The 72,089-nt window shown below is 35.2% G+C and overlaps 3 protein-coding genes and 1 pseudogene across 6 annotated transcripts; 2 read left to right on the top strand and 2 right to left on the bottom strand.

Moving 5' to 3' along the window:
* Positions 1-1,682: 1,682 nt before the first annotated feature.
* LOC104893138 (uncharacterized) lies at positions 1,683-8,948 on the top strand. 4 transcript variants are annotated; one of them, XM_010679221.4, is made up of 8 exons: positions 1,683-1,719; positions 2,438-2,927; positions 3,524-3,693; positions 3,801-4,049; positions 4,894-5,028; positions 6,110-6,292; positions 7,110-7,271; positions 8,437-8,948. In XM_010679221.4, the coding sequence occupies exons 2-8, from the start codon at positions 2,510-2,512 to the stop codon at positions 8,839-8,841; spliced, it is 1,722 nt and encodes a 573-aa protein (XP_010677523.1). In that variant the 5' UTR covers positions 1,683-1,719; positions 2,438-2,509; the 3' UTR covers positions 8,842-8,948. The 4 variants fall into 4 exon arrangements, with proteins under 4 accessions (XP_010677523.1, XP_048500656.1, XP_010677524.1 ...); XM_048644699.2 differs by lacking the exon at positions 1,683-1,719 and adding an exon at positions 1,760-1,935 and having other exon boundaries at positions 2,540-2,927; XM_010679222.4 differs by lacking the exon at positions 1,683-1,719 and adding an exon at positions 1,760-1,935 and having other exon boundaries at positions 3,548-3,693.
* A 3,243-nt stretch (positions 8,949-12,191) lies between these two features.
* On the top strand, positions 12,192-13,958 carry LOC104893320 (uncharacterized). The gene has a single exon (XM_010679417.1). The coding sequence runs from the start codon at positions 12,192-12,194 to the stop codon at positions 13,956-13,958; it is 1,767 nt and encodes a 588-aa protein (XP_010677719.1).
* Positions 13,959-29,119: 15,161 nt separating this feature from the next.
* Positions 29,120-31,340, bottom strand: LOC125497818 (uncharacterized). The gene is made up of 3 exons (XM_057394665.1): positions 29,855-31,340; positions 29,540-29,724; positions 29,120-29,200 (listed from the first exon to the last, which is right to left on the bottom strand). Exons 1-3 carry the CDS (start codon positions 31,338-31,340, stop codon positions 29,120-29,122), a joined length of 1,752 nt encoding a protein of 583 aa, XP_057250648.1.
* Positions 31,341-49,267: 17,927 nt separating this feature from the next.
* Positions 49,268-62,033, bottom strand: LOC125497819 (uncharacterized; annotated as a pseudogene).
* Positions 62,034-72,089: the final 10,056 nt, after the last annotated feature.

The following is a 72,089-nucleotide window of genomic DNA, read 5'->3' as shown; positions in this document are numbered from 1 at the left end:
AGGAACTATCAGTAATCCTTACAAACTCCATCTGCAAAGCTAGATCTAATGAAGTTAATCCTATTGGCATCGCTAACAAACTGAAAAAGGGGAAATTAACACTACTACAACACACCATTTCAGAAAAAAGAAGAGACCTCTCACTCGCATTAAATGCACCGACCCGAGAAATCCTAGACTCCCAATCCAACTTAAACTTGAATTGGAGGAAAGAGAAACCCTTAATCCAATTGAAATCTTTTTAAGAGGCTCTATATAAAAGATTAGAAGTAGTTACACTCAAAGAAAGTACTTTATTACTTTGCATCACTCGAAATAATAATTTTCTAGCTTCATAGCTATGAGATTGAATTGGGGGGAAAACCAGTAAATTACTAATGACACTACTTAGGGTTACAATAAAAAGCTACCACAAAAGTAGACTCTTACTCTTCCACCAGAGCTTAGCAGAAAAAGACGTTCCTAATAAAGTTTATGTTGCCACATGTAAACTCCATTTTGTATGGTAAGATTTGAACATGCAACAAATAAGTTGTAAAGTATAAGTCTTATCATCACTACTAAAGTATTTGATATGCTTTTTATTCTATACTAACTATATAACTTGTTATATAAATATGCATAACAAACTAATTTGAAATAGATATAAGGACAAAAATTAAAAGTAAAAACTTGAGGCATCACACACGAGCTTTTTTTTTATTAGGAAAGATGATTGGACCGAAGACCAACCCATGCTAGGCTAATAGCCTGCAGGACATACCAGCTCAGAGGTTAGGTACAAGGCTAAATAGCCCAAAAATAAATGCCCCAACATATAGTTATATAGTATATATTTATATAGAATAAAGAGCATATCTAATACTTTAGTAGAGATGGTAAGACTTCTACTTTTTTTTTAAGGTAAGAAGAAGGCGCCCAATTCAGACCGAAGTCTCGCATAGGTCAACCCGACTCCGGTTTGCAGGCAAGGCCCCTTAGGAGTAGGGGATAATAGTAAGGGAAAATCCCCACCCCCAAAGTGCCTCTAGCGGGGTTTAATCTCACAAACTTAAGGTTGTGAGATAGAAATCAAACCACTAGACCAAGTACTACTTGGTGGTAAGACTTCTACTTACAACTTATATGTTGCATGTTCAAATCTTACCATACAAAATGAAGGTTACATGTGGCAACATAAACTTGAAATATAAATGTGTATAACAAACTGATTTGAAATAAATATAAGCTCAAAAATTAAAGTAATAAATTGGGGCATCACACACAAGTTTTTTTTATTAGGAAAGATAATTGGCCCGAATACCAACCACTACTAGGTTACCAGCCTGCAGGAGCACACCAACTTAAAGGCTAGGTAAAATCCTAAATAACCCAATAGTAAATTCCCCAACATTTTGTTAGGATGATGCATCACACACGAGGCTTTTTTTTTTACTAGGAAAGATAATTGGTTCGAAGACCAACCCTTACTACGCTATTAGCATACAGAACACATCAGCTTACAAGTTGAATACAAGGTAAATATTCCAATATATTAGTAGAATGAGAATTCGAATCCTGAATAATACCCTAAAATTTAGGATGGTATTATAGTGAGCTAGCACCTCTCCTTCCATGAGAGACTAGCTATACACTACTAATACTAGTTTATATTTTTCTAATACTAGTTTATCTATTTGAATTGACGGTCAGAATATAAAACAACATTTTGCCTAACTAGTAAGTTAATCCCCCCCCCCCCCCCCCCCCCCCCCCCCCCTCAAATTTCTGATTAATTGTGTAGAGTCAGTAAACCATTGAAGCTCTCAATCCAATTTGAATGCTTTAATATTGCACATTGTTAGTGAAAACTTGGAGATTGAAGCACTGTTTAACTCCCTCATTTCAGCAAAGTGTGGCCTCATATCTTCTTCCTGCTCCTTTCTTTCTTTTAATGTAAGCAATAGAACAACCCAATACTTTCTTTATCTGGGTATCCGTTTTTATGTGTCCTTTTTCTTTCTTAGCAATCAAAAATGAAATTTCAATTCTTTTCTGGAATACTATGAAATTTTCTTTATTCTCAAAGTGTGAGTTAAAAAGCAACATCTTTTTGTTTGTCAGTTGTGCTTCATATTAGTATTTCATGAGAAACTAGAAGGAAGAGAATGAAGTGTAACAAAGAATTAGAGAGCATATCTTTAGTTTATCCAATGTCTGATGCTTTTTTGCTCTTTTTTTTTCTTTGATTTACGGATTTAAATGTGGGTTCTTCAATATTTGATATCTGTATGAATTTATATTTGGGTGTGAAGATGATAAGATAATGGAATTCCTTGTTCTGTGGGGTGTAAGAATCTAATTGTACATGGTTGTTTAATTGATGAAAATTGGAACTTCAAAGTTTTGTTTTTTATGGGTGTTCGATTTATTTTCTTGTTTGTCTCTCTTCTTGCAGAGAATGTTAGGATTTTGTGTTTAGACCAACCAGCTGTGCATTGCAATTCTTTGATGAGTTGTGTTGTATTTGATGGCCTTAACCCCAAATGGCTGTGTTCAGAAGTTACCTGCTGGTTCAAGAATGAACTTACTGCCACCATTGAGTTGTCCACCTGACCCAGCTGTCCATTTCTCAAATCCGAACCATCTATGGCCGTTATCTACTTGCTATCGGCCTCTTATTGTCTTTCCTCATATTAGTCTTAGCTTATCTAGGCTAAAAACTTCAGCAAGTCATCGACCTGATGTGCATACGTCAGCGTCATCCTCCTTCGAAAATTGCTTGTGGCTTCAACTGCCTCTAGGATTTGTTGAGGCTTCTGCCTCTTCCTTATTATTAGTCGCGCTTGGCATCTTCACCTTCTCATTATCTAATACGAAATCTACTGCACTTGCTGCTGTTGATGCTGCTGGATGTCGGTCAACTCAGGAGGAAAGTATTGCTGAAGGTGCTTTTTCTTTCCTGGATTACCCTTGTAATTATGTTTAACACATATACTACTGTGTTCTTTTGTTATCTGACTCGCATGATGATATAATAATTGATGAACAAGACATAGAAGCTTTAGCACAACTTGAATTCTATCCTTATTTGTTTATTTGGATGAATTTGCTTTTGATATTTTTGTTACTTTTTTGGTGCGGCAGGAATAACAAATGGGGTGCACATTTTGTTTTGCCATTGACATTATGGTTACACTATCTATTATTTTACTGTTACATTGGTTAAGATAAAAATTAATTACTTGATGAAATATGGACACTACAATTACAGTTACATAGAAGTCGCAGGTTATGTGATGCCTTCTGCGAGTTAGTTTTTAGATAGCATGGAGAGATGATGTTAATATCGTATTGCTAAACAAAGGTTAGTCTATGTGGTAGAATATAAGAATGTAACCTTTTGTTTACATGTTGGACATGGTTTTTCTCCGTTTTCTTCTTTGTTTTCCCATCTTTTGTTGCATCATAGTTTAAAGTATATAGTCATACATACAATCATAAATTTTTTCTGTATGAAATGTTTCCACTGGTATATTGACAGGCTTGTCATTGGATTTGCATCCAGATAATGTTTCAGGAAAAGATGTGGATAATGTGGATGATGAGCAGTGGTGTGAAGCATTTGAAAGTTGGAAATCCAAAACATATGCTTTAACTGTCCCTTTAAGAGTTGTTGCTCTACAAGGCTCTGTACCACCTGCCTGGATCAAGGTCTGACAGTTTGTTTTGTAGTCTGGCTGCACTTGCTGCATCGATGCACCCCCTCCCTCCAGTGGTAAATTCAGTAGATTACTTACCAAACATCTTCTAATGTGTAGGATTTTATTCAATCACAAGGAAGGAGGTTAAAGTTAAGTGTGCAGTTCCGTGGAACTCTTGAAGATATATTTTGTGAACTTTCAATGTCCTCAAGCAAAATCAATGCTTCCCCAAAATCTGCTATCACCGCTGATCTCGTGACTATTGGTGACTCGTGGCTTGATCTCATGATTGGCAAGTCTATAATCGAGCCAATGGAAATGGCAGAAGACCATGATTGGATAAAGGGTCTAACTGAAAAATGGAAGGTAATGGCATGCTTTATCTGGAATTCTGTGGTTGCATTGTTTTCCAAAATCTTGAAAGAGAATTATATGTTGTCTTCATGCTCTTTACATTCATTGCTTGTTCTTTGTTTGAGTAATGCAGTTTTTACCTTTCCAAATAATTTTCGCATCTAGAATTACCATGATGCACTATTTGCAATGTCTTTTCAGGCTTGTTCTTTTTTCTCTTCCTATGATTTTGGACAAAAAGAGAGGAAATGATTAAACAAATAATATAGAGATGAGTATACTTTGGCAAAGGTCTTATTTTGAGTTGATGGACTTCTACAATCTTAGATTCCCTTGCTACTGAACATTTATCTTATTTGTGAATGCTACTGCTTTTGAAGAAATTGGGTGTATCCTGCAGGAAATTAAAGTCATTTACTTGATTACTTGTAGCCAACTAGTGTGAAGATTTTGTCTGATACATAAGTATTTTACTTGCATCCAATTTAACTTAAGGCAGACATAAGGATTTTTGGTCGAAGTTTTTGTCCTTCTAACCTTTTTGCGGGAGGTGTGCTGCTCAGAATTATAATTCTTTGCTTGAGTATTTATTTCTTCTTTATTCTCTGTTGCCTTATCTGTAATTGCTAATAGTACTGAGTCAAGTGATCATTTATTACTGAAAGCAGCTTGCCGGAAAAATTACATCTTTCTCTACTCCATGCTGGTCGGCAACGTGACCAGTTGCATGCTTATGATTGCCTTTCAAATCTGGATTATTTGTTTTGTGACATATTTCAATCTTGAGATGAAATTTGTGCACAGATATATTGGCTGCTCATGTTGTCATTGCAGATTTTCACTGACGTAATCTCAGGTTTATTTACGTAGGAATAGCAAAGGGAAGATTGATCCTGAGGCTAAAATATGGGCTGTTCCATATCGATGGGGAAGCATGGTAATAGCATACAAGAAGAGCAAATTTGAGAAGCTTGGACTGGCTCCAGTAGAGGTTATTTTCTCAAGGCTTTGCTTTGTAGAAAAGAGAAAAGAAAAAAAAAAAACATAAGGTTTCGATATTTTTAGATGAATGTTAGCTTTCTTCCATCAATACCTGATTTGATATTGCTGTATATACGGTTTCTAAGCTTGATAACATAATTTATGTTGATTCAAGACATGCAAAAGATTTCATACACATGCCCTGCCATAATATCTCATTAAATTTCTTCTCATACAGACCATCAGACCCCAACCCAATACAATGTCTCTTGTCTCTGCTCCCAAGCTTAGCTTCCAGTCATTAATTGCAAATATCTCTCTCTCCCCCCCCCCCCCAAAAGGCTCATTACTATTGAGATTAGTATCTACTTATGCATGCTGCTGTATAAATATTCCATATTTAACTCCTTTTTTCAATATGCCCGTAATTATAATATTCATTTATTAACATTTTACTTTATGAATATAACACCAAACATTACTTAGTCTGGTGGTTAAGACTTTAGTGTATAAACTTGAGGTCAAGGGATCAAATCTTATAAGATGCATTTTCTATTTCTTTTTTTTTTATTGTATGCGTGTTTATATAAAATAAACATTCCAAGGGATAGTGCCATGTTTTTTATTGTATGCGTGTTTATATAAAATAAACATTCTAAGGGATAGTGCCATGTGGCGTAGTTGCTTGCTTAGGAACGTCTTTTAATATATTAGTATAGATTATGCTCTTTATCACCTAGCATATGTATTTCTAATTTGAATTATAGGTGCCTTCTATTTCCTTCTCTCTCCCCACCTCCATCTTTTCCCAGGAAGGCGGGGATGAGTGAGATATTTTTACTAATCCAAAGCGATTTTGCTTCTACATTCTGTATGTATTCTTAGTGTTTCCAGTGTTACTCTAAATTCTAATACTTGTAATAATGTTTGTGCACTGACTGGATTGCCATGCATACATAAGTTGTTTGTACACTTATTGACCTTCACTGGGTATTGACAAAACTATACTTGATTCACCTGCTATTTTCATCAGATCAATACCCAATATATATGCATACTCAATAGTTACTTTCTGGTGAACACCACTGCAGGACTGGAAAGATTTATGGCGTCCCGAGCTTGCAGGAAGGATTTCGATGGTAGATTCACCGAGAGAGGTTATTGGAGCTGTGTTGAAGTATATGGGAGCGTCATACAATACCAGTGACATCAACAAAGAGGTTCCTGGTGGAATAAGTGCTGTACAAGAGAACCTTGCTCGACTTGCAAAACAGGTATCAGACTAAAGAGGTTCGTTGGTAATAAAGCTATTCACTTGTCTTGGTAATACAATACCAGTAGTTATGTTTGCTGAAGAATAGGCAGTTTTGGCTTAAATTATTCAGAGTTCATGTTGGATGGAATTGAAAAGTTGCTTCTTAGGAGCAGTTCTTAAAAGGTAGCTTGAGGTTGAAAGTGGCTCTTAATGTCTTTAAGAATACATGGGTAAGGCTGCAGTTCTATTTCCGCTAAATTCGACAGTCTTTTCTGGTAATTGTTCAACTTTGGATCACTTATGGATTAAAATTATATCTTTTTTTAAATGTCCTTAACGACCTTAAACTGCTGCTAATTTGCTGACGAGTTTGTTAACTTTCAGATTGATATAACTAAAAATCAACCTCTTTGCAATTGTAGGAGGATGTAAATAAAGCTACATACTCCCCAACCCCCAAAAACTCAAAAAGAACTATCCTAGGTGATATACATATATCTATTGTTAAACTGTCCTTAACTGCTGCTAAAATTGTTTGAGGCTGATGTTACTTTTGACCTGTAAGATTGTTATAGGACTAAATTTAAAGCTGTCTGTGTGACCTATATTACATTAATTGAAATTTTCTCTTCTTCTCAATTAATTGGCATGTCATCTCCTACTTCATTCTAGTATCATGAAACATGGCTATTTTAAATTTACCCTTTTGATGTGTTATTGAACATGAGTATCCCTGTTTGATAATACCATTGTTTGCGCATTCTCTCTTTTGTGTATGTAATTTATGCATCCTAATTGCATAATAACCTGCATGTTGAATGGCTTGTATTATGCAGGTCTTATTATTTGACAGTGGGAACTATCTCAAGGCATTTAGTGTTGGTGATGCTTGGGTGGCGGTAGGATGGAGTAATGACATTCTTCCCGCTGCCAAGCGAATGTCAAATGTTGCAGTTATTGCTCCGAAGTCAGGAGCCAGTTTATGGGCGGACCTGTGGGTATGATTCAGTGAATTCTATTAGTAATGTGACATTGTGTTGTTAGTGAACCAGACTCCGTACTTTATGTATGGTGATCAAATGCTTGTAGATGGATGCTACAGTTGTACAACTGGCTAAGGAAGTAAGGGGTAATCAGTTGGAGTAATGATTGTGGTTATTTGGTTTTGAGTAAATATCTTTTAGTGATTTATTTTCTAACCCCACTTTTTTTCAAGTCTCTGCAGCGTAATGTCCCTGCTTGCCTCCTTAGGTAACATAGATAACAATGTTCTAATGACATTGCCATGTACAACTGTAGTTCTGATGTCCAACTTCGATAAGTATATTCCCCTACAGATTCAGCTAAAGAGAAAAGGACTTTTGTCAATCCTCCTCTTCCATCTTTTTTCTTTTGTTCTTTTTATGATCACTCCCTCTCCCAAAATAGTCTTGCTGTTAGCTTTGGGCACGGAGATCAAGCGGCTGTTTGGTTGGTATAGAGTTTGGAAAATACTCCAAGAAATTCAAATGATTATCTGGTTGGTGCTAGGGAATGGAATCTTTTTCTTCAAAGTAGTCTGGTTTGGAAAAAATTAAATCACTGTTCAACCCCTAGCCACGAGCTTTTGTGTCTCCACCCTCACCAACCAAAATGACTTTAGCCAAGAGCTCTTAGCACCACATCCGCTTATCCACTTCCCACTGATGTCCGTCAACCACTACCTTCTCTAAGCACTACAGCTGCATCTCTCTCTCTGCAGTCTGAATCTCGGCCATTTTACCGGAAACAATCACCTTCTCTTCCACCCCGACTAATATCACAACCACCAGGATGTCCATGTCCTAGATTTAATTCTTTAGTGGTCGGAGATGGCCCAGGGTTCTAGATCTGGAATCTTGATGACCGTGTCCGGCCACCAAAGGGTCAATTTCTTTGAGTCAGAGGTAGTATTAGTCGTTCATATTAAGTTTAGCTCGAGAATGTTGTAGTTTATGTATCATCGTACAGTTGCATTGATTACATTGCTAACAGGAAAGTGGGCATTGTATTCCAGTGTTGAATGTTGAATAATGCTGAATATTTTTATGAGCATTGTGTAGTTTTAGGAAAGTCTGTATTTTTTTGTCTCAAAAAACACCATGTAACGCTTCTGATTGTTATTAAAAAAAAAACTCCTTGTAGGCTGTTCCAGCTACAACTAGATGCCCACCAACAGAAAATCTTGGAGGGCGAATCAGAGGGCCATCGCCGCTAATTCATCAGTGGTTAGACTTCTGCCTACAACCTGCTAGGGAGCTTCCCTTCAAGCAAGGGGTGTTTCCTGGTGCATTGCCTTCTGCATTAGAAGATGTACCTTCTCAAATTCTTCTCAAGGGTGCCCCAAAGCTGGTCACCAACCTGATTTCTGGAGTTCCACCGCCGGAAATCTTAAATAACTGCGAATTTTTGGAGCCACTGTCTGATGATGCATTTTCAGATTATGAATGGTTGCTTTCTACTATGGAGAAACCAGGTCGTGGATTAATAGAAAAATTCTTTACAACTGCATCTCATGCTAAAATGAAGCTGCTATCATTTACAAAATAATATCGATGATGTCTGAGGTGCTGGATCTGTAAGAACAGACGAACAAGCGATACTGTGTTGTAGTATTATTGAATGTCCTTGACCAATAGTACGAGTTATGATCATGATATTTTGTTCTGATAAAACTATAGTGTATACTATCTTTTTTTTTTTTTGTTGATCAATGCAACCAGATTTAAGTTACCACATTACAAAGATCCTTATAATTTGTTATCATTCATGGTTTGCAGCTAAAGAAGATTAGGAATCCATAGAACAAGAGTATATAGAGAGAATAGAGAGAATATTGTAATATGTTTAATATTTCTGAATGAGTTTCAATGAGGGTATTACAACATATGTATATGTAATTAGTTATACACGTGCTTGTAATAACTAATTTTTATAACAAAATATCTACGGTAGAACATAAAGTACAGTAGATTGTGGTGTATTTGTAGTTGCTTTATTAATTCCATTACCCCCTCAAGCTAGACAGGGTATGTAGCATGCCAAGCTTGGACATTAAGCTATGATACTGAGAAGGTAGAATCTTTGTGAAAATATTAGCCAACTGAGCATAAGTAGGTAGACAAACTAGTCGAATCAGGCCCTCTAATACCTTGTCTCTTGTAAAATGACAGTCTATGTAAATGTGCTTTGTTCTTTTATGGAACACAGAGTTCCTAGCTATATGAAGGGCACTTTGGATGTCACAATGCAAGGTGACTGACTTTAAATCAACCACACCTAGCTCTTCTAATAATCTGACCATCCATGTCACCTCAAGATCAGTTGAAGCAAGGGATCCATACTCAGCCTCTGATGAAGACCTTGAGATTGTGCTTTGCTTCTTGCTTTTCCAATTTATAGGAGACTGACCTAAGAGAAGAAGATACCTTGAGATAGATCTTCTTGTATCTGAGCATCCACCCCATTCACTAGTAGAAAAAAGCTTGCAAAGATAGTGTATCTGAGGCCCTTAGAAGAATTCCTTGTCCTGATGTACAATCAACATAGTTAGAGCATGTAGCAAGGCTTTGTAATGCAAGACTGTAGGAGAATGCATATATAAAGTCTGGATAATGTAATTCACTTAAATCAAGTCTTGTATTAGTGAGAAAGTTTAACTTTCTTCCAAGACGTCTAACATGAGCAACATCTGAGTATAGGTCACCTTGATCATCACTCAACTTAAGATGAAGAAGGAGAGGAGTAGATACTTGTTTAGGAGTAACAATGTCAGCAACAATGAGAAGTTCCTTAGTGAACTTCTTTTGAGTAAGAGCAATACCTTCAGTTGGACCAATATCAATTCCAAGAAAATAGCCGAGTTTGCGCAAATCTTTGATGCTAAAAACCTGATCAAGATGTAGCTTAAGAGTGTTGATAGATGTAGGGTCAGTACCAGTCAAGATTGCATCATCAACATAGACAACAACCACTATGAGGTGAGAGTTTTGCCTTTTAAGAAACAAAGAATAATATTCTTTTATTGTGTGAAGCCTTGAAGCTGTATTCACTAGCTAATTTGGCAAACCATTGCCTACTTGCTTGCTTAAGTCCATATGAAGATTTCTTAAGCAAACAACTTGATGTTTAGGATTGGGAATTCCATCTGGCATCTTCATAAAAACTTCTTCATGGAGCTCTCCATGCAAGAAAGCATTATTAACATCAAGTTGCGACAAATCCCGCTTCTTAAAAGCTGCCATGGCAATTAAAGCTTAATAGCCATTTTGATAATTGGAGAAAATGTTTTTGAAAATTTAATCCATATTGTTGAGTATAACCCTTTGCTACAAGCCTAGCCTTATACCTCTCAAGAGTACCATCTGCTTTAAGCTTTATCTTGTAGACCCATTTGCAGCCAATAGGCTTTTTTACCACTAGGCAAATCCACAACTTCCCAAGTTTTATTAAAAGCTAATAAATTAATTTCTTTCTCCATGGCCTAAACCCAATTAGGATCTGATGCAGCCTCTACATAGGAACTTGCACTAGTGGAAAAAACATCAAGTGCTCTGGTTAAAAATGCTACAAGTGCTCCGTATTTCACCCGTAGCAGACCCCATACGAGTACTTGAGCATTTTTCAAGTGCTCCGGTTGAAGACCGGAGCACTTAATTTTACAAGTGCTCCGGTTGCACAAATAACCAAAGCACTTGATGATGTTTTGTGCTTAGAATAATTCAAGTGCTCCGGTTGATAGGAGACAACCGAAGCACTGGTGCTTCATGTGCTCCGTTTGTTTTTTATCAACCGAAGCACTTGTTGTATTTCTTTTTTTTAAAAAAAACCAGCGCTAGTTATATTATTAACGTCCTAGAGTATATATTACAATATAGAACGCTAGCTGCAACATTTTACAAAACCCATTTACCTAGCCTGCAGCCTCATTTTCACCACCATACTTAACCTCCTCTTGCCCCTCATATATCACCAACATAATATGTACAATGATACAAAAAAGTGCACATGAAATTCAAAATCCAACAAATAAACATTCAAAATTAAAAAACGTACTATTATTATATAAAATGTAGAATTGAGTTACAAAACATTACCGTAGATTTAAGGTACCCGTTTACAACGTATTTAGAAATTAAATTCATAGACAACAATCGGTAACAAAGGAAGCAAACTTGTCTCGAACTTCATTGATTTCCTCAACAGTAAATGACTCATCCCTTGGTGTGTTATAAACCTAATAATTAAGATCAAATAAAATACAATTATATATAGCATACCATAGCATATCAGCGAAAATATGAAAGAAGGAAGGATAAAAAATAATTAAGTGTCAAAGTGAGTACATCACAGTGTGACAGTTTACATGCTTTTTTTTTACTTGTGTCTTAGCTTATGGCGCTCAACTTTACTTTCCCTCCCTCCAGATAAAAAAGCACTTGAAAAATGGGAAGAATCTTTCAACGGGCTTTGGATTTGTAGAACTTGATTCTATTGAGACAGCGACAAATGTTTGCAGGGACTTACAGGTTACAGGAGTATAGGTGGTTATAAGTTATAAGTTTGTTACAAGTTAGTTAAGTTGGTTATAACTTCTTGTAATATCTCTCTATATAAGCTGTCATCTTAGCTGTAATAGAGTTTTGTAAGATCATAAACTGAGATATGAATATAATTTATTCTTCTCTCTAAACCTTTCTTTCTCTCTCTCTTATATCATTACTGAAATTCTATATGGTATCAGAGCAAGGAATCTCTCTCTGAGATTGAATTTTTTTTTTTCTTTTGTTTCTTGATTATGTTTGTAAAGATTTTTTGCAATCTTGCAAACTGTGAAAGCAATTGTGAAATTTCTTACAATTAAACTGAATCATATTAGGATTTTCATAAAATCTTGAAATATGTCTGAAGAATCTGCAACTAATGGAGGTGTTTTGAGCAAAAATCAGCAATCAAATGATGGAGGTATATCTGATCCTTATTTCATTGTAACATCTGATAATCCAACTTCATCACTTGTTTCTACGGTATTTTCTGGAACAAATTTTGTAAGATGGCGTAGAAATGTGAAACGAGGATTAATTGCCAAAAATAAAGAAGGTTTTATCAATGGTGAGATTGTAAAACCTGATGTAGTAAGCAAGGATTATCAGAAATGGAAACGTGCAGATTTTATGGTGGTAAGTTGGATATTAAGTTCTATGAGCTCAGAATTGGCTGATGATTTTGGATATATTGAATCTGTTGTAGATCTTTGGAAAGAATTAAACGAAAGATTTGGTCAAACTAATGGACCATTAGTTTACCAATTAAAGAAGGAGATAGACAATTTGAAACAAGAAAATATGACTATAGTGTCATATTATGGAAAATTGAAGAAACTTTGGGATGAGATGCAATGTTTACGTGTCTTTCCTTCTTGTTCTTGTGGTGTTTTGAAGAATTGTAGTTGTAATTTTCTCAAGAAGGTTGCTGAATTTGAAGATGAGGATAAAATGATGAAGTTCTTGCTTGGATTAACTAGTGGATTTGATAATACAGTAACGAATGTGTTATCTATGGATCCTTTACCAAGCATTAATAGAGTATTTTCAATTGCTCAGGAAATTGAAAAACAGAAGGAAGTTAGTGGTGTTGTTATTGAAAGCAATGCTTTAGCAGCACAGGTTTATAGAAATAATCCAAGGAATAATCAAGGAAGAAGAGATTGGAGAGATGAGAAAAAGGACAAGATGCATAAACAGTGTACTCACTGTAAAGGTAAAGGACATACCATTGATCAATGCTTCAAGATCATTAGTTATCCTGAATGGTACAATGCCATTAAAGCTGCAAAGGAAGGTCATAATGGTGCTGTTGGGAGTAAGAGTAGACTGGTGGCTAATGTTCATACTGAAAACAATTATTATGCTGATGAACCTCTTGCTGATTCCACTGAAGACACTAGCCTGAATACAGACATGTTAAATGCCATTTGTCAAGAAGTTATGAGAGCTATGAAAGGGAAACAAACACAATCTGGTGGTGATATCAAGAACAATCATTCTTTAGCCAATTTTGCAGGTATTATGTCATATTCTTTTAATTGTCATATGAATAAATTAAATGAAGATTGTCTATGGATAGTAGATTCTGGTGCGTGTGATCATATGACATATAATGATAGTTGGTTAATGAATAAAAGAAGACTTAATCTACCTGTGAAAGTGGGATTACCTGATGGAAGCTGGAAGAGTGTGGAAATTATTGGTGATGTGAATTTGAGTGATACATTGGTGTTAAAAGATGTTATGTTGATTAAGGAATTCAAGCACAATCTATTATCTATTGGTAGATTGATTGAACAAAATAACATTTCAGTGCAATTTACAAGTACTGGCTGTTATTTCCAGGACCTCAATAAATCAATTGTTCTTGGTGCTGGTACAAGAGAACATGGTTTATATTACTTTGATAGATGCAAGAGCCTGAAGATTGCTCAAAGACAGATGCAAGGTGACACTGTTGTCTGTAATACAGTGGTAAAGGATGTATATAGTGATAGTAAAATTGATGATGTGGTTTGTATGTTGCCAAATAAAACTGCTACTAGTATAACTCAGAATAAGAATGGAAGTAGACACACATTGGATTTGATGCATGCTAGGCTTGGTCATGCCTCTCTCTAAAAAATGTAACATATCCCTTACTGTAAATGTGATGGTTTACATGAATACAATTGTGGAATTTGTTTCAATTCAAAACAACATAAATTTCCATTTCCTATTAGTGTTAATAGGGCTGATAGTTGTTTTGATTTGATCCACATAGATCTCTGGGGTCCATATAGAATAAGAGCTTTAAATGGTGCTTCTTATTTCTTAACATTGCTTGATGATCATAGTAGGGTCACATGGACATTTTTATTACACAACAAGATGCAAGTTGAGAAAACTGTGAGTTATTTCTTGGATATGGTACATACTCAATTCAATAAATTGGTCAAGTGTATAAGATCAGATAATGGGACTGAATTGATTAAAGAAGCTTGTACAGACATGTTTGCTAGCAGGGGTATATTGCATCAGAAAAGTGTTCCCTATGTTCCACAGCAGAATGACAGGGTGGAAAGGAGACATAGGTACTTGCTTGAAATAGCTCGAGCATTGAGATTTCATGCTTCATTGCCTAAGAAGTTTTGGGGTGACTGTCTTTTGACAGCCACTTACTTGGTAAACAAACTTCCTACTAAAGTTCTAAAGTGGAAATCACCATATGAGGTATTGTTTCAAAAACTTCCCTCTTATTCTGAATTAAGAGTATTTGGCTCTCTTTGTTTTGCTTACAATGTGCAACTTAAGAGAGACAAATTTGACTCTAGAGCAAGAAGATGCATCTTTCTTGGTTATCCTTGTGGACAAAAAGCCTTTAAATTATATGATCTTGATTCTCACACAACATTTATTTCAAGAGATGTAATCTTCTTTGAATCAATATTTCCTTACAAAATTGCTAACATTTGTAATTCTGATTCTTCTGTCAATACTAAAACCATGGTTCACTTTGATGATGAATCTGAACCTTCTGTATCTCAAGAACAAAATATTACTGATTCTCAAATTCCTAATTTCTTGTCTCCTTCTACTTCCAATCCTAAATCTCTTACTCACATTTCAAATACTCCTAATTCTCATAATTCTGAAAATCATGTTTCTACCTTACAAAATTCTGCAAGTACTGAGTCTAATATTCCTATTACTGCTTCAGATTCAGTTCTTGTTCCTCATTATCCTATTAAACCTTCTCTTACTTCTCATATCAGAAAATCTTCTAGAATCATAAAACCTTCCACTACCCTTACTGATTTTGTTGGTGGTTACATACCACACACAAATAAATCTTCTTCTGAAACCACTTCTCTTTCCTTTGCTGTTAACTCAGCTCAGATTGTGGAACCTAAAACATAAAATCAAGCTAAAAATGATCCTAATTGGATCATAGCTATGGATAAAGAACTTCTTGCTCTTGAGAGCAATAACACTTGGGAACTTACACCTTTACCTGCTGGAAAAAGGGCTATAGGTTCTAAATGGGTTTTTAAAACTAAGTTGCACCCAGATGGTACTATTGACAGATATAAGGCAAGGTTGGTTGCTATTGGCTATCAACAAATTGAGGGGCAAGATTTCAATCAAACTTTCTCTCCTGTTGCAAAATTGGCAACAGTTAGAACAGTGATCTCTCTTGCAGCTGTTAGGCAGTGGCCTATTTGCCAATTAGATGTGAATAATGCATTTTTGCATGGGTTTCTAGATGAAGAAGTCTATATGTTTCCTCCTGCTGGCTATAAGAAAGCTAAATCAGATGAAGTTTGTAGACTCAAGAGGTCATTATATGGCTTGAAGCAAGCTTCAAGACAATGGAACAAAGAGCTTTGTAAGTTTTTGAAGAGTTTGGCTTTTGTGCAATCAAAACAAGATTACTCTCTATATACTAGGAGTAAAGATGGTGAATTCTTAGTTCTACTGGTCTATGTTGATGATATTTTGATCACTGGTACTTCTTCTTCTCAAATAACAGTAGTGAAGCAGGCTTTGGATCAAGCTTTCACTATAAAGGACATTGGTGATCTTAATTACTTTCTTGGCATTGAAATTTGTAGAACTGATAAAGGTATTTTCCTTTCTCAAAGAAAATACATTAAAGACATTCTTGAAGATGTTGAGATGCAAGACTGCACTCTTGCTGCTGCTCCTTTATCTTGTGGATTAAAATTATCAACTGATGTGGGTGACTTGTTACCTGAACCTGATGTATATAGGAGGCTAGTAGGAAGATTGCTTTACTTGGGGATTACTAGGCCAGATCTATCTTACTCTGTACAACATCTGAGCCAATTTATGAATTCACCAAGGGTTCCACATCTCAAAGCAGCATTACATTTGGTTAAGTACTTAAAGGGTACTCTTGATACTGGTTTATGGTATAATTCAGATATTGATTTTATAATCACAGCATATAGTGATTCTGACTGGAGTTCGTGCCAATTCAGTAGTAGATCCCTGAGCTCTTATGCTATTTTTCTTGGCACCAATCTCATCTCATGGAAAACCAAGAAGCAATCAAGTGTTAGCAAATCTTCAGCTGAAGCTGAATACAGAAGCTTGTCTGCCACTGCCAGTGAACTTGTTTGGCTCCAGGGTCTCTTAAAAGATCTTCAAGTCTCAATCTCTCTACCTATCACTCTCTATTATGATAATACTTCTGCTCAACACCTTGCTCATAACCCTATGTTTCATGAGAAAACTAAGCACATAAAAAGGGATATGCATTACATCAGGGAGCAGGTAGAAGAAGGCTTTATACAAACTGCTCATGTCTCTAGTGCTAATCAGTTAGCAGATTTGTTAACCAAACCACTTGCATCTACTCAACATCAGCTTTTATCTGCCAAGCTTGGACTCATTTCTAAGGTCCAGCTTGAAGGGGGAGTATAGGAGTATAGGTGGTTATAAGTTATAAGTTTGTTACAAGTTAGTTAAGTTGGTTATAACTTCTTGTAATATCTCTCTATATAAGCTGTCATCTTAGCTGTAATAGAGTTTTGTAAGATCATAAACTGAGATATGAATAGAATTTATTCTTCTCTCTAAACCTTTCTTTCTCTCTCTCTTATATCATTACTGAAATTCTATACAGGTAAGAACTTACATATGGCTGTTTTATTATGGTATTTCTTGCCAATGTTTGATAAGTATAACTATGCGCCCTACATATGTAATGAGTTAGAAAAAGTCACAATTGACGGGAATACTTCTTACATATATGACAGATAAATTTATTAATTTTTTTTTCTTCCATGGATATCCTTTAGTTTCCATGTAATTTCTACAGCACCAAATATGATGTGGCCTAGTGTCAAGGGTCAGGGATGTTCCTCGTGATTTTGAGGTCATGGGGTCATCAAACCCCACTAGGCAGTAACTTTCTAAAATGTACAGGGCAGAATTTCAAAAGATGTACAAAGAAACCAAAAGGGTTTAGCAGCAAGCCAGCAACCATTGAATAAGTTCAGGTAAGAGGCGAGTTTACTTCAAATGTATCTGTTCGTACCATTTTTATAACTTGCTTGAGTGGGACGGTATCCTAGTATGAAAGGTCTTTACCCCTAAAGTAACTTGGACATATATCACTTGGCTTACATATATTGTTGGCCCTCTTCTTCGTAAACTTGAACTGAATAAGCATATGAAGTCACTTTTCCACAAAATCTGGGCCTTTTTTTTTTTCTGGGGTAGGGCCGTAGGGGGGGGGGGGGGGGGGGGGGGGGGGTTGAAGGGATGAGCATTCCAATCTTATTTACAAACTTTTGACTGCAAATTTGCTGATGCTCAACCAGAAGAAACAACCATAAAATAAAAAAGTATATAACTCTAGAATAATAATCTTTAATAGTGCGTGAACTACTTGTATGCCATACTGATAAACACCAGAGAATGTGAACCATTGGGTCAATAGTAAACTCAAAGCAAAAGAAAATTTACAGGTCTTTCTGATTAGTGGAGACGAGTTTAATCTGGAAGTTGTCTCTTTGTTAGCCATGTTCTTTTGTTTTCTTCATGTAAGCTTGAATAGAGGCAATGTAAAAAAGAGCTGTTATTTCACTATTTTGATAATGACATATAATTACAGTTTACGTGATTTTAGTTTATTAAGTCCGGTTTTTAGTTTATTTTGTTAGAAGTAATTTCATATGTCTTAGATTTATTTTTCCTGTTTTGTTTATCTTATTTTGTTAGATTTATTCTTTTAGTTTTAATTAGTTTATTTATCTTTAGATTTCACGAATAACATGTTAAATAACTTCTGAAGAATTGATTAGGAGTTTAATCAAGATTAAGTTGTTTATACCTTATTTGTGATATTCAGTTAATATTATGGAGGTAACAAATTTAATATATTAAGTTTTCATAATATTTTGTTTAGTTAGTGTGTGCAGCATCTTTGGTTTTCCTACAATCTAGGAGCCGCCAAACACTAACCTAAGCATGCGCTTAAAAATAGATCGTTAAGGTAGCTCCTACATTTTAGGAACCACAACAACTAATCTATTTATAAGGCGTGTGAATGTGGAGAAGTGGCTAAGTTTAAGGAAGCCCAACTGCCAACGGAATTATCACAATGGACATATTGTGGAGAAGTGGCTGAAACTACGTGTGATAATGGAGAAGATCTTGGAGAAGATCGTGGAGAAGAACTCGAGAAGAAAGGTCCCTACAAATAGAGTTTTGTAATGATCTTATTAAATATACTTTCAGAATTTTATGTAATATTCTTAGTGAAAGTACATTCGGTTTTCTTCTTCTTAGAAATTGATGTATTATAGATTGGGTTGAGTGAATCTAAGTCTGTAATCATTTTGAGAGAAAAAGAGAAAGAGAAAAGACTTTGAGTGAAGTCAAGGGAGAAGTCAACTGTTCAGGGGGAACAGGCTGACAGGGAACAAGTTCCTAGAGGAACAGAGTTGGTCCAAGTTTAGGTTGTACAAAAGAGAGTCTTTTGGCCTAAAAGTTATTAAAGAGAATTGAGTCAAAATCCCTCGTGGTCAAGGTTTTTCTTCCTATTGAGCCTAGGAAGTTTTCCTTGTAAAAATCTCGTGTTCCTAGTTATTTCTTATTTCATGCAATTATTTCTCTCTTATTCAATCATTCGTTTATTTCCGCAAAAAGTTTGAAAATCTCTCCAACTACAATTCACCCCCCCTCTTGTAGTTGCTTAAGTGTTCGTCCAAGACTAACAAGAGCATTAATGAAATTGACCTAAAAATACAAATACGCAAAAGATTGTTTGGACCTTATGTTAAAAATAACCATTATTGAACATATAATTGTTCTTGTTTCTCGTCTCTTTTCACCCTTTTCTGAATCTTATTTTGTCATGAAGCTAAGTGTGAAACACAGGTGAAGCTGGCAAATAGATAGAACTTTGTAGTTGTGGACCATTCTTCTAACTATTTTCGCATGTGCAGGAATAAATGCATGGCCATTGGTTGCTCTTATGTGAGGTTAAACCCAATCATTAAGAATATGACGTATTTTGGTTATCAATAATGATGCAAATCGAGGGTCATACTAATCCAAATTGAATATTATGAATTATGATGTGGTAGGATTCATGATCATAACTCATAAGGGACATAGTACAGGTATTATTCTAATAGTTGATAGGTGTATAGGATATATACAAGGTACCTACATATTAATTAGGAATTTTTAACTAAAATAGCTTGAATAGATGAGTCTAATAAGTTGTTTAAGGACTAATTAGGATGAAACTAAGTCGTAGTTTATATGGGGAGGGAATGTTACGAACCTTCTCAAGATCAACAACTTCCGTGCAACAAATATCGAACATAAACCTCATCACGTAATAGCCGCAAGCAACTCCATCTTGTTGTTGTGCGCACTAAATTCAAAATTATTTCAAAAAAATAATTCTCAACACGACGTTCAATAAAATTAGGGAAACTAATAACTTAAAGATAGGACAATCAAAATCATTTACCTTCACTGATTTCCATTGAGGAAGTGTGGCTCTTCTTGGACCACGTCCACGTAATCTTTTCATCACACTACAATACCACATATTATAATAGTTACAATGTTATGATGTTAATAAAGAACAAAAGGAAATGAAAATAAAACAATACCTATTCAATATGCTTTTGATTAGTAAGCCTCGGGGTGGTTCTTGACGCATAGAATCAAAATGGTATATTGTGTGAGTTGAAGGAGATATTACCAAGAGCATCCAATGGAGACTACAACAAAAAATTAAGTTCGACAATCATATGTATACCAACAATAGTTATCCAAAATAGTATTATGAAAAGACATTATCAACTAGGTACTAAAACATACTCTTCAAGGTATGGGGCAATGATATAGTTATCTTTAGATCGAACACATGTGGTAATACTCCTTTCAACGTACTCACTCGATTCAGCATGGTTCTTCAAGCAATTGTCACCACGAATCTCTTGTGGACATAACCACCCAACTTTTGAAACAGAATCACATCCAAGTAAATCTTCGTAAAGTGCACTAAAAGAAGATTTAGTTAATTTAGATTGAAAATCGTCAACAACCAACAAAATATAAAAGTAGTTATTTTTATTAGATCACCTCATGAAGACTTGTAATATAAATACATTTAACATCTCGCCGGAGAGGAACTCACAAATATCCACTTTATATATCCAAGTAGTTGAATCGTCATCTAAGTAGTGGAATTGAGATTTCTCCAAATCAACCTTTATTGGGGAGGAATCAGGCAAGTTGGTAATACGAGCATGTAGCCAAGAACATGACTTGCTAAGAGATTGGAGCACTTTTTCACACACAAGTGGAGTTCCTTTCGGATTCACATCAGGATATGAGCCCTTAGATGAAATCTTTCCTACAACTAGTACACTCTTAGGTTGTGAATCCGTCTTGTTATTATTAGCTTTTGAGTGCACCTCATTCTCTTTTGATCTGCTGTCTTGCAAACTCTCTTTGCCCGCATCCAAATTCTTCACTTTTTTGGCCGATTCTGTTTTTTTTTCTTCAAAGCCTGTTTAAGAAAAGACACCATTACACAAAAAGAACATAGTTGAAATAATCATTAGGAGGATATAGCACATATTTTACCTTATCTGAAAATCGCACCCAAGCACATGGCCATATCACAAAACCACCTTGCGCGTCGTTCAGAACAGTGAGGCTCCACTCTGGCCTAGGGACCAGCAACTCAACCATCACCTACATAGCTGCATTGATTTGAGGTGCTAAAATGGTTACTACTCAGAAGTCAGAACTAATTACAGTCAAATTATTGTAGGTCATATCTGCTAATACTTGAAACAATGTTAGCACTTATTTTCAGTGATTGATTGGCAGGTGCTCTGTTATTTCACTATTTTGATAATGACATATAATTAATGTTTTATTAGTTTATTTCGGTTTTTAGGTTCCTTGTTAGAAGTAACTTGTTTATGTCTTAGTTCTAGTTCTCTAGTTTGTTTTTATTTATTTTATTTGTCTAGTTTTAATACGGATAAATGTTTTTAAGGTTCACAAATTAAATGGTAAATATTTTATGAAGGTTTGATTAAATATTTAATCAAGTTTAAAATTATTTATTATTTACTTGTGTTATCCAATTTATATTATGGTGATAACTAATGAAATATATGAAGATTCCATAATATCTTGTTTAGTGAAATGTATGCGCAGCATTGATGTTTTCCTAGAAATATGGAGCCGCAAATCATTAACCTAAGCAACGTCACCAACCAAGTGAACGTTGAGGTAGTTCCTAGAATTTAGGAACCACAACAACCTAACTATATGTAAGGCGTGTGATAATGGAGAAGTGGCTGAGATCATGGAGAAGATCGTGGAAGCCCAACAAACTCAACTGCCAACGGATAGATTACAACGGACAAAATGGAGAAGTGGCTAAGAGGACGTGTGTTCATGGAGAAGAACATGGAGAAGTTCGTGGAGAAGAAATCAAGTAAATAGGTCTCTACAAATAGATGTTTGTAATGATCTTTTAGGAAAACTTTCAGAATTTTTATGTAATATTCTTAGTGAAAGTTTGCTCGGTTTTTCTTCTTCTTAGACATTGATGTATTATAGATTGGGTTGAGAGAATCTAAATCAGTAATCATTCTTGAGAGAAAGAGAGAAAGAGAAAGAGAAGAGAGAAAGAGAAAAGACTTTGAGTGAAGTCAAGGGAGAAGTCAACTCTTCAGGGGGAACAGGCTGACTAGGAACAAGTTCCTAGAGGAATAGAGTTGGTCCAAGTTTAGGTTGTACAAAAGAGAGTCTTTTGGCCTAAAAGTGATTGAAGAGAATTGAGCAAAATCCCTAGTGGTCAAGGTTTTTCTTCCTATTGGGCTAGGAAGTTTTCCTTGTAAAAATCTCTGTTCCTAGTTCTTTCTTTATTCGTGCAATTAGTTCCTTCTTACTTATTCATTCTTTTATTTCCGCAAAAAGTTTGAAAATCTCTCCAACTACAATTCACCCCCCCCTCTTGTAGTTGCTTAAGTGTTCGTCCAAGACTAACAATTGGTATCAGAGCCTAGTTCCTCCAAAATCAGTTAACACTGAGGAGCTAGTTCCTGGAAACGATGAACACATCAGGAGAAAGATTGGAAGAAGGTTACTCAACTCAGCGTCCACCATGTTTAATGGCAAGTATTACCCATACTGGAAGAATCGTATGAAAATCTTCATCAAGGCCAAAAACTATCAAGTTTGGAGAGTAATAGAGATTGGTGACTTCGAAGTCATAGAGAAAAATGAAAAAGGTGAAGACATCCCTAAACCTCTCTCCAAATTTGATAAAGATGACTTCGACAAAATGGAGATGAACAACTTGGCGAAGAAAATTCTTCATTGTGGTCTTGGTCCCCACGAACCGAATCATGGGATGCAAGTCAGCTAAGCAAATGTGGGAACTTCTTCAAGTTACTCATGAAGGAACAAGCGAAGTCAAGCGATCGAAGATTGACATGCTCATGCACAAATATGAGCTATTTCAAATGAAACCTAAGGAGTCTGTTCAAGAGATGCTCACAAGATTCTCCAACATCATAAATGAGCTTGAATCTCTAGGAAAGATCATCACCCCCGAGGAACAAGTACGTAAAGTTCTACGAAGTCTTCCTCAGGATAAAAAATGGATGGCAAAGGTCACTGCCTTGCTCGAAACTAAAGATTTCACCACATTCAATATCGAGCAACTTTTCGGTTCCTTGTTAACTCATGAAATCCATCTAGGAACTCATGAAGTTGACTCAAATAGACCTAAGGCCTTGGCTCTCAAGTCCGATGATCTGGAGGATTCAGATACTGATGATGAAGAAGCAGCACTGATCGTGAAAAGATTCAAAAAGTTCTTCAGCAAGAACTACAAAGGGAAGAACTTGAAAAAGCCTGGAAAGTTAAGCTGTCACAAGTGTGGAAGTCCGGATCACTTCATAAAAGAATGCCCTCTCTGGCAAAATGAAAAAGGCAAAGGCAAGTACAAGGAGAATGGAAAGGAACAACAAAAACCTTTCTCAAAAGTTGATATGAGAAGGGCCATGGTAGCCGCTTGGGGAGAATCTGACTCAAACGAGGAGCAGGAACAACCAGAAGAGGAGATAGCACACTTATGTCTCATGGCAAAAACAGACGAAGAAGAAGACTTGCCTGACAGCAGAACAACAACAGCAGACCAGCAGCAGCAGAACAGCAGCATAGCAGCAGCAGCAGAACAACAGTAGCATAGCAGCAGCAGAACAACAGTAGCATAGCAGCATAGGAGCAGAACAACAGCAGCATAGCAGCAGAACAACAACGTAGCAGAATAACCATTATTATAGAGTCACCAATGATTTTTTTTAAAAAAGAAAAGATAAGGAGAAACCTTGGTCACCTCTAATACTGATATCTAACAAATATCTTTAATCTTCAACATCATTGTGTTTTTCTCAGACTTTTGAATTAGCTCTTCCTCATCCTCTTCATCGGTCCACTGTTAATATTTGTAATTGTTAATAATGCACATGTGTTAATCTGTTTTGCATTAAATTGAAGGTATAATCTATGACATACCGCATCCATATTGAGGTCGGACATGTTGTATCCAGCCAAATTCATGAAGGCTTCTAGGGCGCGTTCCATAAGTCTAGATTTCTTTTCGAGGCCTCTCACTGTATTACTTAGAGCTTCGTTCTTCTCCTTTACCTCGTTTGCTTCCTTCTTTGCCTCACTAGCTTCATTTTTGGATGCTTCAGCCTCTTTGCGAAACTTTTCTCCTTCACTAAATGACCCAAATAATGATGTCACTGAGGGACTTATCCCTTTTTGTCGATCACGTGCACTTGGCTTGCGTTTTGGCTTAATTGTTGCATAGATTTCTTCATCAGTCATTTTTGTTCCCAAATTGTTTCGTTGCTCAACTAGCTGCTTAATTTCATTCTGCAGTAACGGGAGAAGATCTTGTCAAGTAGGAATATACTTTCAAATACAACCAAAAAAAATCCAGTTTGAATAATCATTACCATGGTGTCCTGTGCCGATTGAGTTACAGGTGTTTTGTCGCTTCTAGTATGAGTCTCCTCGTACAATTCCAATAATCCTGGCATTACCTTGTCACGTTCAAACTGAAGGAATGGCAAACAATAAACCTAAGTAACTATTCCAAAAATTAGGACAGGAATGGTGAAAGAACACGCGTTACCATATCTTGTGCTTTTTGTGCAAAACTTTTTGTTCCTGCCGTATGTCCGGCATCAAGGTATGACCTATTCTCAATGTTTCTGCGACTCTTTTTCTATTAAATTCAAATATAAACAAATTAGAATTGTGTGAAATGATAAAAATTGAAAATAAATAAAGAAATCTATGCAATGTACAAGGGTGCATTAACCTGAAAGTCTGGAGTGCCAAAGTATGATACAAGCCACTCCCAGTCTTTTTCGTCAACACTTGGGGGCCTATTATCTTCTTTCAGTCTGTCGTCATCATTTTCTTCACTGTCATAATATTCTCTTTTCAAACGTGCACGAAAATTCCGATACTTCTTGTTCAAAGATGTCATGATATACTTCCTCTTATCTTTTATTTTCTTTTCACGTTCATCTTGATCTTTAACATCATCCAGCCCAATATCAAATTTGTCCTGCACATGAGAAATGTTCTAATTAGAAAATAAAGTTCCTAAAAGATATTAAAGAATTATCAATGCTTGTGGAAGTATTGTTCTACCAAAATGAGCTTCCACATCTTCTCTTTATTCTCTTGTGGAACTTGTGAAAATTCTGAATACGATAAAGTGGCGCATTCAGAGGATCTCTGACGAGGGAACCACAGTAACTTGACAGCTTAGCTCTGTTGACACCTATTGGTTGACCACTAACATCAAAATCTACCTTTATCTTCTCACCGGGTCTCATTTTAGCCAGTTGTAAATTTCTTGTAGGACCTCTTGGTGTTTTGGTTTTATATGACTTCTTCGTTTTCCATTTCCTGACATGTGTAATTTGAATAAAAATAAATATTGTCTTTAAAAAATAGGCTTAGGGTATGTCTTTAAATAAATGAGCCAATCCATACTTGTTTCGTTAGATGCCTCCTTTTCTCCTGTTAGCATGCTTTCGCCTTTTTTTTCCATAGAGCCATCTGACCCAAATTTCAATTTTCCGTCAAAAAACACACTTTACATGATCAAATCAACTCTGTTGGAAGCTAACACATTCGTCAATCAAAAAAAAGGAAAGAACCGGCAACGGCTCTTTAAACAAACCTTCTTGGTCAATTGCTTCACTAGTAGAATAAAGGCTATTTGCTGCGGTTAAAAAGTGCCCTATTGCTGCGGATTAGGGCGCGCAGCAATTAAGGGCGCAGCAATAGGTATTAATAATATTGCTGCGGTTTTAAACCGCAGCAATATAAAGAAATATTGCTGCGGTTTTAAAGACCAAACCGCAGCAATATTTTGTAGTTAATAATAAAAAACTAGACATATTGCTGCAGTTTTTTAGTGAAAACCGCAGCAATATGTACTTGTATAGGCAAAAAATTTTTTTTTTTTTTTTGCGTTTTATCATCAAATTTGACAAATAAAAATACTGAAAAAAAAAATAAAACACAACAAATTCAAATTTATCAAATAATTGAGATACCAGTTTCGAAACTAGCATCATAAGAAAAGATACAAAAGAAAAGAGATTCAAAAGAAAAAATATCCAAAAACAGAAAAGATACACAAAATTCAAAAACATAAATGATACACAAAATCCAATAACATCATATTGAATCTTAAAACATAAAAATGCAGAAAAAACAAAACAAAATCTAGAGATGGAACGAATTCAGCGAGGCCGACGAGCAAGTCTTCCAAGGGTCAAGTCTAACGCAACTAAAACCTCCTCAGCACTCGACAAATCGTAATCAACGCAACTAGATCTGAAAATAAAATTCAACAAATCGTAATCAGCAACACAATCAACGCAAAAACTAAAAACCTAATCAAGATTTCTCACAATCGTAATCATCAACAAATAACATACCAGTTGGAGGCACCAGAGACGAAAAACAAGCATTCGTGTCGATAGATCGACCGGCGAAGAGGAGAATGAAAGCGGCGCGAGAAACACCACCACCACGAGTTCAGTAGAGCCGAGAACGACGAAAGAGAGAAAAGAGAGAGAAAGAGAGCATCAGCGTCGAGAATGAACGAACCCACGAATGATTCTTCTTGTTTTCTGGCGAGCGACGAACGAACGGTCGACGACGACCGATAGAACGAACGAAGGCTGATGGTCGACGGCGACCACGAAGGCTGGCGAACGACGGTCGAGCGATTGTGAGAAGACCGGAAGAAGAACGACTGTGAGAGGAGATGGGAGATGAGAGAGGAGAGAGGAGAGAGGAGAGAGGAGAGGAAGGTTGATGGGTGAAGAGAGAGAAATGAGATCTAAAGAGGAGCGATAGAGAGCGTGAGGAAACTGACCTCTCGTAATATTATAAAACCCTAATTTTTTGCCAGCTAATATTGCTGCGGTTTCCACGTAGGACCGCAGCAATATATTAAAATAACTTTTTTTTTAATATATTGCTGCGGTCCTACGTGGAAACCGCAGCAATATTTATTGTTTAAGGCCCCACTTTATTTTAAAAAGTATCTGTTATACAATATTGCTGCGGTTTTGGGCGGGAACCGCAGCAATATTGTCAATTTTAATTTTTTTTTTCTTTTTGCGTGTTATATTGCTGCTTATAGGTAAAACCGCAGCAATATCACCGCAGCAAATAGCATTTATTCTACTAGTGCTTTTTGGGATTCCCTTGCATTGATTCCATCACTTTCTCGCTCATGAAATTCACTATCTCCCACATCAGCCTTCCCAATTTCATCGGACTCTTTCATTTCTGTAAAGAAATTAAACAATCTCAGACACTATAATGCCTAGAAGTACATAAGTTCATTTGTCATAGGTATTCTGTTACTAAATCCTATATTTATACATATGGACTACTATACCTTCATCGAAGTCCATCTTGTCTTGAACTTCCGCCTCCTGTTGACTATTGATCGCTGTATTGCAGTTATTTCGCAACTAAGATATTAGAATGAAACTAAATCTAATGACTTTCATAAATGGAATGAGTATGGTTTAAAAGGTGAACCTTTCTGTATGACTTTGAGGGCTGCTGTTAGCTGCACATTTCCCCCTTTGTTTCCTTTCCCTTGCACGTTTTTGCTCTGCGTCAACAAAGAGCCGATTGCACCCGGTAAAATGAAGTTCCTTTTCGTCCCCTTATTTGCACAGTCTTGGTTATGTGCCTGCCATTTTGTTTCGTATAAGAAAAAGAAAGCATTTGAAATTCATTAGCAAAATAAAGGGTTGACTTTCGTCTAAGGAAGGGGGAGGGGAAGAGAACAATTCAAATAGCAAAATATAGATGATGTAAAGAGAATGACCTCTCACAGCCACTCCCCACCCCCTCAATACCCTCCCTACCCTGCCAAAACTAATACCCACCCCTCCCACAGCCCCTGCACACACACACTGACACACATACCCTGCCACAACACACACCCCCCTCCCACAACCCCTGCACACACACCCCCATCCCATGCACAGACCTCCACCCTACCCTGCCACTGCACACACTATACCCACCCCTCCCTGCCCTCTCACAGCCACTCCCCACCGCCTCAATACCCTCCCTACCCTGTCCTCCCTTCCTTGTCACACATAATAAGAACATACCAAAAGGCATTTACAATACTAAGAGCACATATGCAACCTCAATCAGTAAAAAGAAATTTCAAAATCTAACTCAACATACCTTCCTTTTCTTGTTTGCAATAGTGGCTTCCTCGTCATTTCCATCATCCGAAAGATCATCCTCCGGTGAGTAGTCACTATCTTCATCTAAGGTAGCTTTACTCTTGATCATACTCACCTCCTTCTTCTGCTTCATGCTAGCCATAATGCGCTTCACACCTAGATTCTCCAGCTTTGTGTTATTAGCTTCAATCCTTTGAAGTCTCAGCTTTTCGTACTCATTTGTTGGACCTTCAACATTTTCATGAAAAACTCCCAACACCAAAAATAATGACGCTCACAAAAAACATTATCATTACTTACTCAAACAAACAGACAATTTATGATAACTACCATAAAAATTTCAATAGCACGAAAGAGAATGTAAAAAACATCTAAGTTGATATTCCATAAATTTCAAACAAACAGACAAATTATAATAACTACCATAAAAATTTCAATACAAATTGTTTAACAACTCTATCAATATAAATGGAATTATTAAATCCCTATAATGGATCAATTTAAAAAAAAGCCAAATGCATTAAACTTTCGTTGTTTTCCCAATGCTATCTTGGACAAGTATTTCAGGAATGTCGTAGAAGTTCCTTGGGTTTGCCTTCACTACAACCTTCCAATTTGCCTTCGTAACGTCCTGAACATAGTACACTTGCCCAACTTGTGAAGCTAAAACGTAGGGATCATTTCCCAACACCTTTCCAATATTGACACTCATGAATTCAAAGCAATCTTTAGTTATTCCTCGCCCATGACTATGAACATCCCACCAATCACACATGAACAAAGTGACACGATTTCCTCCTGTGTATTGTACTTCAATGACTTCGCGCAGCAGACCGTAATATTCAACATCATTTTCCCCCAACACAACAATCCCACTGTTTTGTGTCTCTCTTTCCATTTCACTGTCCTTTGTGCGGAACAAACAACCATTTACCATGTAGCTGTTCATAGTCGCTACAACACGACTGGGCCATCCGCTAAGGCCTGTAAATGTTCAGTCACAGCAGGATGCTTTTCTTGAGCTAAAGAAGTCACCTGCACCAAACATTATTCCAACTTATATACGTAAATAGGTAGACATCTTTGTCATATGAGGGAGGCAAATTTCTCGTTATTTTAACTTGATGTTTGAACCATTGAATGAACTTGCGCTTCCTAGCGATTGTCATCTTTGTTGTGTTTGAAACTTCACGCTCATACTCACTAGTGCAAAATAGGACAATAATGGTGAATTACAAACTTAGCATATATGTAGATGGTTTGATTGCAGAACACTAAAACTTACTCAATGAATGGCTTCACTTCTTCACAATTATTGAGCACATAAAAATGGAGATCCTCCCATTCTTGTGTTGTTAATGATCGAGGTGTTACTTTCCCGACCGCTCGACCACTTGTCTTAAAAATGGGTAATCGATCCTCAGCATCACCATGATCATCACAGTCATAGACTCTATCTTCCTTATTGAATTGTGTTTCAATATCCTCCATGTATCTTGAACAAAATGTCAGACACTCCTCTAGAAGATAGCCTTCTGCTATCGACCCTTCAGGATGCCCTTTGTTACAAACGTAACTCTTCAGTTTACATAAATACCTACACAAGAGGAACAACTAAACTAAGCAAGCAAGTCAAGAAGATAATAAATTTTGATGTTTTTATCTTCCAAACTATATTAAGCTACATACCTCTCAATAGGTACATCCAACGATATTGAACGGGTCCCGCAATCATTGCTTCTTTTGCAAGGTGTACCGACAGGTGAATCATAATCACAAAGAAAGCCGGTGGGAAAATCTTTTCTAACTCGCATAGGATGACGGCTATTTCCTTGTCCATTATTTCTAAGTCTTTCACATTCAATGTCTTAGAGCACAATTGCTTGAAAAATGAACTCAATTTAATAAGTGGTGTGGACAGTGACTTCGGCCAATCACGTATAGCAAGAGGAAGAAGATGCTCCATAATGACATGGAAGTCATGGCTTTTCAAACCTGCCAATTTGCGCTCTCTCAGCAATGAATTTCGGGAGATATTTGAAGCATAGCCATCAGGGAACTTGACACTCGTCAGGAAGGTACATAGCTTCTTTTTTTCCTCCAAGGATAACGTGTAAGGAGCCGGGGGAATCTCCCAACTACCATCGTCTCGTTCTTTAGCATGCTGGGACTTTCTAATTTTCATTTCCTTCAAATCATGTCGTGCATTCAAATTGTCCTTACTTTTCCCTTCGATGTCAAGCAACGTAGCAAGTAAAGTCTCACAAACATTCTTCTCAATGTGCATCACATCTAAATTATGACGCACTAGAAGACTACTCCAATACGGCAACTCATAGAAAATGCTCTTTTTTCTCCATATTGCTTTGCATTTGTTCTTTTGATCTTTGCGTTGATTTCTCTTCCTAGTAGGAGTCTCAAGGGATGTAACACATTCAACATCCACCAATTGTTCAAGCACTTCCTCACCCGTTAACTCCTTTGGCTTTGGTCTAATCTCATGTGTGCCGTCAAAAGATGCCCCATCGTACCTCCATTCATGATCAATGGGTAGAAATCGGCGATGACACATGTAACAGTACTTGCCCCCGTTTCTTAGCCATTTTGAAGATGTGTCACTGTCGCAAGTAGGACAACCTTTTTCTCCTCCCGTACTCCATCCAGAGAGATCACCATAAGCAGGATAGTCACTAACAGTCCATAACAAAGAAGCGAACAACCTAAACTTCTCTTTTCTTGAGGCATCATACGTCTCCACACCAACATTCCACAACAACTTAAGTTCCTCAATTAGAGGTTGGAGATACACATCAATATTCTTCTTAGGTCCCTTAGGGCCTGGAATGAGCATGGACAAAATTAGAGAATGTTGTTTCATGCAAAGCCATGGAGGCAAATTATATGGTATTAGAACCACTGGCCATGTGCTATGGGGAATATGTCCATTCCTGAAGGGACTGAAGCCGTCACTTGCTAAACCAAGGCGAACATTTCGTGTTTCAGAGGCAAAAGATGGATATTTATCGTCAAATGATTTCCAAGCTTTTGAATCGGCTGGATGTGTCATTACCCCATCGTCACTCTGACGTTCATCTGAATGCCATCTCATACTAGCGGCAGTTTTAGATGACATAAACATTCTCTGAAGCCTAGGTATTAAAGGGAAATACCTCATTGTCTGACATGGAAGCTTTTTGGGATTGGGTTTGTAGCAGGATTTCCATTCCCTTGTTCCTTTTTTTTCCATCTTGATGCATGACACTTTACACATTCATCCGCATTAGCATGCTCTTTCCAAAATATCATGCAATTATTGGGACAAGCATCAATCTTGATGGAGTTAAGAGACAACTTCTTCACCGTCTTTTGAGCTTGGTAGAAGGATTCTGGCAAAGTGTTATTCTCCGGCAATGCTTCCTTGAAAAGATCAAGAATCATAGAAAGACTTTTATCTGTTATCCCCCTAAGCACTTTATGTGAAATAACTTAAGCAGAAAGGACAACTTTGAAAAGTTTTTACAGCCTGGATATAACGGCAACTCAAGTTCTTCCATTAATTTATAAAATGTTTTGGCTTCTTCAATTGGATCTCCTCGAATACCAACATTAGCCTTTGCATCCACAGCTTCTCCAACCTCAGCATCTACTTCTTGTGTCGCCATTCCAAATGCTTCAAACAACATGTCACTCATGTAATTATGCTCTATATTTTGATGTGAGTCATCTAAAGCATTTGCATCAACTTGGCATTCAAAGCTTTCACCATGTCGTACCCAACGTGTGTAACTCTTAACAATCCCAAACTTTAGCAGATCTAATTCTATTTCCGGCTTGGTTTTCCTCCTCTCATTGTTGCATTTCACACAAGGACATGGTACAACTTGGTTTCCTTTTCCTTGTGTAAAAGCAAACTCTAAGAACTTCTTCACACCAGTTCTATACTTGGGGTCATTTTTCTTGCATAGCATCCAATCACGATTATATGATTCCATATTGTCCTACCTTTGATCCAAGTAGATGAATAATTTAGTCTTTTCAGCCATCACATTAGTGACAAAAATAAAGCATCAATTATCTAATCTAACATTTTATGATAATCAGCTATGCTACAAATGTAAAAAGAATTACTGCAAGTCTTTTCAGCCATCACATTAGTGACAAAAATTGTGTTCCCCCAACCAGAACCTTACACAACTTTCCACTTATCATATGAGACACAAAGCTACAAAACATTAGGTAGCTATTCTAACAAGTATATACATTAAACACTACATATTACAAACTAAGGATTAGTTGAACTTAATCTTTCTAGCTTCTTATTAACAAAAATTAGGCCTACATGCCACACATACTTAATGATTATGAACCTGACAGGCGACATCATATAGTGTTAAAGGTTAAGCTCAATTTTTTTTTGAACAAGAAGAAATACTACCTAATTCACATAAACTGTGTACATGATGGGAATCAATTATTTACAGCTACGTAAAGAACACTCGTGAAAGAACTAGAGTTCTGTGTATAGAATATTAGTACATAATCTACATCCTACAAAAAAATTGGCCAAGAAACAAGGGATACTTATTAGACCCATCTAACATATATAAGATTATATTTCTTGAACTAGAACTGAGTAGTCTTAGCCATTCTGAGTAGTCACAGTTGATAATATATGAACAGAACCCAAGCATGTTGGATAGTCTTAAACATGATGCTTAGTCACTGTTAATGTAAAGGATTATTGACGGTATAAAATTACCTGAATATGGAGATGGTGCAATTCAGGGTGTTTTGAGCAAACTCCTCCTTCGAATTCAGTATCAATGAATATTAAAGAATCTCTCTCGCATGAAAAATTACCTTCGAATTCAGTATCAATGAAAAATTACTAATGAAATTCCGGGCTAATAAATTGAATGAATTACGAATGAAAAATTAAGAATGCAATACAGCTTGATTTTGTATAATTGAATGAATTACCTGAAATTACCTTCGAATTCAGTATCAATGAATATTGAAGAATCTGCAAGAAAGCTTTGAATTTTGAAAAATTACGAATAAAATTCCCGGCTAATAAATTGAATGAATTACGAATGCAATACAGCTTGATTTTGTATAATTGAATGAATTGTTATGCAAACAATCAACTAAAGTATGACTTACCGCCAAAATAATGAGGGAAATCTCTCATACATTTTTCGACCTAATTTCACTTCAAATTCCCCGCTAATAATTCCCTCCTTTTTCTGGAAGATCCTAATGATTTTTTGAGATTGCATAGCAGATTTTTTCGCGTGAGAATTGGAGCTGTTTTGTGCGAGATACGGGAAGAAGATAAGGGGAAGAAGAACTTCTTTCCTAATTGCAACGGCATCTTCCTGATTTTGAGAATTTTCGGTTATTTTCTTTTTTTTTTTTTTTTTTTTGGGGGGAATTCTATTCTTTTGCTTCTTTTAATTGATTAAGAGATTTTATTATTTCAATTTTTTGAGGGAATGGATTACTTTTTTTACTTTTTACTTCTTTATGTCACAAATTATTTATACTTTTTTATTTTACTTATGATTTCAATTTTCCAATTCTAAATTCTTCCAATTTTTTAACACATCAGTTTGAGAAATACGTGTCTCTCAAGACCTCTAAACGTTTCCTCAAAACACTTGAATTGAACTGAACTGAATATCACTAATGGCATGTTATCCCCATATAATCATATAATGTAATGAACTGAACTGAACTGAACTGGATAAGAGACGAAAATTGAGAGCTTAACTGAACTGAACTGGATAAGAGACGAAAATTGAGAGCTTAACTGAACTTAATTTAAATTGAAGTAATAATTGTTGTTTTTTTTTTATCCATTAAATAGTTGTTTTTTTCCCAAATTTATTGAAATTATAATTATTATAATTATTATATAAGATTGAATAATCATGATTTAAAGTTCTTATATAATCATATAATGTAATAAAAATATATGTTAAAACAAGTTTAAGACTCGTGCGTTCAATGACTGATGTAGCTGATCGATGTCATGCTAAAATGTAATGGAAGTTTTTATATTGATTATATATACTAAAAAATATTCATTGAATATTTTATTTATAAAACTTCTTGCTTAACGCAAATATACAATTAACTATTGTGGGATGGGAGTAATAACTTTTGCCTTAAATACGTCAATTTTATTACCGTAAAAATGACCCGTGTCACAAACTTGATTATTACCTTCCTTACATACACAAATATATCCTACTCTACTTTAGTCATTTTATATTAATGATCACACTTTACTGATTTCGTAGTGCTGTAATTGGTATTTTTGTTTTAAGCCACCTTTGATTTGTAAGAAAATTTGTAATTTAGAATGGGAAGGGGGTAACATATAGTCTCTTCATTCGGGGACACCATAGCTCTCCCCCTTTCGTTATATAATAGAGATATGTTGTACTTTAATTCTTGAATGATATATATTTTAGATAAACCTTTTTACCTTGATAATTAATCGCTACTATATAATAGAAAAAGATACGTCCAATTCTATTAATGTAAAAGTTTTATTATATATAGGAAACACTATAAGAAAGTAATAATTTAATTATTATTTTAAATAGAGATAAAGTTTCCTGATTGTTTGAGTGATTTGCGTGATTTTTATTTATAATGTGATTTGTAAATTTTCTTTTAAGTGATTTGTGAGTGAGTGTTCTAAATAAATAAATGAAATCGAATCACCAATATTATGACTATCAACAAAATTCCTCCAACACCTTGAAATTACCTAGTACGTAGATGTGAAACAACACCATCATAACCGCTCGTTATAATCAAAATCTTCCAATTACCCTTGACCCTCGGATTTACCATCCTCGTATGATTAGGCCAACTACACCGGGCTACCACCAACAACCTCGCTCCATCTTTGAATGAACCTAATTTGGTGCATAAAGATAGAAGACATGACAATAATAATATAAGGGCATCTATCATACATGAACCAAGAACCACGCACCATGTCAGGGTCTGGTGCATAATCTTAAGCTCCTCATCAAAGGCTATAGAATTATATAGGCGGTAATTATTCAAACCACAATCAAAACAACAAAGAAGTTTAAATGGAGCCAGTACAATGATGAATATTTATGCACAAGTTAATTGGTTAACTTTCACTCATGACACAATCAAATCGATCAATTTATTAGGGTAAGACATTTCATGTGTCGATAAATTAGTTTGGTGAGTTATTAATACAATCTTCATAATAGAGTTATTGGCAACTTATGCTCATAATAAATATAAATCAATAAATTTAGTCTTTGTTAAGAAGTGATCGGTGATGACATGCATTATTTGCTTCAAATAGAAAATTCTGAAAATATTCAATTGTTGCCAATATTATGACAACGTGTATGTGATCATGTAGAAATTTATCTTAGGGCCTTGTCTCCTCAACTAATTTTCAGTTCAGTTGATGAGTTAAGCATAAATCAGTTCAGTTCAGTTCAGCTCCAAGTATATATTAGTTTCGTTCATTTCAGTTCAACTCAGCTCCAATCAGTTCAGTTCAGTTCATCTCCAATCTTTTATATAACCATTTTGTTAAATATTATTATTATTGTTATCGTCTTTGTTGTTGTTTTATATAATTTTGTTTATTGTAGCTTTATTACTCATTATTATTACTATTATTATTATTATTATTAGGATGAACATGGTTTAGGTCAAAAGCACACATAAACCCACGTTTTTTATCTCATAAACCAATAAAATCGCGTCAAAACAGTTTTTATATGATGCAATTATCATTATTATCATTAATTATTATTATTAATTTATGATTATTAATATTATTTATTTATAACTATCATTTAAAAATATCCAAAATACTATTATTATTCATTATTATTATTTATCATTATAATTATTGTTTAATATTATTTATATATTTATTACATTGAATTTAATTCAATTCAATTTAATACAATTTCAATTCAATTCAGTTCAGTTCAGCTGTTTTATACGGAAGAGAACATGTCCTTTATTTCATAAGGAACAATAAATGAATATTTTTTTCCCGAGACGAAATATCTTATAAATTATTTACGGTATAATTTCAAAGTTTTTCAAACACAAAAATCAAAGATATAAAAAAAAAACATAAGGAGGGAAATTTTTTAAATTCTAAATTAGATTCCCGCCTTAACGAAACAAACCTGCTAATAACGTCTCCCCTTCCCTTTGCCAAACCAACTATATGACCCCTTAATTAATTCCCATTAAACCCGAATCCCCATCCTCTTTTCCGGTTCATCATTCCCTTCCCTTCGGCCTCCTCCACTCTTCGGTCCTGTACAACACCAATCCCTTCCCTTTTTCCGGTAAACCTAACCCCAAAACACCCAAAAATGGTTGATTTAACACCATTAAAAATTGCTTATGAAATTGAACAAGATCCACAACGAAAAGCATGGTTGAAACTTTGTTTCGAGCATATCAGTGAAAGAAAATTCCTTGATTTTTATCTTTCTTTGAGGGGAACCGAATCAACAACGCCATTCATGAGTGTATTTGCCAAAGCAGCTTTCGACAAAGTCATGCGAACCATTGCAGAAGAGGTTGCAGAAGGTAGGCAAATTGTTTGTGCCCTTCCAGCAAAGGGGAGCGAACTGGTCAACGAAAAGGAACGCAAGAAAGCAAGGGTTTCATCCCGAAAATTGCGGCTGGAAGTAAGGGGAAGGAAGAAGATGGTTGATGATTCTGAAGGTATAAAGTATTTTTTTGGTTCAATTTAGTTATTAATAATTTTTTTTTTTTCAAATCAGAAGGTCTAATTACGTCCCTTTAATTCTATTATTATTATTATTATTATTATTATGTTGTTGTTGTTGTTGTTGTTGTTGTTGTTGTTGTTGTTGTTGACCTCTTGTCGTTGTTGTTGTTATTGTTGTTGTTGTGTTGTTGTTTTGTTTGTTGTTGTTGTTGTTGACCTTGTCTACTAAGAACTTAAGCACAAAAATGTACTCAGCATTAGAGTTAGTACTCAGCATAGGAAGATATTCCCTATCAAACACAAAAATGTAGGTGAATTTTTGTACTCAGCATTAGAGTTAGTACCTCCAGCCATTCCCCTGAAACTTCTATATTAATCAAACTACTTATTCTTCGTTGCAATACTTAGTCACAACTTTCATTGGACCAAATGCTTCTGCTGTACCTCACACAACATAATCACACACCCTTTGTATAACATCAATGGAGTATTCTCTCCAGCCCTTAAAACAAAGCCATGTTGATTTTTTAACAAAATATCAAAGATATCTAGATAAAAAGGGACAAATTTGCCTGTATTAAAGGTATCCCCCCCAACTCCTGCGATGTTTTGCTTATGAATTTTGGAGGAAAATAAAGTACTGGATCGGAAGCTAACAAATTCCACTAGCCTAGAACCTGACATAGGCCCTGTCCATTTCACTTGTTTCTACAGAGATGTAATTATTTATACAGATTATAACTTATTTCTACTGATTCTAACATATCTTTAATGACCAATTAGAACTGATTCAAACATAGTGGAGAAGATTTTTGATGATTCTCTACTAACACAGTTCACTAGATTTCACAAACTGAAACTCCATTGTATCGATTGAAACTGATGTTTGCTGATCAAAGCTGATTTTAACTGTAACATTATTTTATATGTTGAAGTGAACCGATAACAAAACTCAACCCAGGTTTTAAAAGAAGCTAAAGTCCCAAAAGCTTAAATTAAATTCACAAACTTAGCATCACAAAATTAGTTCCACTGTCGAATTCAACAGCAACCAAATGAGCTGCAAGATCATCTGCTAACTCTGCTCGAAATAGGAGCAAAGTAGGATTTACAGCTACAATTTCACACAAATAAGAATTGATATTAATCTCAGACGTAACAACAAAAATGAGCACTTACATGTTTAGATTACCAGCAATTCTGGCTTCAGCTTCTCGGACACAATCCAATACAACATGTTTCCCATCATCATCACGATATGCACCCTTAAAATCATTAAAAACCAAAAAAAGAAAAATTAAAACAATGGAACTATCTCACAACCTGATTCAAAGATATGAACAAATTAACCATGCATAACACTCCCTCTTTCTATATTTCTTTGCTACATTTGTTTTTTTAGGAAAGGAAACTATCAACTTTGACAATTATTTCGTTTTAATTTTTTGCCAAATGCCGCCTTCAAAGTGTCACTTTATTAATTGCAGCTTTTTCATTTCAATCTCTTCAATTGCAGCCTTCAAAGTGTCCACCATAGCTAGTTGGGTGATCTATTTGTGGTTTCATGCTGTACAGTTATTTGTCTTTTTATTATATATGTTATTTCTGTATTTAATGCTGGATCTTTTTGGTTTGTACTCAGGATTGGTTGCTCCTAGAAGGAGTCTTACAGGAAGAGGACGAACAACGGGTCATGATCTTTGACCAAGAAGACATACATAAGGACAGTGAAAGTGAAAACAGTGATCATTCATAGAGCTCTTGAAAGGGGATGGATATTCTGCTCTAGTTTGAAAGCGAAGAATATCAGATCATAGAGATTGTTAGTGATACTAGTGTTAGTGACGACGAGGTTACATGGTATTACTAAGCCCGGCTTATAACTATTAGTGAAGATGTAAGCAGTTGCATATTTAGGAGATTTTTTGGCACATACTTTTTGAACAGATTGGCAGATGGTGCATCTCTATTATATAGCTTAAGTTACTTAGATTTTGGCTCCTTAGATTACGGGAATGATTATGTTAAAACTTTCTAGGTTATTATGTTTCACCATCTATGGATATTATTTTGGATTGTGTATAGTGGTCACTTTTAATAAATGCATATTTCTTTCTTTGATAATCTATAATTTCTTTCTTCCATTTATGTTAATTTTCTGAATTATTAGGCAAAATAAGTAAATAAATAAAAATAATTAAAAATTACGTAGCATTTATTAAATATCATTATAAAAATTTGGTGCATCTAAAAGCTATTTTATAAAATTTTTCAGTTGCATCTAAATATAATTAGGAGAACATGTATAAATACCCCTAAATTTTTTTGAACCTATGAACGTAATTGCATCTAAATATATCTGTGGCAAAATTTATAGTTGCATCTAAACATAAGTGGTTTAGAAACAATATTGTGTGCCCCAAAAACTAAGTAATAGATGCAACTTAAAATTAAGACAAACTTATGGTTGCCTCTAAATATAAATGGTCTAATCACCAATGTAACATGTGTGCCCCAAAAATATGGCATTAGAGGCAACCTATAATTAGCGACTGCCTGGTGGTCGCCTCTAAATGTAAGTGGCTTTAGCAACAATTCAAGTTTTGTGCCTCAAAAGGGTGGGATTAGGGGCAACCAACAATTAGCAACACCTTAACTTGTCTGTCTCTAAAAGGTGGCATTAAGGGCAACCAACAATTAGCAACAACATAACTTGTCTGTCTCTAAAAGGTGGCATTAGGGGCAACCTATATAGCGACGGACTAATTAGAGGCAGCAAAAAAATTGCTTCTAAACACCATTAGAGGCTACAGATGTATATTTAGATGCAATTTTGGGTTACCTCTATATTTAGTTTTTTTTTGTAGTGAACAAGGTACGCATAAATGTTATAGAAGAAGAGTTAAAAGAACTTTCAAAGAATCAACTAATAAAACTACTTTTGGAAACCTTAGATGACTACAAGGCAATTTGTGTTAGAGAAGGAAATTTAGAAAAAGCCTTGGAAGTCACCAAAGGACATTCAAATTGGTTTAAAACGGTGAATGCAAACATTGAAGAAAGATTCTTTGAAGTATTTGATGAAAACCGACGTATTCGAGAAGCTTTTGAAAATGCTAAAAATGAAAAACTTCTTGAATATGGAAATGGCTGAATTGAAACTATTTGTTCCTGAAGGAACCAGTTCCTCTATAAATACAAGATCCGAGTTCGAAAATTAAAATTCGAACATGAAAAAGTTTTGAGTAAATATCTGTACTTAAAGAGAAAATGGAACTTCAAGAACAACTCTTCCTGATCCAGTAAGTTGGATACAAAAATATAAAAATGAAGGAAAAAAGTGGGCTAGGTTTCAATCACAAGAAGAAAAACAAAATGAAAAAATATGTTGATCTTCCAAGCAGCCGAATATGCTCTTACTGTGGGAACAGTGGACACTTAGTGTCTGACTGTTCCTCCAGAGAAGAACATATTGAAATGAAACCCACTTAATAAACAAGTTTGGAAAGCTAAGAGAAATATAGCCCAACAGAGGAACCCAAGTCAAACTGGGTTCCTACCACTGACTGATTGCTTTGATGCAGGCTAAAGTGAGGGGGAACAACCTGTGGTACCTCGAAGCGGTTGTTCTAAACACATGACAGGAGATAAAGAGAAATTCTCTCGCTTTCAGCCTATGATGGAGGAACTGTGACCTTTGGAGACAATCTTACCGGTAACATAGTTGCAATTGGAAGGTAGGAAAGTCTAAGTCACATTCCATAGACAATGTATTTTTGGTCGAGGGTTTAAAACATAATCTGCTTAGTATTTCTCAATTTTGCGACAAAGGGAACAGTGTAAATTTTACTGATGAACATTTATAGTAAGCAATACAGGAACAGGTACCAAAATTCTAGAAGGAACAAGGAAAGGGAAACACCTATGTTGTTGATCTCAACCTTGTTCCTAGGAACAACTAACTGTTTAAGTGTCGTGATAATGAACCACTTCTTTGGCATAAAAGATGTGGTCACAAGCATGACATTACTCCAGAAGCTAAGTGGTAAGGACTTGGTGTTGGATTACCAACTATCAAAGTCTCAAACCATGAAGTTTGTGGACCCTGTGCAAAAGGTAAACAAGTTAGATCCTCGTTCAAGTCAAAAAAATGGTAAGCTCACAAAGTCCCTTGAATTGATTCATATGGACTTGTGTGGCCCGTTCGAATCCAAAGTCGATCTGGTAAGAGATATGTACTTGTAATAGTTGATGATTTTTCAAGATCACTTGGGTTATTTTTCTTCATAGCAAAGATGAGAACATTTGAGAATTTGTTAACTTTGCTAAAAGAACTCAAAGAATAAGTGGTTTTAAAGATTAAGCACTTGCGTTCTGATCATGGTAGAGTTTGAAAACTCAAAATTTGATGAGTTTTGCAGGCATGAAGGTCTGATCACAACTTCTCAGCTCCTAGAACCCACAACAAAATGGCGTGGTAGAACGGAAGAATCGCACTTTGGAGGACATGGCAAGAACGATGATATAGCAAGCAATCTTCCGAAGAATTTCTGGGCGAAGCAGTGAATACGATGCATATTATCAATAGAGTCATGCTAAGACCTATCATCTTAAAGACCCCTTATGAGCTACTTAAAGGAAGAAAACCCAATATCTCATACTTTAGAATTCTTTGGTTGTAAATGCTTTGTACATAATAATGGTAAAGACAATTTAGGAAAGTTTGATGCTAGAAGCGATGAGGCTGTTTTTATTGGATATGCTTTAAGTAGTAAGGCATATAGAGTTTACAACAAAGAACAATGTGTGTTGAGGAAAGTATCCATGTTATTTTCGATGAAACTAACTCTCTGCAGGAACCAAGTCATGAAAATGACTTTGAAATAGGACTGACTCGTATTGAGGAGTCAGTAAACATTGATGAGGAACTAACACCTGCAGGTAACGACAAAAAGCATATTTCTAAAAAGAATATGTTCCTGATCCTGTTATACAGGAGGAACAGGCACCAGAAATTCATCCAGAAGACGAGACAATGAAGCTCCTCAAATTGGAGGAGCAAGACAAGAAGATTGAACCAAGACCTGGAAACACTTAAAATCCATCCATTGGATTTAATAGTAAGTGATATTGAAAAGGGAACTCAAACGAGATCCTAATGAAAAATTTTTGTGCTTTCCATGCCTTTTTGTCTATGACAGAACCACGAGATCACAATGATGCCCTACTGGAGTCTGACTGGATAAACGCCATGCAAGAGGAACTGAATGAGTTCCAGAGGAACAAGGTCTGGCACTTGAGACCAAGCCTAAGAACCAAAAGGTAATTGGCTAAAATGGGTCTTCAGGAACAAGCTAGACGAGCATGGAACAGTCATAAGAAACAAAGCCAGACTCGTAGCCAAAGGGTTACAATCAACAAGAAGGTATTGATTTATGAAACCTTTGCCCTGCAGCAAGAATAGAGCAATAAGAATTTTGATTGCCTTTGCATCATTCATGGGTTTTAGGTTGTACCGAATGGACGTCAAATGTGCCTTTTTAAATGGATATTTGATTGAAGACGTCTATGTGGAACAACCTCCTGGTTTTGAAAACCCGGATCTTCCAAACATGTCTATAAGCTAGACAAGGCTCCTTATGGGCTTAAGCAAGCTCCTAGATCATGGTATGAAAGACATTCAAAATTCTTACTTTCAATGATTTTATAAGAGGCAAAGTTGATAGGACCCTGTTCCTTCGATCAAAGGAACAGACATCCTAGTGGTTCAGATTTATGTGGATGATATAATTTTTGGTGCAACTAACGAATCTCTTTGTAAAGAATTTGCTGAGTTAATGCGTATGAATTTGAAATGAGTATGATGGGAGAATTAAATTCTTTCTTGGTTTGCAAATCAAGCAAACTGAAGAGGAACAATGATCCATCAACAAAAATACGTAAAAGAGTTATTGAAAAAATATGGAATGGATCAAGCAAAAACAAACCATACTCCTATAGGAACAGGTACAAGGTTAGATGAGGATCAAAGTGGTAAGTCCGTAGATCAGAAACTCTATAGAGGTATGATTGGTTCCTTACTCTATCTAACTGCAAGTAGCTGATATATCCTTTAGTGTTGGTTTATGTGCAAGATTCCAATCAAATCCTAAGGAATCCCATATGACAGCTGTTAAAAGGATTCTTAGATATTTGAAAGGAAGTGATGATCTTTGCTTGTTCTATCCTCGAAGTGACATCTTTGATCTTGTAAGCTATTCCGATGCTGACTATGCTGGAGACTTGGTGAATCGCAAAAGCACATCTGGTATTGTCCAGTTCCTAGGATCAAGCTTGGTTTCTTGGAGCTCAAAGAAACAAAATACCGTTGCTCTTTCCATAGCAGAAGCTGAATACGTGGCTGTTGCTGCATGTTGTTCTCAAGTATTGTGGATCAAGCAATAGGTACGTGACTTTGGCATAAAATTCAAGTGTGTTCCTATATTTTGTGACAATACTAGTGCAATTTGTATTTCGAAGGATCCAGTTCATCACTCTAGTGTCAAACATATACACATTAGACATCATTTCCTAAACGACAATGTAGAGAAAGGGTTAGTCAAAGTTGATTTCTGTCCTACTGAAAATCAAATAGCTGACATATTGGCTAAACCTCTATATAGGGACAGGTTTGAAAAGATACGCTTGGAACTAGGAATGATAAAGATCGTTTAAATGTGCACATGATATGGTTTCCCCCAAATTGTTTCTTACTAAGTATTACTGCAATCTCCATGAATTAATTTTCATACACCTAGGGTCAAGTATAAGGACTCACATATGTCTCTGAATATTACCCTGAGTGTCCTTACACATATTTGGTATGCTTGTAGTTTGTATATTATGGACCGAAAATTTTATCATATGCAAGAGTTAATATTTTTTCAACATTTCCTTGTTTCTTTTTCTTTTCACACCTTCCGTCCAAAAATTAAACACATCACTCTGAATTACGCCCAAAATTAAGCGTTCAATTAATCTAGAGTTAAGAGGAGTAACTTCATTAATTGCCTTCCGAAAACCCATAAACCGCTTCATCAAACCACTCCTTCCACTTCGTTTCACACGACATCATGATCTTTGGTACGTGTCGTTATGCGTATAAATTAAAACCTTATTTTATCCACATTAATATTATCTAAGTTTAGTACAGCGATAAATAAGGGTCGATCCCACGGAGAGGTTTATATAATCCTAAAATCCAAGTTCAACTAATTAAGAGTACTTAACTATTATATACATGTTATTTACTAATATATACATATTCACGTTGTTTTGGGGGGTTTACAAGACGTTTTTATGAATTTACAAACTACTAAAGATAAATCTATCTTATATATACAAGTGATGACAAGTAATTCCGCTTTACGCTCATAATATTTTCAGAGATTAATCATTTCCTGACCTCGATTATACTTCGAATTTCATGAATCCAAGATTGATTAGATAGATTAACTGTAGGAATTCAAGTAGCCAAACTCCCCTATACTTCCATACTTTTAATCAACATTGAACTAGGCCGAATATCGATTCTAAACTAATCTAATCACCACAAGTATTTCGCAACTTCCGACGATTAAACTAGAAGCATTATAGAACGAGAAGTACATCATTAATCCCTAGTTAATTCAAACATAACATATCTTTATGTTTAAAGAACTAATCCAAGTTATATTCTAGTTTGAACTTACAACCATCTTTGCAGGCCTAAATTAAACTAGTTGCCACTTGTTGTTATACAATTTAGACTAGGCTAAATCACATAACTAGCAATAATCTCAATTTTATACCTAATAAGATAGCAAATTAAGCATAACATTGAAATCTAAAACATACACACAAATATAACTCATGTACCTAAGATCAACAATCTTGAATTCCACTCCATATTCAACACCACAATCCAAACATACTTCAATCCATATGATTCAAACTCGTTCCAAATATTCCAATCCAACTTTCAATTCAAACCATATCATCCACACTTTTAAATCAATTATGAAATCCAACAACATAATTCACAACATAATCCAATTGAATTCACAATCTACTTTTCGAAACAAACTAACAAATTCAACATTACAATCCAACATAATTAGACTAATATAATTCATACATACTATGAAATTTAGAAATTATAATCAAGAAACTTCAAAGCTAATATGAAAGTGCAAGAGAAAGAAAGAAGACTTATGTAAAGCGCGGAAATTCGCCTTCGAAATTCGGATTTCGCACCTACAATCGAGCTTGAACTTCACCCTCCCCGGTTGTGTGCTAGGACTCCAACCCAAGGCTATCTTCCGTCGAACTCGCGCACCCCCACACTTAGCCTCGAAGCCTCACGTAATTTTTCTCTGATTTTTCACTCAAGTTTCTGTGGAATTTCTTGCATAATCTGATTTTTGGACCTTAATGGGGTATTTATACCCATTTTCGCCGCCCAAATAAGTGTTTTCGGACCAATTGAAGAAGAGGATTGGGCTCCAAGTTTTCGCCCTAGAAACCGCCCTTCGTAGTCGGTTTGCGGCGCCACTTGCAGCTGCTGGGCTTCATCTTATTGGTGGATTGATGCAAGTTTTGTGATTGGTGGAAGAGGGTGGTGGAAAGAAGCGGTTTTAAAGGAGGAGATGATGTGGAGGGGTGGTGTTGGTGCGTCGAAGAGAAGACCGTAGAGGAAGAGGATGCGTTCCTCTGTTTCTGTTTTCTTTCTTCTTCTATTTTCTTCTTTTGTTTTATTTCACGTATTCCTTCTCTTATTCTTTTGTTTTGTTTTTCTTTTCTCTTTCTTTTTCTTCCTTTCTTTGGGCTGATTTTGAAGATGGGGAATTGGGCTTTGACTCTTTCTTCATTCTTTGGACCAAGATTCATCATGAAACAAAAACATTATAATTAAGTAAATTAGCAATAAATAAAAACATAGCAGATTATATCTAATAGTATTAAAAATATATAAAATGTATTAAATAATTATATAAACACACTTATAATAATAAAATAAGGGGAGATAAATATATTATTTTGCGCACTTATCAAATTCCCCCACACTTAGTCCTTGATCGTCCTCGATCAAACTCTAACTACATACAATTTGACACATAACACCACCTCTATGTTGTTTTAGAACAAAAACTGAACCGATGAAAAGTCAAACAAAAACTAAAACGTTTTATATTAGTTAGTAAAAACTCAAGTAAGATGTTAACCGGAATGTAACATTATCAGTTTAGAACAACCAAATCGTCAAAACTCATAACACATCATAGACATACTCTCTCGACATTTCCTAATCAATTAACGAGCATTCACTTGGCAGAACCATAATTTTAACAAATAGACCCTCACAGGATAATCACTCGTCACTCATGTGTTTGAAGAGGTTTCACGTGTTTCACTCGAGGTTCAATTCCAATGGCAAAGACTCTACTATAAGCTTGCATATCTTCTCGATTCTCCAATATTGTTAGACAACATATCAGACATAAATCAAAAGAACTTTTTAGGTTATATGGGGCTATGGTTAAAAAGTAGGAAATATAAAGATATGTGGCCTAGATGGCTTTGAACTAAGTGGAGCAAAAACTTAATAACTCCTACCTTTCCGGATAAGAAGGAGCAAAAACAACTCTCACACAGTACTTCAACCTTCTATCATTATGAATCAGCACAATTTCCTGTATTTTGACTTTGATATACAAACGCCCATTTATATCATCATTTGTAACTACGTACATATCATGCTTGATTTCATTTTTTTTTTCACATTCTTTCCATCATTTTTTTCATTTCACTTTTTCATTCATCATTATTTTTTTTTATTTTTTTTTTATTTTTTGTTTTTTTTAATTTTCTCATTCAATTCTTTTTCTCAACGAATATCACAATTATACTTTTTTTCTTTCATACAAAATGGACAATCAGCACTTCAACTGCAATAACCACACCTTTCTATAGAAATTAAACACCCCCACACTTAGCTTTTACTTCATCAACAACCATGCTCCATTAGCTCAAAATATTGGGTCATGAATGTATTTAGTGTTTTGTAACGGTTTATAATGAAAGCTAAGCAAAATAATAGTCTTTTAGGCTCAAAAGGGTTCATAAATGATGTAATATAATGTAAAGTGGCTCTTTGGTTATGTAGTTTATAACAAAAGAAATATCTTTTTGTTCATGCTAACATGAGTCAATATAGTTTTGAAGAGTATCAATGCAAGTTCTAGAGAGAATTTACCATGGAAGAACATCACACATGAAAGAAAATATGAGATTGATATGTATATCTCATTTTATTAGGCTCAGAATCTCACAGGTTATTTTGGTCTATCTATTTAATTATGATTACCACCAAGGGAATAACTACACTGACTAGCTACAAACATGAGACTATTTATCTAATCATGTTATGAATCTGTCAAACTTGACTATTCTTTAACTTAAAATGTTAACAATTCCCAAAACTTTTTATTTTCGAAAATACATTTTCTTTTAAAACATAGTTAGATTAGAGTTTCTTATTAAACTTCTTCATTTATTCAATTTTTTTTTTCCAAAAACAAACTAAGAGGTGGGTTTCACTTTCTAGAAACAAATGCATATCATACAAATATAATGCACCTAAAAACTACATGCTCATGATAATTTTTTAATATATAATACTAATACAATTAATTAGTCCAATGATTAACTTAGCCCAAATTCATAAATTTCTACAGAAATTTTGGCAGCATTTCCCCTATAAAATGGACAAATCAAAAAATTTATGCGTCCAATTTCAACCTGTTTCATAGCAATATAATAATCCAGCACTAATCCAGCACTAAATATCCATAATTCTCCTCAAATTCCTCCTTCCAACTTCCACAACAATATCCTCCATCATCTATATATAGCAATTCAATCCGAAAAATTTTAAAATTTCATCAAATTCCACATACTTCATGTAATAACAAAAACAATACCTCTCCCCCACACTTAAATCTTACATTGTCCTCAATGTAACATTTAAAATGTGGAAAAAGATCATAGAACTTCTCTAACTACTAACCATATAAGTAAGCTGAAAAACATACTAAAATAAAAGCAACTAAAAGTTAAAGAAAGCAAATCTGAGTCTTGGGCTGCCTCCCAAGTAGCGCCTTTTGTTTACGTCGTTGGCTCGACGAAACCATGTACTAATCAAGGTTCTTCCAGCTCAATATATTCAATATGCATAACCTGGGGTACTTCATTATATATTTTCAACCTGTGACCATTTACTTTAAAAATCTTTTGAGTATCAAGACTTTTTATCTCTACTGCACCATGAGGAAAAAGGTTGGTAATAACAAAAGGACCAAGCCATCGTGATTGGAGTTTACCAGGAAATAACTTTAATCGAGCATTAAATAATAAAACCTTTTGACCAATATGAAATGTTTTCCTAGCTAACTGTTTATCATGAAAGGCTTTAGTCTTTTCTTTGTAAATCTTAGCATTTTCATATGCTTCTAACCTTAATTCTTCGAGTTCTTGCAACTGTAACTTTCTTTCTTTTCCAGCTTTATCATAATCTAAGTTACACTGTTTTACTGCCCAATATGACTTATGTTCTATTTCTACCGGCAAATGACAGGCTTTACCAAATATTAATCTATAAGGAGACATCCCTATCGGAGTTTTAAATGCTGTTCTATAAGACCATAATGCATCATTCAACCTTAAACTCCAATCTTTTTTATTAGGATTTACCATTTTTTCCAAAATAGATTTAATTTCTCTGTTTGAAACTTCAGCTTGTCCGTTTGATTGTGGATGATATGCAGTAGAAAGTCTATGTGTAACATGATATTTTTCAAATAATGCACCAAGTGTCTTGTTAACAAAATGAGTGCCTCTATCACTAATAATTGCTTTAGGAATTCCAAATCTAGAAAATATATTATCTTTGATAAAATTAATCACAGTTTTAGCATCATCAGCTCTAGTTGCACTTGCTTCTATCCATTTAGACACATAATCAACAGCAAGAATGATATAAAGATTGCCAAAAGATGATGGGAACGTCCCATAAAGTCAATACCCCAAACGTCAAATATTTCACATATTAAGATACCTGTTTGTGGCATTTCGCTTCTTCTAGTTAAGTTTCCAGTCTTTTGACATTGTTCACAAGATTTACAAAATTCATAAGCATCTTTAAATAATGTAGGCCAATAAAAACCAGATGTTAAGACTTTACGTGCAGTTCTTTGAGGACCAAAGTGCCCTCCACTTTCAAGACCATGACAAAAGTTTAGAATAGAGGTGAATTCAGATTTATCTACACATCGTCTTATAACTTGGTCGGAACATGCTTTCCAAAGGTGTGGGTCATCCCATATATAATATTTAGAATCAGATTATTTTTTGCCTTTTGAGCTTTAGTTAAAGTAGATGGAAATGTCCTTGTAACTAAGTAATTAACAATGTCAGCATACCACGGAGTTTCAACTTGATACAAAGACAATAATTGCTCATCAGGAAAAAATTCACTTACCATAGGCCAATCCTCTCTAGGGACTATTCTACTTAGATGGTCAGCAACATGATTCTCAGCACCTTTTTTATCTCTAATTTCTAAATCAAATTCTTGTAGAAGGAGCATCCATCTAAGAAGTCTAGGCTTAGATTCTTTCTTTTTCAATAAATACTTAAGAGCAGAATGGTCAGAATAAACAATAACGTGAGTGCCAAGTAAATATGTCCTAAATTTTTCTAATGCGAAAACAACTGCATACATTTCTTTTTCAGTTACAGTGTAGTTACATTGGGCAGAATCGAGTGATTTTGAAGCATAATGAATTACATAAGGTCCTTTATCCTTCTTTTGTCCTAAAACAGCACCAATTGCTTTATCACTCGCATCACACATAATTTCAAATGGTAAAGACCAATCAGGAGGTCTAATAACAGGGGCAGTGGTTAATTTTTCTTTAAGTTCATCAAAAGCTTTTTTACAATTATCATTGAAGTCGAAGTTAGCTTCTTTAGCAAGTAAAGCGCATAAAGGAGATGCAATTTTTGAAAAGTCTTTAATAAAACGCCTATAAAATCCAGCATGTCCTAAAAATGAGCGAATTTCACGTACACAAGTAGGATATGGTAAAGAGCTAATAACTTCTATTTTAGATTTGTCAACTTCTAGTCCTTTAGCACTAACAATATGTCCTAGAACAACACCTTGTTCAACCATAAAATGACACTTTTCAAAGTTCAAGACAAGGTTTGTTTCAACACATCTTTTTAGAACAAGAGACAAACTATTTAAGCACTTATCAAATGAATCACCGAATACCGTAAAATCATCCATAAATACTTCCATATCTTGCTCAATTAAATCAGAAAATATACTCATCATACATCTTTGGAAAGTACCTGGAGCATTACATAAACCAAAAGGCATTCGTCTAAAAGCAAATGTTCCAAACGGACACGTAAATGTGGTTTTATCTTGGTCTTCAGGAGCAATGGGAACTTGTGTATAACCAGAATAACCATCAAGAAAACAAAAGAAAGATTGTCCAGCCAATTTTTCTAGCATTTGATCAATAAAAGGTAAAGGAAAGTGATCTTTTCTAGTTGATTGATTTAACTTTCTATAGTCAATACACACTCTCCATCCATTAGATATTCTAGTTGGGACAAAATCTCCTGATTTATTTTCAACTACTGTTATTCCAGACTTTTTAGGCACCACATGAATCGGACTTACCCATTTAGAATCAGAAATTGGGTAAATTACTCCTGCATCTAACCATTTTAGAATCTCTTTCTTTACAACTTCCATCATCAAAGGATTTAGTCTACGTTGAGCTTCTCGAACAGGTTTAGCATTATTTTCTAAGAAAATTCTATGCATACACATAGTTGGGCTAATTCCTTTTATATCAGCTAGCGTCCATCCAATAGCCTCTCTGTGTTCTTTAAGTACTTTTAGCAATTTTGTTCCTGGGATGGAATTAATGAACTAGAAATAATAACAGGTAGCGTCTCATTATCACCAAGATAAGCATATTTTAGATTCAAAGGAAGTGGTTTCAGTTCTAATTCAGGTGCTTTAACAATTGACGGAACTAATCTTGTGGTAGATAATGGGACATTTAAACTTTGTTTTTCAGCAAAAGAACAATCAACTATTCGAGTTTCAATGTTATTAACTCGTTCACCATCATTAATCAACGCAACAATTTCATCAACTACATATCTAAGTAAATCACCAAATAATTGACCTTGATCAAATAAATTTTGTGCAATATTATCAATCACATCAATAGTATCAATGGCACACAAATTATGGATGTCACTAGGGTATCTCATCGCATCGAAAATAATAAATCTAATCATTTCACCATCAAATTCCATAGTTAAATTACCCTCATGTACATCTATTTTAGTTTTAGAAGTCTTTAAGAATGGTCTCCCTAATAATAAAGGTACATTAGAGAGGTCAGAATTAGCATCCATATCTAGCACATAGAAATCAGCAGGAAAAACTAACTCATTAACTTGCACTAATACATCTTCTAAAACTCCAATAGGGTATGCATTAGATCTATCAGCCAATTGTACTACAACATCGGTTTTAGACAGTGGGCCTATATTCAAAGAGTCATAAACAGATTTGGGCATAACATTAATAGAAGCACCTAAGTCGAGCATACATCTTTCAAATCTACAATTACCAATTTTACATGGAATGGAGAACATTCCAGGATCTTTACACTTAGGTGGGAGTTTCTTTTCAATCACAGCATATATATTCTCACCCATGTTTACCATTTCAGAGCCCCGAAGTTGCCTTTTATGAGTGCACAGTTCTTTTAGAAATTTAGCATACCTAGGCACTTGTTTAATAGCATCAAGAAGAGGTATATTAACTTCAACTTTTCTAAAAGTTTCTAGGATTTCATTATCAAGAATATCTTTCCTAGGTTTAGAAAACCTAGAAGGAAAAGGAGGCACATCTTTACATTTAGAAAGATCTAAATTAGATTTAGAGTTTGTAGTTAGACTCTCCTTATCTTCAACTTCTTTTTCTTTTAACCTCTCTTGATTTTCTAAGATTGTTTCATTAATTTCATCTTCAGTCAACCCATTCTTAGGTCTCACCTCTAGTTCGTCTTCAATTTCTCTGTTTTTAGCTTTAGGGTCCTTTAGTTTTTCCCGCTCCTAAGTGTAACAGCTTTTGCATTCTCCTGAGGATTAGGGAGGGGTTGAGAAGGTAATTTTCCAGAGATTTGAGTTTCCAAATTACTTAATGAGGTACAGATTTGACCTATTTGGGTGTCTAGATGTTGTAAATGAGAATCAGTCTTCTTTTGATAACTAACCCCTTGTGAATGGACTGGTCCTATTTGATCAGTTAGTTGTTTAACAAGATCTTCTAAAGACGTGTTTGAAGACTGGGATTGTTGTTGGGGATTAATATGAGAATATGGCCTGGGATTATATTGTTGAAATGGTGGTCTAGGTCCATATCTCAAATTAGGATGGTCTCGCCAACCTTCATTATAAGTCGATGAAAAAGGATCATATTTTCTTTGCGGTTGACCTATGAATCCTCCTAAAGCATTTACATCTTCATTATGCAACGTTGGACATGTATCGGTATTATGGGACACATCAGCACATATACCACAAACTTTTGCTTTTGACTCATGACCAACAATTTTAGACACTATTGTAGTTAAATTGGCAATTTGTTGAGCATTTTCTTTTAATTGATTATGAACAGAAGTAACATCAAGCTCATTTAGTCTTCTAACATCATTTCTAGTACTAAACTGTTGTGTATTCTGTGCCATGCTAGAAATTAAATTTTTAGCTTCAGTAGGTGTTTTATTTACTAAAGCCCCACCACTTGCAGCATCTATCATTCCTCTATCATTCGGCAATAAACCCTCATAGAAATATTGAATTAATAATTGGTCACTTATCTGATGTTGAGGACATGAAGCACATAGTCTTTAAATCGTTCCCAATATTCATAAAGTGACTCGCTAGGATACTGTCTTATACCACATATTTCCTTCCTTATCGACCCAATTCTACTTGCGGGAAAGAATTTTCTAGAAAAGCTTTTTGTAATGCATCCCAAGTAGTAATTGATCCAGGAGGAAGAGAATATAACCAATCTTTAGCTACATCAAATAAAGAGAATGGGAAAGCATGAATTTTAACATGATCAGGGCTAATCCCTTCAGGTTTCATGGAAGAGCAAACAACAAGAAATTCTTTTAAGAATCGATTAGGGTCCTCACCTCCATGACCATGAAATTTAGGAAGAAGATTGAGAAAACCTGAATTTAACTTCAATGGTTTTTCCAATGTTGGAAAAACGATGCCTAACGGTTCATCATCCAGCTTCGGTGCAGCTAACTCCTTTAAAGTTCTTTCCGCCATTTCTTCTTCGAACAGTTTCTCAATGTAAAGGCGATCTTCTCGCTGTTTTTCTAAGAACTCTTTCCTTGTTCTCCTTGCTGTCCGTTCGATTTCAGGATCAAACAACAATGCTTCCTTTTGTCGACGTGTGTGCATGCACCTGAGAATAGAAAATTAAAAATCATGAAGTAATTCAAGTTATTTGTAGATTATTTGTGGTATTACTAAGCTAAGGATATATATTCTTTTCAGAATGTAATCATTAATCATACAACTTAACATATCTTCTTTAGCTTCTCTTTTCTTAAATAATTTCAATAACATATCTACCAAAGTAATTCCATATTTCACTTTTTAAGCACATAATCCAACTTATTAAGTTCATTTGTTGTAAATCACTTCCATGGATGCAATTAAATTAAACTTAATTCCTCTAGTACTTGCACCAATTTCAATTTTATAGCATTCCTCTGATGACATGATTTTATTCATTAAAGTTCAGTTGAAGTTTCAGATGTCATGTCCATATTTCAATACAAGAGATCATAAAATTCTTAATTTTTGCACTACATATACATGTAAGAATTAGCATACACATCCACATAAATTTCTTTAATAAAAATGAAGCTTTTAACTTAATGAATAATCGAATTAACATCCAAGCACCTAGTTGTCTTAACAATAGCAATTTACGCCCACTAACTAAAGATCATCAACATGCTCATTAATAATCACAATCTAGGAACCTCTAATTTTAGTTTTAGCCTACTTCTTTATAACATAAAAGAAAATTAAATACTACTTCAAATACTTGATACATGTATCACAAAACAAACAAACAAAATTAAGAAACATATACAATAAATTAGTTAAACATAGAATTTTAAGACAAAAATAAGCACTACCTCCCCGGCAACGGCGCCAAAATTTGGTACGTGTCGTTATGCGTATAAATTAAAACCTTATTTTATCCACATTAATATTATCTAAGTTTAGTACATCGATAAATAAGGGTCGATCCCACGGAGAGGTTTATATAATCCTAAAATCCAAGTTCAACTAATTAAGAGTACTTAACTATTATATACATGTTATTTACTAATATATACATATTCACGTTGTTTTGGGGGGTTTACAAGACGTTTTTATGAATTTACAAACTACTAAAGATAAATCTATCTTATATATACAAGTGATGACAAGTAATTCCGCTTTACGCTCATAATATTTTCAGAGATTAATCATTTCCTGAACTCGATTATACTTTCGAATTTCATGAATCCAAGATTGATTAGATAGATTAACTGTAGGAATTCAAGTAGCCAAACCCCCTATACTTCCATACTTTTAATCAACATTGAACTAGGCCGAATATCGATTCTAAACAATCTAATCACCACAAGTATTTCGCAACTTCCGACGATTAAACTAGAAGCATTATAGAACGGAAGTACATCATTAATCCCTAGTTAATTCAAACATAACATATCTTTATGTTTAAAGAACTAGTCCAAGTTATATTCTAGTTGAACTTACAACCATCTTTGCAGGCCTAAATTAAACTAGTTGCCACTTGTTGTTATACAATTAGACTAGGCTAAATCACATAACTAGCAATAATCTCAATTTTATACCTAATAAGATAGCAAATTAAGCATAACATTGAAATCTAAAACATACACACAAATATAACTCATGTACCTAAGATCAACAATCTTGAATTCCACTCCATATTCAACACCACAATCCAAACATACTTCAATCCATATGATTCAAACTCGTTCCAAATATTCCAATCCAACTTCAATTCAAACCATATCATCCACACTTTTAAATCAATATAAATCCAACAACATAATTCACAACATAATCCAATTGAATTCACAATCTACTTTTCGAAACAAACTAACAAATTCAACATTACAATCCAACATAATTAGACTAATATAATTCATACATACTATGAAATTTAGAAATTATAATCAAGAAACTTCAAACAATATGAAAGTGCAAGAGAAAGAAAGAAGACTTATGTAAAGCGCGGAAATTCGCCTTCGAAATTCGGATTTCGCACCTACAATCGAGCTTGAACTTCACCCTCCCCGGTTGTGTGCTAGGACTCCAACCCAAGGCTATCTTCCGTCGAACTCGCGCACCCCCACACTTAGCCTCGAAGCCTCACGTAATTTTTCTCTGATTTTTCACTCACGTTTCTGTGGAATTTCTTGCATAATCTGATTTTTGGCCCTTAATGGGGTATTTATACCCATTTTCGCCGCCCAAATAAGTGTTTTCGGACCAATTGAAGAAGGATTGGGCTCCAAGTTTTCGCCCTAGAAACCGCCCTTCGTAGTCGGTTTGCGGCGCCACTTGCACTGCTGGGCTTCATCTTATGGTGGATTGATGCAAGTTTTGTGATGGTGGAAAAGGGTGGTGGAAAGAAGCGGTTTTGAAGGAGGAGATGATGTGGAGGGGTGGTGTTGGTGCGTCGAAGAGAAGACCGTAGAGGAAGAGGATGCGTTCCTCTGTTTCTGTTTCTTCTTCTTCTATTTCTTCTTTTGTTTATTTCACGTATTCCTTCTCTTATTCTTTTGTTTTTTTTTTCTTTTCTCTTTCTTTCTTTCCTTTCTTTGGGCTGATTTTGAAGATGGGGAATTGGGCTTTGACTCTTTCTTCATTCTTTGGACCAAGATTCATCATGAAACAAAACATTATAATTAAGTAAATTAGCAATAAATAAAAACATAGAGATTATATCTAATAGTATTAAAAATATATAAAATGTATTAAATAATTATATAAACACACTTATAATAATAAAATAAGGGGAGATAAATATATTATTTTGCGCACTTATCAATCTTTATAAACCTAACACATCAAATCACTGACCCTTCACTATTTCTCACACATCAATTCAAGTCTCTCTCTCTCTCTCCTAATTCTCATCTTCAACCTCACAAAATCTCTGTTAACATGTCTTCCAAAACTCAAACCTCTGATGCACATGCAAAATTACCGAAAGAGAAACCACCATCTCCTGAAGAAGAAAGTCTCAAGATCCTCCAAGAATGACGCAGATTCTTCTGGGTCAAAAACGGCATCTTCTTCACCAATTTCTCTCTCCCCGGAAAAGGAAGATGATGATCATGAAATTGAAAGCGAACAAGAACAAGAACTTGTTGTACCTACAAAAAGAGGTAAGAAAATAAAATCTTCGCAATTTCTTGTGGGTTTTTGTGTAGACATTGCATGGTGCAAAAAGTATAAGTGGAATGAGTTGTTGAAAATTTTAAAATTTCAGAAGTGGTTGAAAATTGTTAGTATAAGTGGAATGAGTTGTTGAAAATTTTAAAATTTCAGAAGTGGTTGAAAATTGTTAGCATAGATGAGGGTCTTTATGAAAAGGAGATGAAAGAATTTTGTTCTGGGTTTTCAATAACAGAGGGTGTGTGTGTCGCTTGTTAATGGGTCAGTTGTTACAATCACTGAGAAGAAACTTGGGGACTGGCTTGATATTCCGAATGAGGGTTATAAGGATTACATTAAGGGAAGGGCTAAGTTAAATATAAATGGAGTGAATAATGCCAAAATTCTTGCCTTCTTTAACGGCCATACTAATGCTTTATCTTTAGATCAAAAGGAGTTGTCTCCATTTCATAAGCTGCTGTTTTAGTTGGTTTGGTGTTTTATTTTACCTCGCTCTTCCAAAAGAACCCAGACAAGCTTAATGGATCTTTCCATTATGTATTGCCTTGCTGAAAACATCAAAATCAATCTTCCCTCACTGATTATAGCCCATCTCTCTCATTGCATTACCCGCAACACCAAAGTGGGTTATGGTAATCTTTTGTCCTATGTATTCAAACAATGCAAGGTTAAACTCCCTTCCAGCCCCTCCTTTTCTCTTGAGCCCGAAAATTATCTTCCAAAATAAACTTTATCAAGACTAAGTTTGAGGTTGGTAAATGGGAAGCTAGAGTGTGAGAGAGAAGAAACTCCAGTTAAGGTTGAGGTAGGGAGTAAAAGAAAGTTAGATGAAGAAGGGGTTGCCAGTGGGTCTGTCAGAAAAAGCCAAAGGTTAGCTGGGTCCAAGTTCCAGATGGAACAGGATCAAGGTGAAACTGTCTTTATTCACCTAGATTCTGATCATGTTCCTTCTACTGCCGTGGATTTCCCTTTACTTTCTACAACTGGACTTAACAAGATGCTCCGGGAGATTCAGGATTCTTTGACCCTCCTACACATCAAGATCAATGCAATTGAAGCTACTGTTCATGTTCTCGACTCTCAGCAGCAGGATCAACTACTTGCACTCAAGAATACTGATACTGGGATCAGGAACAAGGTGGATGGTGTGCTTTCCAAGATAGATTCGGTGGTCTCCTCTCTCTTCAAACGAACCAAATCCTAACTTCTCTTATCTTTGGCTACGTTGAACAATTTTTTTTTGGGCTGTAATTATTGAACACTCTTTTGGATTTACTTTTTATGTTCTGAGACATATGAAGTTCCTTTAATATTTTCTTTGCTTTCTTCATTTTTCTACTCTGCATATTGATTGATTTTTGCCCCTAAAACTTCTTTCTGCTTGCCTATTATGCTTGTGGTTTGGATGGCTAATATTATGAGATATCTGTTTGAGCAACTTGCTTGGTGCCTAGACTGTTGACTCTCTAGTGCTGCAGGTACAACATTTGGTTTTGATAATGACAAAGGGGGAAGAGATAAAGTGTGTACACAAAAACAAAATTTTATCATAGTTCCTTTTATATTCTGCTTGTCTTTGTTCCTACCTATGTTGTTTCTGTTCCCAGTCTGTAAAGTTGTTTACACTAGGTTAGTTTGTGTAGTTTATTTTCTTCTTTCTTAGATGCTTTTCAAAAACTAAAAACCTTAAAAAAAAATTAATTAATTGTCATAATCAAAAAGGGGGAATATTGTTAGGATTTTTTAACAAGAATAATACAAACTTTTGCCCGTTCTCTCGCAATAATACAAACTTTTGATTATTTTTTAATAATACAAACTTTTGATCAAAATTCCTCCAGTAAGGCAACACCGGTTTTTAACTTGTTGTAGGAGGTAACAAGCGAGGTGGTTCAGGTGGGTGGGGGGTTGGGGTATGAGGAAGAAAGAAGAAAGATCATTTTGTAAATTTTTTTTGACTCTTTTTTACCGATTACAAGTCAACTTGACCTACTGAGAGAATTTTGATGTAAAGTTTATATTATTAAAAAATAAACAAAAGTTTGTATTATTGCGAGAAAATGGACAAAAGTTTGTATTATTGTAGTTAAAAAATCCAATATTGTTATTTCACTCTTTTGATAATCACATATAATTAATGTTTTATTAGTTTATTTCGGTTTTTAGGTTCCTTGTTAGAAGTAACATGTTTATGTCTTAGTTCTAGTTCTCTAGTTTGTTTTTGTTTTATTTATTTTATTTGTCTAGTTTCAATACGGATAAATGTTCTTAAGGTTCACAAATAAAATGGTACATATTTTATGAAGGTTTGATAAAGTATTTAATCAAGTTTAAAATTATTTATTATTTACTTGTGTTATCCGATTTATATTATGGTGATAACTAATGAAATATATGAAGATCCCATAATATCTTGTTTAGTGAAATGTATGCGCAGCATTGATATTTTCCTAGAAATATGGAGCCGCAAATCATTAACCTAAGCAACAGGGCCAACCAAGTGAACGTTGAGGTAGTTCCTAGAATTTAGGAACCATAACAACCTAACTATATTTTAGGCATGTGATAATGGAGAAGTGGCTGAGATCATGGAGAAGATCGTGGAAGCCCAACAAACTCAACTGCCAACGGATAGATTACAACGGACAAAATGGAGAAGTGGCTAAGAGGACGTGTGTTCATGGAGATGAACATGGAGAAGTTCGTGGAGAAGAAATCAAGTAAATAGGTCTCTAAAAATAGATGTTTGTAATGATATTTTAGGAAAACTTTCAGAATTTTCATGTAATATTCTTAGTGAAAGTTTGCTCGGTTTTCTTCTTCTTAGACATTGATGTATTATAGATTGGGTTGAGAGAATCAAAATCTGTAATCATTCTTGAGAGAAAGAGAGAAAGAGAAAGAGAAGAGAGAAAGAGAAAAGACTTCGAGTGAAGTCAAGGGAGAAGTCAACTGTTTAGGGGGAACAGGCTGACTGGGAACAAGTTCCTAGAGGAACAGAGTTGGTCCAAGTTTAAGTTGTACAAAAGAGAGTCTTTTGGCCTAAAAGTAATTGAAGAGAATAGAGTCAAAATCCCTAACGGTCAAGGTTTTTCTTCCTATTGGGCCTAGGAAGTTTTCCTTGTAAAAATATCTTGTTCCTAGTTCTTTCTTTATTCGTGCAATTAGTTCTTATTCTTTTATATCCGCAAAAAGTGAGAAAATCTCTCCAACTACAATTCACCCTCCTCTTGTAGTTGCTTAAGTGTTTGTCCAAGACTAACATGCTCCTTGGTCTATGGGGCATCTATTATGCAGGATAAGAATCTCAATTAGTACAGCCCAGATGACTCAAACACCAGTAAGCTTCTGACTTGCAGCCATCGGCTATGCACACAGCAAGCAAACTGTAAAGTTCTACTCAGTCATGCCCTTACAATGTCCAGTACTATTCTGAGGATACATCAAGTTCGGGAGGGAGTGTGCAGTGAGTGTGGAAAGTGCAGGGCAGGGAGGGATTGCCTTGACGAATTAGTCAAGTGGTCTTGTGCTCAATCTTCTACTGTAGAACTGTTTTCTAATTGTGTTAGTGCCCAGTGCACAAAGTGTTTACAGATTATCTATTTAGCTCATACATTTTCATATGCCATGAACATCCTCTTGTTCTTGGCAAACTAAACCACTGTACGCCAGAAAGACGCTGAAATACAAGCTCTTGTCTAGTCTTAAATTTGTACAGCCTTACTCGGAGAATCCGAACAAGATAGTGGGTGGAAGGCATTTCTCTATCATACTCTAATTTAGGTGCAGGTGTGTTTTCAAAAATGTTTCCATTGCCACTCTATATGATAATAGTATTAAGGATGATTTGGCCGCCTGATCCACACTGTGACACTGCTAGTTCTTGTACAATTCCTGTCCTAGCAGACCAAACTGCAAGTGAATCAGTCTAGTCTGGTCTGGTTGAGCAATAATTTTATCAAAAAGAAAAATATGCATTTATGCCTCAAATTCACACAATAATTCCTCAACAAATCAATCAAACATCTTCCACTGAACTCAAATAACAAGCAAACAACTACAACACTCACAATACTACACACAACTACAGAAACTACAAGTAAAAAACTTGCAATTACCAAAATCCAAATTCCTCCAAAATCATCACAGAAATGCAAAAAACTGAGAAAACAAAGATCAAAACCTCAGCAAAATCAGACTGGTGTCCAGGATTATGCTGTGACTCAGGGCGAATCTCGATATTAGAGAAGCCCCTGCATTTGAATAGATAAAGACAAGCTGTCAGAACTCAGAAACACAACAACAATGAAGTGACACAAATGTAAAAAATGAAAAGAGAATACAATTAGTAAAAAGATAATAGCAATTGCAAATATTGTAGACATGCTACAACTAGGAGACAAGGGACACTATCACACTACTGCAATCACAGGTAAGCTCAAAAATGACTGGAACATAAACCTTTTTCAACCAATAAAGACTTTATAATAGGTGATTGCGAGAGTCAGAATACCTTCTTGTGCTGCAAAAACAAAGTGAGGAGCAGACAAGCCTTTTTCAACCAATAAAGACTTCTTGTGCTGCTCAACAAGGCTGCAAAATCGAGAAGGCTACATTAGTTAGTTTTCAAATTCAAAGTATATTAAATCTCCACATTACTCATTATATAAAATATCATATGAAAACGTCAAACTAACTTAGAGAGATTCCAAGATAGAGAATAGATAATTTGATAATAGGAACCACAATAATATGCCTCGTATCAAGTAATAGAAGACGTATTCACGAACTTGTATACATAATACATTCTAAGACATCATTCTGAAGGGTCGACATCTGGAATTATATCGATTTTGGGATTGATGAAGGGTGGGATGTCCTCAAAAGCATCATACTCTTCCTCATCATCAACATCACCAATGCCAAGGATACTTCTTTTTCCCGGTACAACAATAGACCACTTAGGATCAGCAGGGTCTGTTACATAAAATACTTGCTTAGCATGTATTGCAAGTATAAATGGCTCGTCATTTTCACGCAAATGACCCAAGTCTACAAGAGTGAATCCACAAGGGTCATCATTTCTTGCACAACGCCGATTATTACCTAACCACTTGCAATAGAAGAGACCAACCTTGAAACAAGAATAGTTAAGCTCCCATATTTCTTGAATTCGCTCATAGTATAACAATTTGGCATCCACCAATTCTGATCCTTAGCGCTCGCATAAAATGTAGATGATGGCAAAACAGAAACACCACTATTTTGCACTAATGAGGACTTTTGATCTCGACCTTCAGTCCAAAATGTAAATCCATTTACATCATAACCCTCAGCTTCATGAGGACCAAATGCATACCACTTAATAGCTTCAGATACATCATCTTGTTGTTGACATATTACTCGATCATGAAACCAATCAATAAATGTCTTATTGTGCAATTGCATCAATGCTCATCCCCTTTAGAAGGATTTTCAGCCCGTAGCACCTCCATATGCTCACCCAAATACGGATGTACTTCTGCAATGTGATGCAACACATACAGGTGTGCTTGTAAGCGCTTATCTCTAGGAGGTGACTAATTTTGAGCCAATCGTACCCTGGCCTCCAAGTCTTCCATCATGGCGAGATGTAGGAAGTCCGATAGGTTGTGCACTAGCCAAATACTCAGCTACAAAATACCAACTTCGTCGCCCACGGTGCCTTGAATGATACTAGCTTCAGGTTGTGCAGGGTTCCTCACTTTGTCTTGTAAATTACCCATTCGTCTTTCAAAAGGATAACACCACCTCAAAAACACAGGACCACCAACTTGATTTCGCGAATAGATGGACGATAAGATGAACCATTATGTCAAAAAATGCAGGTGGAAAATACATTTCAAACTTGCAAAGAGTCTCTACAACATCAGCTTGAAGAGCATCAAGTCTTGTCGGATCAAGCACTTTGCTACATATAGTGTTGAAAAATGAGCATAGTTCAGTTATAGCATACCGCACATGTTTTGGCAGTATTCCACGAAGGGCAATCGGTAAAAATACTTGCATCATGAATGACAATCATGAGATTTCATGAGCCCTAACTTCAACTCGCCATTTAAGGATACAAATCTTTTCATGTTAGATGAGTATCCCGATGGAGCTTTGATGTCATACAAAGACTCGCAAAAAATCCGCTTCTCTTCCTTGGATAACGTATAGCAAGCTGGAGGCAAATAATTCCTATCATCGACCTTAATTTTTTTCTCTTTATCCTTAACCTTGTTCAGGTTTCTTTCTTCTTTAGATTTCTTCCTCTTATTGCCTTCATTAAGATTTATTTCTTCATATTTCTTCCTCTTCCTACCTTCCCTATTCTGAGGCCACAGTTCTGGCCGAACTCCTATCTTTTCTAAGTACAACCGTGAGGCCTTGGTATCCTTCGTCTTACCAGGAATATTCATAAGTGTCGCAAGAATGGCATCACATACATTTTTTTCTATATGCATGACGTCGAGACAATGTCTGACCCGGAGATCTTTCCAGAATGGAAGTGTCCACAAGACAGCCTCCTTTTTCCATAACCCTGTATCCTTTTGCATTGTTTTACCAAAGATCGTTTCAACACCCTTAACTTGCTCATAAACCTCTTCACCAGTCAACGCTCTATGAGCTACTCTCTCTTCAACTTTCCCATCAAATGCATTCTTCTTCTTACGAAAAGGGTGGTGCAGTCGTAGAAACTTTCGATAGGCATGTACACATGTTTGCACTTAGGAATCCATGTGGATTCCATGTCATCGATACATATTGGACATGCTTTCTTTCCTTTATTCTTATATCCGGATAAGTTCCGTACGCAGGGAAATCGTTAATGGTGCAGAAAAGCATTGCACGCAATGTGAACATCTCATTAGTATGAGCATCAAAAACAGAAACCCTTCATCCCATAGCTTTCTCAAATCATCGACAAGCGGTGCAAGGTAGACATCTATGTTATTTCCAGGTTGTTTAGGACCAGAGATTAAAAGTGATAACATCATGTACTTGCGTTTCATGCACAACCAAGGAGGCAAGTTATATATAACTAAAAGTACTGGCCATGTACTATGTAAAGAGCTCAAACTTCTGAACGGATTCATTCCATTTGTACATAGCCCAAGCCTCAAATTACGATCTTCATCCCCAAATGGCTTATGCAACCTATTAATACTATTCCACTCAGGAGAATCCGCCGGATGTTTCAACAACCATCTTTCTTCCTTCTATCTGCATGCCATCTCAAATTTTTTGCATCTTTCTTTATGGAAAATAAGCGCTTGAATCTAGAATTATTGGAAGATACCACATACCTTAGCTGGGGCCCTTTCTTATCTTCATATCCTTCACGCTTATATCATGACATCTCGCACTGTGGACACTTATCCAAATTGTCATATTCATTCCTATATAGCACACAGTCATTCAGACAAGCATGTATCTTCTTATACTCTAAGCCAAGAGACACCATGAGCTTTCTAGCATAATAGGTCGACTTTAGAAGTTCGTTGCCATCGGGAAACATCTCACTTAACACTTCTAACAGGGAAGTGAAACTAATGTCGGTCCAATTTCCCTTGGATTTAATGTTGAAAAGTGTCAACACGACAGACAGTTTGGTGAACTTTTTACAACCAGGATACAATGGCTTTTGAGCTGCCTCTGTCAAAGACTCAAAAACATGAGAATTTTTCCCTAACTCATCTTCGACACCCTCCATCATCTCATCCACATGATCCTCATCATCCTCGTGCTCATTATCATTCTCCATTTCTTCGCATGCATGAGTCACGTCTTCTTGTTCATGGACATCATTTGCACGAGAATTCCCTTCATATACTCCCTCCTCACCATGCCAAATCCATACATGGTATTCCGGCCTAAACCCATGACGAAGTACATGCTCCCTAAGCAAATCATATCACTCACTTTGGACACATTGCCACACTTGACACAAGGACAATAAAATCCTAATTCTCCCGTCCTAGCTTGATGTTCTAAGGCAGAATCACAAAATTCCAGTACTCCATCCACAAATTCTGACGAATCAACGTTACCATACATCCACGAATGATATCTCGTCATCCAAACAGACCTCTTATGACTAATTAATCACATGCAATAACACATTGTCAACCATTCAAGCATTAAACATACAAATTCAAAAAAAAAATATAGCATGAATATATGCATGTCTTCTAGAGGTCCTTATCACTCCAACCTAACCCATCCTTGAACGTCTAATCCCACTAGTAAATGTATGTTAGCTTCTCAATCTATGAAAATTGCGGCAGCATTTCCCTACAGTTCTCCGAGTATACAATGTAGGTAGTTACTTATCTACATATATACTTGGATAACAGATTAGGGAAATGAGTAGCCGTGATTTCCATAGAAACGAAAAGAAAATATACATTTACCACCTAAGTGAGATCAAACGTCCAAGAACAGTCCCAAAATAGGGACTATCCAAGACTTATTCCTAATGAGTAAGTCTTGGATGGGTATCTAGGCATATGATTATGATGATACGTTAATTTTTTGCATAACAAAAAAAAATTTGAATAAAATTCAATCCGTATTCTTAAAGCATTCTTAATGATTAAAAATTTGAAATATGGCCAGTTTATCTCCAAATAATTAAAAAAAGTGGTCCAGAAGGAGATATTACATCTTGCTAGCTTCATCTCCGAATAAAAATTCTTTGATAATTCATAATTCTCATCTCAACTCTGCTTATGTTAGATAAGTAATTACATATTAGAAGTACAGAAGCAACTTTCACTAGATAAGCAGATTCCTTTCAATTATGAAATGTCCATTCTAACTTATTTCTAATAATAGAGTATTATTTCAGTATTACCATTTACCACTTTCCTGTCACTAGCACTTTTTTCTTTCTTCAATACAAAAATAACCCTCTTATAATTTTGCACATCTTTAGCGAAGAAAACATCAAAAAGTTTAATAATACATTTGCTTATGCAAGCAACCAATAATTAAGCATATAGTTCTGATATCATTATATCATCACTGATTGACATAAAAATCTTACGAATGAATAGTTCATCATCAATCATATATTTGTATTTACATGAAATATTTCAAGTGCAATGGACCACATGACATGCCATAGCACTTGCTCATATTTATTCCAATTTCTTGCAGATAAGTGCCTGATAGTGAATAAACTTCTTTCATAGGGAGTTGTTAGTACTTTATTGTTATTTATTTCATGATTAACAATAATTAGTGTATAAACTTGAATTACTCCATCATAAACCTCACAATAATCAACTCAATCCAACAACATCAAACACAAAAAATTCCCATCAATAATTCATGTCACTCAAACAATTTACAAAAAATTTGCTAGAATTTGTGCTCAAACAACCACTAAAACCACCGCAAAATTAGCGAATTGATGACTCAAATTACAACAAGGAAGAGAGAGAAACCTCGAGAGTTTAGTGCGGCAGATTAACGGGGCCCCAGCAGCGACTTCAGTGAGGCAGCAGATTTCCCGATTTCAAGTGAGGCTTCTGGGTTTTTTCTTTTGTAATTGAAGAAGGCGGCAGAGAATTTTGAGTGAGGCAGCAGATTTCAGTGCAATTGAACTGATGAGCGAAGTACAGAGATGAGGCGAAGAAGTAGAGAGGAGTTAGGAAGGAGGGTTCTGATGAGCGAAGAAATGGAGAGGAGTTAGTTTCAAGGAGGAGGCCGGTTCCAAAATAATTAATTGATAGAACAAGTGTAGCGCGTCCTTCAAAAAATTAATTGATTCATGTGTTAATTATTAGCGTGTCCTTCAAAATATAAACATAAGTGTAGTGCGCGAGATCCAACAATCGTGTGCATGTGCTTGGGTTGAATAACCGGAGCACTTATTCACAAGTGCTCCGGTGGACTTATCAACCGAAGCACTTGTGAATTTTTGATATTAAAATTTTACAAGTGCTTGGGTTGATTGTTCAACCCAAGCACTTGACAAGTAGCACATGGAGTTTTTTCCACTAGTGTTGGTTAAGTGAGAGAAGAAATATGGGAAATGAGAGCATGATGTGAAGTGGAAAGAGAAGAAAATTGAACAAGGTTGCACCAATAGGAAGACATGTTAACAGATAAGTATTAGGCAGGAGAAAGTATAACCTTGTAGATGAGGAGGTATTTTAGTGGGTCTAGTGGACCTTCTAGGAGAAGAATGTGGAGTCGGGATGTTATGGGAGGATGAAACTTCATTAGAAGTAGATAAATTAGGTGGAGTAGGGTGAGTGAATGATGATGAAACATCAAGAGATAGAGATAAATTAAGTGAAGATGCAGTAGGGTAAGAAGAAGGCAGAGAAATGATTGAAACAGAAGAGTCATTAGAAGTAGTAGAGAGAGTAGTGTTAGACACATCAGGTTTATCATCAATAAAGAAATGGAGAAGGTGTGGTGTGAAAGGAATAAATATAGGTGTATGTGGTGAGTGAGACAGAGAAAAATGAAAGGGGAAGTAATTTTCATGAAAAATCACATCATTTGAGATGATGATCTTTTTGGTGTGAAAATGTAACAATTTATAAGCTTTCTGGTGTGAGGGATAGCCAACAAACGTGTAAGGCTCAGACCTAGGGTCAAACTTGATTATACCTTGTTTGATGGTAGATACAAAATAAAGGCAGCCAAACACCCTAAGGTGATCAAGAGAGGGAGTGGAAGAATGAAGTTTTTCATATGGAAAAGTGTAGTTGAGAAGTTTGAGAAGGAGTCTGTTAATCAGATGGACAACACATAGTATACACTCTCCCCAATAAGCAGTAGGTACATGGGATTGAAAAAATAAGGCCCTGATAACTTTTAGAAGGTGCGTGTGTTTTCTCTCTACAATACCATTATGTTGTGGAGTTTTTGTACAACTCTTCTGATGTAGAAACTCTTATAGCAAAAATTGTAGCATCTCGCCTTCACACAGTTCCTTGGCATTGTTAGACCTCATGCATTCAACAACACAATGAAATTGAGTGTGAATATATGCAAAGAAGTTTTCCATAATTTGAACAACATCAAATTCATTTTTAAGCATAAAGACCCAAGTGCCCTGGAAAAATCATCTACAATTGAGACAAAAAATTTGCAATTGCTGTAAGTAGAAGTGTCTTATTAGGACCCCCACAAGTCCACATGAATCAATTGGAAAATTCAAAGAATTTTTATTGAACTTTGTGTGAATGGTAGTCTAGTTTGTCTAGCAGCAGGGCAAACTTGACAGATATAAGAAGAAACATCATCTAGATTAAGACTAGGTTGAGCATATTTCAAGGAATGAAATGGTAGATGTCCTAATCTTAAATGCCAAAGTTTGGCTTCATATATACATTTATGACTAAAAACATTAACAAAAGCAGAAGCAATGTGACTAGGAGTACTGGCAGCATGTAATGAAGAGCTGGAAGTTTGAGAGAAATTGATGCAATAATATATATGCTTCAAGTTACCAAGAACCATTGGTTGGATCAAAGAAGGTCCCTGGATAACACATGAAGTAGATGTAAAGTTTACAGAAGCATTCATATCTTGGCACAATTTAGGGATAGAAATCAAATCAAATTGGAAGTGGGGAATATGTAACACATCTTATAATTTTGTGTCAGAATTGAGATGAACTATTCCTTTATGCATAATTTGTATTTTCCTACCATCAGGGACTGTTATAACGTCATCAACATTATCAATATTTTTATAACTCTCAAATAAGCTTAGGTCATGACAAATGTGGTCAGTTGCACCACTGTCAAGGACCCAAGTCACACCTATATTGCTCATGATACAGAATTACCTGCCATGAAAGCATTTCCACTTGAGGTAGGATGATATACTGGTTATTCGGCAGCATTTTGTTTGTTAAGCAAGGACATGAGTTGGTTGTATTGTTCTACAGACAATTTATTAGTCTTAGTTTGTGTATGAACTTCTTCTGGTGCAAATTGAACCATGTTGGTTGACCACTTGTCTAACCACCCAAGTGAGGAGGCAAACCATGCAACTTGTAGTAATGCTCAATGCCATGCCCAGGAGTTTTGCAATAGTCACCTAACCAAACATAAGGTATCTTGTTACTAGTAAGAGATTATGCTTGTTTGTTGTTGTTAGGATATGCAACCTTTCCTTTATCATATCTCCTTCAGTCATAGGCAACAAATGCCATTGCAACATGTTGGTTAACTATACCACTCACTTCTTAATGCCTCTCATCTTGAACCAAAAGTCTATAGGTTATACTTAAATTGGGTAAAGGTTGCATCATAAGAATGTTGGTTCTTGCTTGATTATATTCTTCATTGAGTTTCATTAAGAACACCATTAACCTCTAGTCTTGCTGTGAATTTAACATTTTCTTGGTAATAGTACGAGTGTAATTAGCACATGTGCATATAGGCAAAGGATCTAAATCATCTAACTCATCCCAAAAACCTTAATAGCAGAAAAAAAAAATGATTAAACAAACATTTATCCTTGTTGCATCTCAGATATTTGCTACTGTAAAGAAAACAGTTGAGCACCTGATGCTTGTTCAGATCTATCCTCCAGATCTTTCCATAGATCTGTAGCCTTTTTGTAATACCAAATACTCTTTGCTACTTGTTTTTCTAAAGAAAACAATAGCCAGACAATTACCAGATCATTACACCTATGCCAAGCCTCGTAATTAATATCAGTCACAACAAGTTCCTTTAGATATCCATCCACAAAACAAAGTTTATTCCTAGAGGATAACACAAGCATCATTGAACGCTTCCAATAATCACTATAATTGCTTTCAGCAAATAAATCATTTACCAGTTTAGTATTGGAGGAATCAGCAGGATGTATGTAATACTCACTTCCTAAGATAGTAGTAGGTTCAGGTGTAGGAGAATTTTCAGACATGTTTTCACTAAGAAATTTTCAATTTCAGTCAAAATTTCATCACCAATTTTAATCAATTACAAATTCAAGATTTCACTCAATTCACTAATCTTAACCAACACAAATTCAAGATTTCACTCAATCTACACATTTTAATTAAATCTCTAGCAACATTCATAGCAAGAACATCAAATTTCCAGCATAAAACATACAATTCTCAATTCACAACTTCTGAGAATTTCAACAACAATTTTCTTTAATATTTCATCAGTCAATTGAAGAAAAACATCAATCAAGCTATCATGATCATTTCAGAATAGTTCCTGAATCTACTAAGAAATTAAAATTTCTCCAGTTCTACAAAGAAAAAAACTTAGCAATAAAAACAACACCTAGATTTTAGGCACAAAAATGGCGAGCAAAATTTGCGGAATGTGGCTCGATACCATGTTATCATTCATGGTTTGTAGGTAAAGAAGATTAAAAATCCATATAACAAGAGTACAGAGAGAGAATAGAGAGAAGATTGTAATGTGTTTAATATTTCTTAATGAGTTTCAATGAGGATATTACAGTATATTTATATGTAATGAATTATACACGTGCTTGTAATAACTAATTCTGTTATAACAGAATATCTAAGGTACAACAGAATGTACGGTAGCTTGTGGTGTATCTACAGCTGCTTTATTAATTTCATTACAATCTGTTACATATATATCCATACAATAACTAGGGATGGGGGAAACATTCTAGCTACATTACTTTACAATCCGTAATCCTTCCATGTTTGGCTAACACATCCGCCACTCTGTTATAGACTCTACTACAATGCTCAATCTTCACTCCCGGAGTCTGCTTCCACACCTTTCTCAACAATGCCATGCATTAAATTCAACTTAAAAATTTAATATACCCTTTTCATTCTTTGCTACAAGCTTATCAATTTTATATCTTTAGACTTGTTTCATTTTGGGAGTTACTATCTTATTTGTCGTACTTGTTTCAAAACATTAGATTTATAGAATTTGTAATGTAAACTTGTTTGTTTTAGATAGTTTATGTAAATTAATATGTATGCAATAGCATAGTGAAAACATATACTATAGTAGTATATTTTAGATGATCTAACAATATCTAAGCTAATATGTCATTTATATACTTTCCGCCAATGTTACCTAATTCGTTAAATGGGTACGTGAATGCCATTCGCTAGTCAAGAGAACTTGGATCGCGGGAGGTTTTTTTTTTTTTACGGATTTTATTGACATAATACGTGATAATATATTTTTTAGTATATTGATTTATTAAAGTCATTTTTTTAATATAAAATGATTTCGAATGAAACCATTCGAATTTAGCTTCTAATTTTTGAAACTAGCACTACATAGGAAAGAGAAGAAAACTAAAAGGGTTAGCTCTTTAGAAAAGAGTCTATTGTTCATCTTTAAAAAGCAGTCTCACTTTTATTAATTAATCTAAAATAAAAGTCACTTCTCGGTCTATCGTTACCACCCACTATTATTTTATTTAAACATAAAAACAACTCGTGTACTTCACCCTTGACCAACCCCATCACTAACATAATAAAATTAAACACATCTTTCTCTCACTAATACCCTCTCTTTGTCCTCCCTTTTTCTGATTATAAAAAAAGCACACAACTCAAAAGTCGACCATGAAGCTTCAGCTCAGATTAATTATGACGCTTATTTATCTTCAATTCTTTCCTCTTCTTCTATGGCTCTCCTTCATTTTCTTTGCTCAGTTCAAATTAAGCATGAAGCCCCAAAGTGTCATTCTCCTTCTTAATTTAATGCCTAATTTTCGGATCTAGTTTTTTTTTTCAAAACCCTAACAATTTCTCTCATTCCCTCGCTCCTCTTGATTTTGAATACCAATTTTATCGATTTAGTTCATGTTCCCCACCGATTTGGTGTGCAACCGAATCGCGTTTCAGAACGAGCGAACTAAAATATGATTTGTGGGGTTTAGGGGCGGATTAGGTAATGCTTCATCTATTGCTACATAAGTGGAATAGTTTGACTTTTAAGCTTGTCAGCGGACAACTTTGACCATTAATAGCTTCAATAATGTATAGATAAAATCTATCCACAATTGATATTTTGTAAATATTCATTAAGATAATTCCAATGACATTTGATAGGATAACTTTTATATTTATACATTTGTAAAAAAAAATACCGTCAAAATAGAGAATGTAAATAGTACAAAAGTCAAAGTGTGACATTTAGAAAAACAAAGGAAGTACTACTAATCAAGTTTATAAACTTGAACTCCCATAAAGCAAGTGTATTCATTGAAAAAATAATGGGAGAGCTATGATAGGTTTATGATTGAGTTTCAACGTAAATTCTCTCATATTACCACGTAGGTAAAATTGGTACTCCCTCTGTTTTTTTATCTTTCTCACTTTCCTGTACACATCTCCCAATGTACATATTTGAAATTAAATATCTTTCATCATATATTAGTGAAAATTATAACGATTGAATATTAATAATGTAATCATTGAGACGAATCAAACAAGATTCCACATGACTATATTTTTTCTTATAAATTGAAAAAAATTGA

Source organism: Beta vulgaris, chromosome 5 (genome assembly GCF_026745355.1).
Source record: "Beta vulgaris subsp. vulgaris cultivar EL10 chromosome 5, EL10.2, whole genome shotgun sequence".
Lineage (NCBI taxonomy): Eukaryota > Viridiplantae > Streptophyta > Magnoliopsida > Caryophyllales > Amaranthaceae > Beta > Beta vulgaris.
Note: the sequence above shows the minus strand (reverse complement) of the source record. Positions and strands in the feature narration are given on the sequence as shown.

Excerpts from the sequence above, each read along its gene's own strand:
- LOC104893138 (XM_010679221.4), top strand. The coding sequence starts at position 2,510 with ATGGCCTTAACCCCAAATGGCTGTGTTCAGAAGTTACCTGCTGGTTCA. Across the intron at positions 2,928-3,523 it reads GGAGGAAAGTATTGCTGAAG|GCTTGTCATTGGATTTGCAT; the intron begins GTGCTTTTTCTT and ends GTATATTGACAG. Across the intron at positions 4,050-4,893 it reads GTCTAACTGAAAAATGGAAG|GTTTATTTACGTAGGAATAG; the intron begins GTAATGGCATGC and ends ACGTAATCTCAG.
- LOC104893320 (XM_010679417.1), top strand. The coding sequence starts at position 12,192 with ATGTCTGAAGAATCTGCAACTAATGGAGGTGTTTTGAGCAAAAATCAG.
- LOC125497818 (XM_057394665.1), bottom strand. The coding sequence starts at position 31,340 with ATGAGGTATTTCCCTTTAATACCTAGGCTTCAGAGAATGTTTATGTCA. Across the intron at positions 29,725-29,854 it reads TTGGATGTACCTATTGAGAG|GGCATCCTGAAGGGTCGATA; the intron begins GTATGTAGCTTA and ends TTTGTAACAAAG. Across the intron at positions 29,201-29,539 it reads GTGGTCGAGCGGTCGGGAAA|GTGACTTCTTTAGCTCAAGA; the intron begins GTAACACCTCGA and ends TGTTTGGTGCAG.